The sequence below is a fragment of the Heterodontus francisci genome, chromosome 13 (genome assembly GCF_036365525.1).
Source record: "Heterodontus francisci isolate sHetFra1 chromosome 13, sHetFra1.hap1, whole genome shotgun sequence".
NCBI classification, from domain to species: Eukaryota; Metazoa; Chordata; class Chondrichthyes; order Heterodontiformes; family Heterodontidae; genus Heterodontus; species Heterodontus francisci.
Genome location: NC_090383.1, coordinates 75,691,348 through 75,763,436, shown reverse-complemented (window position 1 = coordinate 75,763,436; position 72,089 = coordinate 75,691,348). Strand labels below are relative to the sequence as shown.

The 72,089-nt window shown below is 43.3% G+C and overlaps 1 protein-coding gene across 1 annotated transcript; it reads right to left on the bottom strand.

Annotated features, from left to right (window-relative positions):
- Window positions 1-15,431: 15,431 nt before the first annotated feature.
- On the bottom strand, window positions 15,432-47,164 carry atf3 (activating transcription factor 3). The gene is made up of 4 exons (XM_068044989.1): window positions 47,037-47,164; window positions 21,977-22,215; window positions 21,676-21,783; window positions 15,432-16,236 (listed from the first exon to the last, which is right to left on the bottom strand). The coding sequence occupies exons 2-4, from the start codon at window positions 22,205-22,207 to the stop codon at window positions 16,039-16,041; spliced, it is 537 nt and encodes a 178-aa protein (XP_067901090.1). The 5' UTR covers window positions 22,208-22,215; window positions 47,037-47,164; the 3' UTR covers window positions 15,432-16,038.
- Window positions 47,165-72,089: the final 24,925 nt, after the last annotated feature.

The following is a 72,089-nucleotide window of genomic DNA, read 5'->3' as shown; positions in this document are numbered from 1 at the left end:
AAGGTCTTCCAGGTGGGAGAGGGAAACGTATCCAACATCTCCAGTACACCATTCATCAATGCATCCGAGAGGCCATCTATGCACGGAGAGACAAATACGTTTTTTCTCCGTCAGCAGGGAGAAGCAGGATGAGAGGGCACATGTCTATGCTAGTATAGTGGGATTCCCAATGGTGCAGGGAGCTATCATGCATGGGCTCTGCATCTCTGCACCCCCCCCCACCCCCAATGTCAACAGGGAGAGGTATAGCAACGCCAAGGGTTACACCAAGGCAGCTGGTGTGCGACCTTGCACAGTACATAATGTTGGCAAATGCTCGCTATCCTGGCAGCAGCCACAATGCATTCATTCTGAGGCAGTCTGCCGTTCCCGCCATCTTTGGTCCTCCACAGAGAACCAGAGGGTGGCTTCTCAGAGACAAAGGCTACCCCTTGTACACGTGGCCGATGACTATCCCACCACTCGACCATGTGAGGACAATGAGCGTATAACAAGAGCCATGGAGCCACCATGAAGATTGTGGGGCAGACCATCGACATGCTGAAGCAATGCTTCCAATGCCTGGATTACATGGGGGGAAGGGGGAGGCGGTGCAGCCCTCCAGTAAACGCCAGAGCGGGTGTCAAAGTTCGTGGTGCTCTTCTGTGTCCTCCACAATATTGCCATCATTAGGGTGCAGCCATTGCCACCAGGAATCCAGAGACCATCTCAGGGGAGGAGGAAGAGGAGGAGGCAGGAAGAATGCATCCTGGACCCCTTCACACCGGACAGCCTGTCCGAGAACGTCTGCTCAGACTCCGGTTCCAATTGGATAACTTCTCTTTACCACTATGGATCCACCATTCCCTACCTTAACATCCAATTGAGATGCCCCATCACAAGCATCCCCTTCACCAAATGGAAGGTCTCTGATAGGATGGAGGGCAGGACCTTCCCTTTTGTTCTTCTTTCACCCTCCCACCTTTCAGTTGCTCAAAACCTATTATATTTCTAACTTTTCTGATGAAAGGTCATCGACCTGAACGTTAACTCTGTTTCTCTCTCCACAGACACTGCCTGACCTGCTGATTATTTCCAGCATTTTCTGTTTTTAGTTCAGATTTCCAGCATCTGGAGTATTTTGCTTTTGTAACCTTTTCATTAACACCTTTATCCGACAACACATTCAATGATACAAACAAAACTGAACTATTCACCCTTGTGCATTCCCTTAGTTTCTGTCTTGCCTTTGCCTGTCCCAGTGCTCCTCTGCAGTGCTACCCCAATGGCTGCAGTATGACTGGTGGAAGGCTGCTGACTTTAACTGCGGCAGCGGGGGTTGGGGGATGGGGGATTGGGGGGGGGCAAGACTGCAGATGGCCTTGGAGGACAACCTTGAGAACCTCTGGGCCTTGAGGACCCGGCTTTGAACTACACTGCCACAGCATGGGCGGCAACACTCTGGCCTGGCTGGCCGAGAGGCAACAGTAAGGAGTACTGGTGGAGTGGCAGTGCTGGAAGCACGAGTGCTTTCATTCTGAGAGAGGACAGCAGGTTTGTGCTCCACAGCACTACTGCCACTCTCCCAGGGTCGAGTTTCAGCAATCCTAGTAATCTGTTGGAGGACAGATTTCTGGACTGCTGAGAGAGCCTTCATGCCCCTCTGAACACTAAGATCCACTGGCCTGATGGCAGCAGTCTGAGTCTGTATGGCAGAATCTCAAGAATGAATCTCATAACCTCTGTCTGAGCCAATGCAGCATTGAGACGTTGAGTGGCTTCTGCCTCCGCTGCAATGGAAGTTGACTCAGCGGCCACCAGATGCTGCATCACAACTGGGTCCATAAGTGCTGACATGGAGTTAGGCACTACTTCCACATTAGAAAGGATGGGCTCCGAGCTCTGTGCAATACCATCTGCCATGTTGGAACCAGTCTCCTCCATGCTCCTAGATAATGACTGGAGGCTGTCTGGCAAGCCTGCCAACGCATCAAGCATGGTGTGCATCCTCAGCACCATTCTCCTGTAGGCTATCTGATCAAAGACTTCATCTGAGTCCCCACAGCAGAACCCGTGAGTGACCTCACCTTCCCGTAAGCTGGCACTCAAGAGATCCTTTGCCCTGCCTGGCTGAAGCCCACACATGCTCAGTGACCCACCATGTGAAGATCCCGACTCTACACTAGCCTCTAAATCTCACGCAGTGCCAATATCTGAGCTGGTGGCTGTGTGTGTCAGATCAAGTGATGTTGCTTCTTCATCGGAGGTCTGTAGGAGCTCTCTCTCTTCTTCCTGGGGCTGATATGGCTGGGCAAGGGGCAGTTCTTGGGTGTCTAAAAGTAGAAAATCAGAAGGGGAGGGTTGAAGTGAGGGAGGGAGGTGGGTGTAACACAAGAGGCCCTTGGTCACACCAACTGCAACTTCACATCATGCCCACTTGGCAAGATGAGGGTGAGATGGAAGTTGAGAAGTGGCCGAAGTCAGTAATATCACCATCATCCTGAATGCTCTGTTGGAGCTGGCCCTATGTTGTGCAGCACCATCTCTTCCATCAGGCTCAGGGGATGAAGGTGTGCATGTCCCCCACCAGTTCAGCTCTGCCCCCTTCTATTGTGTGCAACCTTGTCGTGCAAGAGAAAGAGCAGAATGTTGGCGATTGTGTCGCACTATGTTTGTGTGATGTACCTATAGCTGAATAGCTGGAGGTATCTGGAGGCAGCGAGAGGTGGGTGTGAGGCTGGTATCAATCGAAGTGGTTTGAGGGTGAGGTAGAGTATTTGGACGTTAGGCATGACTCTTGAATGCTAGGGACTGCTGATGGGTGAGTGATGGGGGTGTAGTGCATTGAGCAACCTGAGAGATTGGTGGTGCGATGGCGAGGAGATGTCCTATGAAAATGCGTTCACTGACCATGACCACCCTTGGGAGGCCGTTAAACTTTTTCCGGCACTGCTGCCAGGTCGTCAAGGCCAAACTCCAGGAGTTGACAACACTGGCCACCTATTCCTATTCCCTTCAGAGGGTGGTCCTTGAGGGCTTCCTGGCCCTCGCAGAAACATGGTGTCTCTACTCCTGTTCACCTCCATGATGCATCTGTGAATCATGGTACTTTCTCTCTGCCCTGGCGCTCCATTTCCTTCTCTTCAATTGCAGTAGTGACAGTCAGCAGCAGTTTCCTTTAATTCAGTGTCGCTTCCCTTTAGGAGGATAGATTGCCTTTAAGAGTGGGAGGCTAGCTGGAATACATGTTAGCTTCGCACACTGTTAGGCCCCCTGTTGACCATGCAGCCAGGCAGCAGTGCATGTCACACTGGGCTGCACGATGAAGTCTGCCAACAAGGAAGCAGCACACAGTTTGCATAACGCCTGCTTCGCAGGGAACTGGCACGGCCAGCTTGCAAATTGTAACCCCTCCATCTGAAAAAGCATGCTAATGAATTTTTAGCCCCAGAGCTCCACAAATAAATATAGTAAGCAATTGTCCATCATTTCTGGGCCACAACTGCCCCATTTCCACCACACAGATGGCCTCAAAATCTCTCGCATTCTATCATAGGTGCTTTAGAACTAATCTAGTCATTCATTTCCAATCAACTATCTGCTGAAGTCTTGTAAGTACTTCAGTTACAGTTGACATGGATGAAAATAATAAAGAAATGGAAAAAAAACAGACAATTTGTATAGCTCTTTACATGACCTCAGGATACCCCAAAGCACTTTACAGTCAATTAATTACTTTTGAAGTGCAGTCACTGTTGTTTTGTAGGAAATGTGGCTGCCAATTTGCCCATAGCAAGATCTCGTAAACAGCACTGTGATAATGATCAGATAATCTGTTTTTTTTTAGTGATGTTGGTTGAGGGATAAATATTGGCCAGGACACTGGAAGGATTCTTCTGTAAGGAAAATAATTGTCTTAACAATTCCAAAAAAATATATATATGCTGTAAAACAAAAGTATCAAAAGTAAAATAAAAACAAAAACAAAAAATGCTGGAAATACTCAGCAGGCCTGGCAGCATCTGTGGCGACAGAAGCAGAGTTAACGTTTCAGGTCACTGACCTGAAACGTTAACTCTGCTTCTCACTCCACAGATGCTGCCAGACTTGCTGAGTATGTCCAGCAGTTTTTGTTTTTATTTCAGATTTCCATCTGCAGTATTTTGCTTTTATCAAAAGTAAAAAACTTGTAAACTTCTAGGAGCTGTACTGCACATGGAGCTTTCCTTAGGTCCACTTCAGATGGTGAAAATAAGTAATCAGTGTAATCCTGTCCTAACCACTTAAAAATGCATCTTATTTAATTTAATCTATTGTAATATTTAAATTCAGCTCTTACTCATTTTCTTGAGGACACTTTAGGTTGACCTAAAAGCTTGATGCAAAAGTGGTACAGATCTATCTCTGCCCAATTTTTGCAGGCCTCAATTGTCCATTCACATCCTGTACCACGAGCCAGGGGGAACAGAAAATCTACCCTACCATTGCCTAGCTGAGGATCTAGCCAATGGAAAAGAAATTCCTGCATTTATATCGTACAAGTCTGCAAGTAATATTCTTGAGTCAGTTGCTTTATGAGAACAACAAGGACACACCCTTTGAACAAATCTCACCCCATGGGCATGCTTTACCTTTACTGGGCACTTCCTCACACCAAGTTGAACCAAACAGATAGCAATGAACTAGTGCACTGGTCTTCTGAATTCCACAAATAAAGTGCTTCAAGTTGCAGTTTCTACGCCACCCCTTACTTTAGCTGACGGCCTTTGTTTTCGAGACCATTGATTTAGCATAAAACAAGAAAATGTTTGTTATTAATTTTAATCAATGACTGCTCACAAAATCACAATCTGAAAAATCCTAGCTTTTAATAAAGAAAATTACAGGCATTGTTCTATTTTTTTCTTTAAAAAGAATTTCAATCCCTAAATCCCTTAAATCTAGTTACAGTGAAATGTGTTTTTAAATATTGCTTATGAAGCTGTAGATCACATCTCACTTTACAAAGAGTGCTTCACTGTAACCAGCTAAACTGGGGAAAATTACTTCATGGATTGGATCCCCTTGTGATGAGAGCAAAGCTTCATCAAGTCTCAAACTGAAAAGATTCTTTTATATGAATTTAAGGTAAATTTAAGGTAATTTTTATCTGCTGCCTGCCTGTTTCTTACTAAGCATTCAATACCTCTGAATGTTACATTCATTTCCATCCTCCATGTCTCTGATATTCCCACCTCATCATATTTCCCTAGGCCATGACAAACTCCAGTTCTGGCACCTTATTTTGAAATTTTTCGAACATTCACGTATCTACATCTTATAGATTTTCCTCCTCTCGCCTTTCCCCATGTCAGCTAATGCCTGGTTTCTGGTTTATGCATCTCTGTCAAGTATCTATTTAAATATGACATAGAATTTACAGCACAGAAACAAGCCATAATATGATCGACTAACCTGCAATTATCTAAACTGGATAAAGTTAGGATGTTAACCATTAAAAGGCCCATTCAGGTCAGTTCTATTATGAAATTAGCTTGACCCCTAGACTTCAATCACAGAGCAACATATAGATTCTCACCTATACTGAGAGCACAAAGTAAAAAGAGAATATTAAAATCCAAATGGAGTTTATTGTTGGGTATTCAGGAGACATTAATAGAGGTCTGTGTTGACAAAATATTTAAATACTGCCTAAGACTCTAAGCTCTGAGTTCTCAGATCTTGTTATCTGTGCAATTTCTTCAGCTTTAAAAACTGTACTGAAACCACAGTAGGCTTTGTGGTATTAGTAACGTGGTTTTCCATGAGTTAAAAATAAAACTTCAGGAAGACAACTGAAACAGAAAACTACTTACTGATAAAGACTGTTACAAGCCTTGTAAAACCAAGCTGCTGCTTTCTCCATTTTCCTTTTAGTTCCAGGCAGAAGAAGGGTCACTGACCCGAAACGTTAACTCTGCTTCTCTTTCCACAGATGCTGCCAGACCTGCTGAGTGAATCCAGCATTTCTTGTTTTTGTTTTAGAAATTATAGTTTGTCCTTTATGTAGGATAGAGATGGTGAACAGCCTATATGTAGTGAAAGTGACTGAATATCTGAATGAATTAATTTGCGTTTATTTTTGTTGTGTTTTGAGGACTTCTTTCAATTGATTTCACTTTTTGCTCTCTGTGACCTTCACATTAGTATACTCCACTTTGATTGAATCTGCTTTCCCCAGGACCCGTCCTGACCATTACGCCATTTTAACTGCCTTAAAGTATCAGGTAACTCCATCGCAAGAGTGAAGTGTACATGCACATCAAATCTGAATCCTCACAATTTGGATAGAATTTATTCCTCTAGGATTTTCTTTGCATTATACAATCAGTGGTGTGTTGTAACATTAAGTTAATGCTATGAAATATTTAGCCTATGGTAAAAGTTGCACTGGATGTTTGCTGTCTAACCAGGCCACCCACCCTCCATTCAATATTCACTTACACTTCTACCAGTACCAAGGTACTCCCTATCACAGAATGCTAGTGGCCAACAGTCCCTCAAGGTCTTCAGCCTCTGTCCATCTTTTTCTTTTGCTTTTCTTAACGTTCTGAGTGTGATTATGTTTGTAAGGTACACAAAGACACAACTTCCAATAAGAAAGCAAAATACTGCGGATGCTGGAAATCTGAAATAAAAACAAGAAATGCTGGAACCACTCAGCAGGTCTGGCAGCATCTGTGGAAAAAGAAGCAGAGTTAACGTTTCGGGTCAGTGACCGTGTGTTCTGAAGAAGGGTCACTGACCCGAAACGTTAACTCTGCTTCTTTTTCCACAGATGCTGCCAGACCTGCTGAGTGGTTCCAGCATTTCTTGTTTTTATTCCAATAAGTAAGTCCTTTTATAAGCAAATGAGAAAACTCGGGTGACGTTTTAAAAATCTTTGAATGTATCTTTAGTGGATATGTATATGTTTCTCATACCAATTTACATGAAGAGAATTAGGACACATGGTTAGTTATTACAATTCAGGCAGCAGCAGTAATAGCTTTGATTACTGCTGCTTTCTAAGAGAGTAGCTCCAACAATGACTTCTTTTCCACCCTGCACTATCACATTTGGAGTCAACCAAAGATTTGGCCTTGCCCTCCTACTATTTTCGTCCACATGCTGCTCCATGGCAACATCTTCCACAGAAAAGGGTCAGCTTCCATGTGCATGCTGATGATATCCAACTCTGTCTCTCCACCACTTCATAATCATAACTACTTTGCACTCCCTACCCTTTGATTGTCTGACAATAAATGGCTGTATACATGATCCTGCTCCAATATGCCTGCCATATGCCACTGCCAATCTGGATTGACGTTCCTGGTTAGTTCCTTCTACCAGCCAGATATCTTGTTCCAGCCTCATTGGTCTTGCTGAAGGGGCTTTAGCTATATATTCAATGTATTAGAAGTTGGAGTCTCATCTTCAATGTTTAAGCATCAGACTTATATCTGTTAGTTTTTCAAGTAGTCATGGCAACAAAGAAAACAAAAGCAATCATTTGTAGCAAGAAATCAACAGGATTCTTTTATATTTTAAAATTGTTAATTCATGGAAGGAACTATTACCCAGCACACTGAATATGAGCTCAGTTCAAAACTGCAGTCCTGGTATAAAGGTACCAAGGCCACTGATGCTTGGACACTGCCAGTACTTTTAGCAAACTGAGCTTGTACTGTACGTGAGGTCATCTCACTTAAATAAATTTTTGGTGCCTCCATCATCCAGCACATGACACATAGGAATGTTTGTAAGAATCAGGGAAAATGTCCCCAACCATTAGCTTTTAAAGGTCAATTTGTCACCGTCAAATAGAAAATTGGCTGTAAATTAACAAAATGACAGAAAAAAAGGCAGAACAGCACCATTTCTAGATGCTCTTGTCAAGGCTGTTCTACACTTAATAGCAAGAACCCTTCAGTCAAGAGTACCAATGGAGAAAACTGGATGGAGGTTGCTAAGGAGTTAACACTGTCCCCCCATGCCCTGAACCAGGGAGCACATGCGGAAGACATTTGCGAGGTTACAAAAATCTGTTGCAGTGACTTCAAGATATTTTTAAACTTTTTTTTCACCAACAACTTTTGGTTAAAATGTTATTTAATAATACTTTTCAAATTTTGCATTTTAAAGCAACATGAATTCACACAAGTTTATTAAAAAAAAGAGATACTGCCTGGAGACAAGAGGTTAAAATGCTAATGAGTTACCTTTGTTGTTGCTTTCCATAGCAATATGTTAGCCATTTCGACAATCAATGAACGCCTCACACACATTGTGGTGGAAAGTCTCTGGTTCCTTTCTAACTGTGACTAAGAGGAGATAAAAAGAGATTTTAAAAAAAGAGATAACATGGGAAAGTCATCCAGACTTTTTTAAAGATAGGTGGAAGAAGGAAATGATCTGAGCAGATCTTGTACATGTACTTAAACAGCAGAGTAAGTGAACAGAGTGATGTTTTCTCCCATTTGTTTTATGAACTTATCAGTGTATCTTATTTAATTCTCGATTACACTGCTTGATTATACTTACAAGGTGAGATACAAAACTTTCTGAGAATATTCCAGTGACATAATTCATTTAATTTGTTCTTTAAGGGAAAAAAACTCATAAATTGCTTCATACAAACTTCATAGAATTTGTTGTGTATGGACAGCAGGGGCTAGAATTTATACCGGTGATGGGGTCCTGGCGCAGGCTGGAAGATGAGGGGAGACCCCGCCTCGGCCCTCCGTTTGGCCCTCATTGCAATTTCATGGCAGGCAGCCAATTAACAGACCAGCATTGGGGCCGAAATCCTTTTAAGGAACGAGCTCCCACCTCCAGAACTGCTGGCCAATCGGAGGGCCGGCAGCTCTGCAGTACTGGCAGCACCAATGGGAGCAGTGGTCACTGCTCGAATTGCAGGACGTCTGCAGTGCTGATGTTGGAGGAGACCCCGGGATACAGGTAAATGGGGTTGGTGTCATCAGGGCCAGTCAGGCAGGCCCCAGCGAAAGTGTGAGAGTCGTTGGTAAGGGTGGGGGTGAGCATCTTGCCAGGGTAGGGGCAGCCATCACCTCCGTGGGCCATGGATTGCCCCCAAAGTGGGGATCCCCCAAGACCCTGCTAGGAGGCCACCAGGTCCTAACTGGTAGTGTCTCCACATGGAGACAGGCCCCTCTGTCTTCCATAAAATCAGAACAGAGGCATGAGGCTGCCCGTAAGTGGCCATTAATTGGTCACTTAAGGGCCTCAATTGGCCTGGGGATGAAAGGCCATCCTTGGCCTTCCCTGCCCCAGATAGAATGGCAGGGGGCCAGGATAATGTTGGGTACGTCACCCTTTGCCATTTTGCGTGACCCCCACTTCCAATCCCGTCTCCAAGGATTTAGATTGGAATGATTCCTGTAAATTTTTGTTAACTAGATAGCAGACGATATATGTTAAATTGTTCAGATCTTTGAATAATTTGAATATCCTGTCCATAATTAGAACAGCAAAATTGACTTCTAAAGCAAATCATGACTGTGTGTCTAAGCTAGAATATCTGTGATGAGTGACTGAAATCTGAGCCTTGTTCATGAAACAATAACACCAAACGTTCTATGAAAACTTAAATATGAGGCATTAACAGCCTTAAAGTTTTCCATGTGGCGCATAAACCCCAACAGCTGCCTATATCTTCCTCTGGAGAACATGCATGCAGTATGGGTATTTGCCTTAAAATTTGTCCTGCCTACATCATTGTTGTCATGAATGCTACAAAAATGACTTGCATCATGTTTAGGCAAGATAGACATACAGCACCATCTAGTGAGTGTATTTTCTCAACTCAGTCTCTCAGAATTGTCTGATGTCAGCATGATTATTCTATTTACATGAAATTGAGAATGTGGGTTTCTTAGATGACTACATAGTAACCCATGGCTAACTCTGCTTAATAAATAGGAAAAACCATTAACCTAGACTGTTAGATGTGAATTAATCTTTTGTCAAATAGTTTCTATCAGTAATGCAATGTTGACAAGTATTGAAATATCAATAACTTCTGGAATTTCACAATATTTATTAGTCTTAAAAATTGTATTTTTCCACTTTATATAAAAACTTTTAATACCATTTTTAATCATTATTTATAACTGTTCAAAATGGTGGGCACAGTTATTTTATAATCGTGCAATTTTGGTAACTGAAGAGATAAGAAAAATGGCAAGTCACAGCTCACCTGTGACTATGATCATTTTAACACTTCACAAGAATCTAATGAACTATTTGGAGTAAAAGTTTAAAAGATCAGTAAACCAGCTGTGGAGTCAGCAATACTTGAACAAATGGCTGAGCAATAAGTTTGAAAAGCCCATAGTACCTACAAGGTTCTGCGTGGATATATTCACTGTTTGAGTGACACCCAACACCCATGGGGACTTGGGAGGGGAGTTTTTTTTACCTATAAATTTGATCACGTCCAAGTACAGGCGGTGTGCATGCAGCATGTACCCATTTACATGGTCACAAGGACCACCCAAAATTGGTGCACCTATCTTATTATATAGAAACAGGCACAAAACCAGCACTACCCACACTGCTTATTGGCTAACTGCCTGCTTGGTGGCTAGTGGTGGTGCAGGCAGAAATCGGGTCTCCCTGATGCCACTTAAATGCTACCTGCATCTCTTAAAGGGGAGGTGGACTGTGGCTGCCAGCTACAGGAAATATTCTGAAAGTCACAAATGGCTGGGTGAGCTGCAGAAGCAAGAGCCCCCAGATTTCTGAATGCAGCATTGGAGGCCTTTGTCAAGGAGGTTGCTAGGAGGAATCAGACTGCCCTGTCCCATCCCAAGATTCTGCAGTCTGCCAAAGGGGCAGAACAGCTAGTGGTTGCACACCATGGCTATCTGAAGTGGCCTCAATGGAAGCTCAGCAACCTAACACCCCCCAAGCTGCAGCTACTGGGGATCTAGCTCATATGAGCTGTAGAATAGTTAAACAAGCACACAAGACAGGCACTAGAGTTTTGTACAAGGGTGATTCTTCCTTTATGTTAAATATTATCAATGCTCAAATGGTAAGTGATGAATTATGTTAGTATAGTAAACTTTTGTAGTGTAATTGGAGTTGGTCTTAGCATTCTTAGTTATCTAAGGGCAAGATCCCTGAAGTTGGACTGCACATGGGCATTCAGATGATGGTTGTAAAGAGTATGTGAACATGGATTGTTCAACGGGACTGTTGGAAGTATTGGGAAGAGTCATCTGAAGTGCTCTTCTCTCAGTTGTCTGAGATTTCTGGCAGCTGGCACAACTGGTGAGTGAAACTGTTCCTGTGCTTCCTCCTCCTCCATTTCTTTCTACCCTTGTGGTGTTAATGGCTGGTCCCTTTGGAGAGAAAAATTATACAGCATGCATCATACCTTGTAGTCTCATTGTTGTCAGTATAGACCACTTCAGTGACTATGCCCAGTTTCCTGACATGAGTCATGAGCCACGTGTTGAAAGGATATCCCTTTTTGCCAAGTTGCCAGCCTATGGCCTGACAGTGTGGCTGAAGTAGAGCTGGAATAGACAACTGGTTTGCATCATAGCTACTGCCAGAAAACAGGGCACACACCTGCATTATCCACTGCTTGTTGTTGCAAATATGCTGGATGTTGAAGCAGTGGTATTACTTCTTGTTCACGTAAATGCCAGCCTCTTCATGTGAAGCATGCAGGCAATATGTGTGCAGTCCTTCACCACTTACCCCCTTGAGAAAGCTGCAATCTTTGCAAAGCTGCTGCTGTCTCATGTCTCATCCTGTTTCACTTAGTCCATGGGGAAAGAGATGTGGTTCACTCTCTTGGAATAGACAGTTTCAACCACTTCTCTTATGCAGCAGTGGACAGCTAACTGGGAGATGTCGCTGATATCATCTGTTACAACCTGAAAGGAGCCTGTAACTTAGCAATTAAGGGCCAAGGCTACAAGCAGTGCTGTCCATGCTCTGGTTCAGGGCATCAGCAAGGGTTGCAACAAATGACACAGCTCAATTACAGCCTCCCTGCTGAAGCACAAGCAACTCACACATTGAGGGGAATTTTATGCTTGCGGCAGGGGTCTCGACGTTGGGGGAAACTGACACCGAGATCCCCGTGCCCCCTCTTCTGCGGAAGGCCCGCTGAATTTAGTGCCAATTAGGCACTTAACTGGACAGTGGCAGGCCTGCCATAGGATTTAGGACCCCATCACCGCAAGTCCCAGCCTTGCAGAGCTGCCGGCCAATCAGAGGCCAACAGGAGAGGCGGTGGCTGCTGCTGTAACTGCGGTGACCAGACACCGCAACGACACTGGAACCAGGCTTAAGGTAGGTCAGGCCGGGTGGGGTCTCACGGGGTGGGGTTGTGGGGGTGGGGGGGGGGGGGGAATGTCAGCAAGGGTGGGGGGCTCCCTCAGCGGGGGCTCCCCCTTCCCGATGCTGGGTCCCTCATTCAGGCACTCCACCAGGTTGATAGGAAAACTGTTGGCTAAAGATATACACTGGATGGGGCCTCCTGCACGGCGTCATTCTCCTCCCTCTTCTCTAAACTGTTCGCTGGAGTTTTTTTTATGTTGCTGCTCCCCCCTCCTCCTCCAGCTCCAAAGGCAGACCAACCAGAGCACCTGTGAGGCAAATAATATAGCTACCAGGAAAACAATCTCTGCTGCACCTCCAAAAAGTTGTTCTGAGAATCACCAAAAAAAAAGCCCAGAAGTCTGCCAGAGCCTAACAGGATATGCCAGCGACTTTTCTGGATGGAGGTCATGATTCTTTCAAATAGCCTTCCTGCAGGGCCCTTCCTGTTAACGCCAGAATTTGCTGGGCGAATTAATGAAATGTTAAATCAGAAGCTGCGCATACCAATTTTACAAAAGCGTCCTACAACCAGCATAGGACGGCCTACTTACATATTACAATGAGTACAATGCATTTTTTCATCAGGCTCCTTGGATAACTGTGTTAGAATTTGCTTGGTATCCCATCAAAGTTAATCACACCGCAATGTGGATTATCAGATAAGGATTTGTGCAAACATCAGAGGTTAGCTGGAACAATGGTGTTTCCACACAGCCAGCCAGTCATCAAATTATGCATCTGGGATGCCCAGGGCATCTCCTGACCCTTTGTATTGCCAGACAGGAGACATCGGGTAAAACTGAATAACAATCAAACTATCAAGATGGCCATTATGTCGGCCTTAGGAGGTTTGGTGAGAAGGAACCTCAGTTCAATATACATTCTGGGCATCATGTGAGAGGATTCACATTAAGGGGAAGACATCAGAACAAGTAACAGGCATTCTTGGTTAAGCTGTCAGAATGGTCAAAAGTCCAGCCTACAGAAGCCAAGCCCGATCACCCTGATGATGATGATGATGGCATCCGTCCATCTTGAAGAGATGATGGACTGCGCCAAGGTGCATATTACTTCTGGATTGAACATCCTCTATGGTGACTGTAGAGGCTGACTCATGAGTGGCAATCCCTTCCGTAGCTGGCACAGTTGAATAAAGGTGGCCTGAGGTCGACTGATGTTTTTTCCCTTCTGCTGGGTTCTCTTTTCCACCATCTGGCCATTTCTTTTGTCGTTTGCTTTTTCCACGTCCTTCCTGACTGCCATTCTCTGGTCAGCAGCAAGGACTTCCCATGCATTGAGTCCAATCCCCGTCAACTTAAGGTCTCTCTTGTAGACATCCTTGCATTGCAGATGTAGGCAACCTGTTGGTCTCGTGTTGATAGCAAGCTCGCCATTGGGCATGTCCTTGGGGATGCAGCCGTCATCCATTTAGCTCACATGACCCAGCCAACGGAATCGCCGCTGACTCAAAGGGCAAATATGCTGGGGATCCCTGCATGTTGGTGTACTTCTGTATTCATGAAATGCCCAATATCCATCTGGGGCAGCGGAGGTGGAAACCGCTTAGCCGCTTTTCTTGGCTTGCATAAGTTGTCCATGCTTCGCTACGTTAAAGGAGGGTGCTGAGTACACAAGCCAGGTACACGCAGAGCTTTGTATTTTCTGTTAGTTTGCTGTTGGTTCACACTTACCTTCTCAACTTTGACATGATAGCTGCAGCCTTGGTGCTGATTTTGGCATTAAGGTACAAATTGCTGGTAATTGTTGATCCAAGGTATGTGAAGCTGTTGACGACCTCCAGAGTGAGGTTGTCGATGTTGATGGAAGGTGAGTCTCTATATCCTGGCTCATAACTTTGGTCTTCCTGACACCGTTTGTGATAGTGACATTGACTGCTGATCACCTTGGGTCTTCAGGAAACCAGGTTGTATGAGTTTATTGTGTAACCGAAATAATTACTGCATTTTTGTGTCTGAGTAATAACCTTGCATTCAGGCAACACACTCAAGCCTGAACCACGAGGAATCATTTAACTAATTAAAAGAGAAGTCCTTACTGACTGCAGAGCATCTGACCCAATAATGCGTGTGGCAGACCTCCATTGTTTGCATGTGTCCAAACCAGTGGTTGGAGCTTGGGGCCCTAAAGGGAAACGTCATTAACTAAGTGTGATGCATATAATTAAACAGAGGTAATAGGCTCGTGTGGAGGTGTTCTCCCCTACGCTACCCACCTCCACAAACCTTCTGTTGAATAGAAAATGAATATGTTAAATTAAATTCATAGGTTTTTTTTCCATGTGAGCAACAATTTTGACTTTCTTGCTAATATGTGTAGTCAGCCTCGGTAGTTCATTAGCACTAGAACTATCAGTCCATCTTTGAGAAGATCGGACACTGTTCACCTACCCCGGTGAAAAAACTCTTGGTTAGTTAATTTGCAGAATTCTTCTGAAAACTATATAGTGGAGCCTGTGGCCCATCCTCCCACCTCTCTGTTACTGGGAATATGGAAGATTGAATGTGGAATGGCTGTGAAGTGAAACATATAGAAAAACAGGGAAAACCTGGTGGAATAAACTTTACACAGTGGTGCAGTGGTTAGCACCACAGCCTCACAGCTCCAGGGACCCGGGTTCAATTCTGGGTACTGCCTGTGCGGAGTTTGCAAGTTCTCCCTGTGTCTGCGTGGGTTTTCGCCGGGTGCTCCGCTTTCCTCCCACCACCAAAGACTTGATGGTGATAGGTAAATTGGCCATTGTAAATTGCCCCTAGTGTAGGTAGGTGGTAGGGATTACTGTAGGGTTAGTATAAATGGGTGGTTCTTGGTCGGCACAGACTCGGTGGGCCGAAGGGCCTGTTTCAGTGTTGTATCTCTAAATAAATAAAATAAATATAAAAATAAAAAATAAATTAAAAAATAATTTGACAAAAAGGACCTAATAGAGTTGTAACAAATTATCGGACAATTTTACAGCCCCAAAATGATTACATAATTATAATTACAACTATTATTCTTTCAAAAGAAAACTGAAAACAAGAAATTTCAGCTATAAAATTGACAAAACTAAATGATATGACAATTTTTTATTATTAAATGTATCAAATGCACACCTCAACTATCACAGTGTAGAAAAAAGTTATATTCTAGATCTCCATTAAAATCTTTTTAGTACTTGTACATACATGCTTAGATTTTGTGCTAACATTGCTTTCCCTTCCAAAAGTTATGTAACACACTCAATAATATCCTGTACAACTGGCATAAATGCTACAGACCCGAGTAAAAGCTACAAGGTATAAGTGTCACACAGTTTCAAAGTAATACCATAAACACGACTGGCATGCTGGTACATGATCTGGGCATCAACAGCAACAAAAGACAACAAAAGGCATGACGCCTGCGTCAATAATATAAAATAGTTGTGCAGCCTAATGTCAAGGCAGAGAGTATGTGTTTTTTCCCCCTGTTTGCATGCGGTTTTAATGCAGCGCTTTTCGAGGTTCAACAGTTAATAGTGAAACAGAAGATATCAATTATGCAGAAAGTGCAAGCTCTTCTGGCTAATGAACAGTTTTGCCCTAGCAGGTTAGTAACATACTAACGTGGAGCTGCTTCTGTTCTTGGCGTCTCCAGGGAGACGGACTCTGTGGATCCATGATTCATTTCCTTTATGGTTTAATTCTGTAGTGTTCCTTCTTTGATCTGTTGAATGAAAAGATTTTTCTCGTCCTCTGGAGTCCTCCCATTCTGAGCACGGACTATACATGTAGGCCTGTGCAGGTTCAGCATGTAAATCAACTGCTGTTTCTCATTTTTCAGTTCTTCTATTTGTGCTTTCAGCTCTGCATTCAGAGATTCCAGTTTTTCTGACTCCTAGAGGTAAGATATCACATCAAGTACTTTTGTCAGTTCTTCTGGTGTAGTCAGTTTTTTTTAAAAGATCTATACATTTTGAGTGTAAGAATTACACACCAAGATACTGTAAATATATTCCTCACTTTTTATGCATGTCTCTATTAAATTAAGATAATTGAAACAAGTAACCATTGCTCTCAATGTGGTGAAGGTCCACCCACAATGTTAAGTAGGGGGTTCCAGGATTTTACCCAGTGGCAGTGAAAAAGAGTGATGATATATGTCCAAGTCAGGATAGTGTGTGATGTGGAAGAGAATCCGTGTGTTAATGCTTTGCTTCTTGACTGGATAAGTATTGTTTGATAATAAACTGATAATTTTGTTGTTTATTAAAGAAACCCGGTTGGTGTATTTTATTCTGGAATAAAGAGTAGAGAAAACATTTTTAAAATATATGTTGTGACCTGCGGAGAAGTGGGACTAGGAAAGACAGTGCACTCCTCTCATCTCAGTCATAACAGACCACATCTGGAGTACTGTGTACAGTTTTAGTCTCCTTACTTAAGAAAGGATATAATTGCGTTAGAAGCAGTTCAGGGAAGGATCACTCGACTGATTCCTGGGATGAAGGGGTTATTTTATGAGGAAAGGTTGGACAGGTTGGGCCTGTATCCATTAGAGTTTAGAAGAATGAGAGGTGATTTTATTGAAACATATAAGATCTGAGAGGACTTGATAGTGTGGATGCTGAGAGGATGTTTCCCCTTATGGGAGAGACTGGAACTAGGAGGCACAGTTTAAAAATTAGAGGTCTCCCATTTTAGACAGAGATGAGGAAAAAAATTTTCTCAGAAGGTTGTTAGTCTGTGGAATTCTCTTCCCCAGAGAGCATTGGAGGCTGGGTCATTGAATATTTTTAAGGCAGTGTTAGATAGATTCTTGATTGACAAGGGAGTCAAAGGTATAGCAGGTAGACTCCGTGTGTGGAAAGGGATTCACTCAGTTAGCACATCTACTGACGCACCAGCGAATTCACGCTGGGTAGGGCCGTTCACCTAAGTGTGTGGGAAGGAATTCACTTAGTCATCTACCCTGCTGGAACACCAGTGACTTCACAAGTGATGCAGGGGCTGGATTCTGCTGTTAATCACATCCAGGAATATGAACCATGTTCATTCTGATGGTTGAAGAAAGATCTGCACTTTCCACTGGTGTTAGGACTATTGAACCTTGTAACATGATTACGTTTTATAGATTGTGATTTCACAATCAGATCAGCCATGATCTTATCAAATGGCAGATCAGGCTCGAGGGGCCGAATGGCCTACTCCTACTTCATATGGGCGGCACAGTGGTGCAGTGGTTAGCACCGCAGCCTCACAGCTCCAGCGACCCGGGTTCAATTCGGGGTACTGCCTGTGTGGAGTTTGCAAGTTCTCCCTGTGTCTGCGTGGGTTTCCTCCGGGTGCTCCGGTTTCCTCCCACATGCCAAAGACTTGCAGGTTGATAGCTTAATTGGCCATTATAAATTGCCCCTAGTATAGGTAGTTGGTAGGGATTAGTGTAGGATTAGTATAAATGGGTGGTTGATGGTCGGCACAGACTCGGTGGGCCGAAGGGCCTGTTTCAGTGCTGTATCTCTAAACTAAACATATGTTCATATATGTACTAACACATAAAATGCTGTATGAGCAAAATTTGTTTTTCAGGATATTATTTGGAATGTTATTCACCATTTCAATAGTTTTAACTTTCCAGGTGATGCAGTCCCCAAAAAACTCCCCTAAACTATCCAAGTGCAAAATTTCCAATAAGTGCTTATAACTTTGTGGCATTTCGGGAATATATTGTGCCCATTTCTGATTGGTTTACTGATGGATTTCTATAACAGGCCTATAGCATTGTTCCCATGACAGTGACCTCACCTACCACACTGGCTGTTCAAACAATTCTATTGATGCTCCAAATATGCAGGAACATGCCAAAGTGTATTTTTTCATTAGTGTATCTTTTCCCTCAGAATATATAAGTATGCATATTGTTGTGGAGTCCCCACACATCTGTCCTTCTTTCTATTTGGTCATATTTAACAGCCAATAATGTTAATTTCTTTTATCGACTTATTTAAATCTAAATGTAAATAAATAAGGGTCCTGGCACCTACCTCCTTTAACAAAAAATTCTAAATGGTTTGCTCATTCTTGGCTTAAGAGAGTTTAATCAGTGTTGAGGTTAGAGACAGATGGCTAAAATTTTAATTGAAGTCCAGTTCATACTGGTTGATGGTAATGGTCTATTTTTTGAACCAAATTATTAAGAGTGATGGGGGAAGGGGGTGGGGGCAGGGTGGTGCAGGAGATGGTGTCTGGTTTTGTGTAACAAGCCAATGAGGATTCCCAATTTTATCAACAGCACTGTAACACAATTGAGTTTAGCATCACAGTCACAATGGATAAGTTTAGTACAATAGAGACTCCGCTGTAGGAAGTTGAACTTTGGGGGATTGAGAAAGACGTTAATGCAGCTGAACTGGAAAAAAGATCGTTAAAAAGGACAATTCTTGGAGGCGTGGTATACTTTGAAAGCACGGCATTGTGTATTTATAAGTCAATTTACAACACTTGAAAATAAAGACAATATGTGAACAAGGGAAGTGATGCAAGTAACAAGAGTAAAAAAAAAGGCATTCCTCAAATATAGACCCTCAATGGTGGACAGGCAAGACTACAAGAATTGGTTGCAGGCTGTTAGAAAACTGGCTTAAAGGGCAAAAATAAAGAATGAGACTTGGAATGCAAGGGGCTCTATGAGTACATTCAGAGTAGAGTCAGAGCAGTTGGGCTTTGAAAGGCACTTATAGGAAGATGGTTTCAGACAATCTGAAAAAGCAGATAGCCAGAATTATTTCTCTGTATCTGTGTACATGGAAGAAATCATTGACCCCTGGAAACATAGGTCATTTTCCAGGAAATATGAAAAAAAAGACACTGGCAATTACTGGCAGGTAAGTAAAAGAAGCATTGCAAGCAGTGAGAGAGGATAATCTCCACAAGACTCATGGCTGACAAAGGAGGATACTTAAGGAATTGGTCAACTTCTAGTGGGAAATTTAGGGAATCATTAGAATCAGAAGCTAGACCAAAGGACTGGAGAGATGGGAAGGTAACAACTGTATTTTTTTTTTAAAACAAGCAAAAAGGATACCTGACAACTACAGTTCAGTATGAGAGCTATTTGTCCCAGGTATAATATTGAAGATTTTCTAAAATGGGGTATTGTGAAACACATTGATGAATGTGGAGTGTTCAAGGCAGGTCACCATGGCTTTTAGTGGAATGGTAGGTGGGCAACACAAGGGAAGATCCTACTTGACAAATTTGTTAGATTTCTTTGAGAAGATATTGAAGCTTGTGGATAATGTGGGGAGCTGGTGGCATAGTGGTGATGCTACTGAACTAGAAGTGTAGGATAATGCCCTGGGGACATGTGTTTAAATCCCACCACAGCAGCTGGTGGAATTTAGATTCAATTAATTAATAAAATCTTCAATTGAAAGATAGTCTAAGTAATGATGCCATGAAGCTATATTTGATTGTTGTAAAACCCATCTGGTTCACTAATGTCCTTGAGGGAAGGAATCTGCTGTCCTTACCTGGTCTGGTCTACAAGTGATGCCAGACTCACAGCAATGTGAGTGACTCTTACCTGCCCTCTGAAATGGCCTAGCATGTCACTCAGTTGTCAAGGGCAGTTATGGATGGGCAACAAATGCTGGCCTTGCCACTGCTCACATCCCATGAAAGAATTTTTTTTTTTAATCTGGAATCTTGGGCATTTATCTGGAGCAGTGTTTGTCCAATAGGTAAACCACTAGCCACATGCGGCTAATTGGGAACCTGGATGTGACTAATTGCATTTTTGAATTGTAAATAAAAAGTGAGTAATAGACACTGTTGTTAGGCATGTGATCTCAATACTCATTCATATGGCATATGCATGTGTAATTTAATCCTTTTGTGTGTTTTCTGATAATATTGTAAGATTAAAGGCAGAGCGTGCAAGTGTTTTTGACTGTTGTGAGTATCTTACATAGTTACTGAAAGGTGGGGTTGTTGTTTGTTAAGCACATTGCAGGTAAATGTATTTCACTTGTATCTGTGCTTCAGGCATTTTAAATACAACTGAAGCATAACTCCCCCAAACGCCTACTTTGTGTTCCAACTCCTTGAGATAAAAGCCAGCATCCCATTAGTCTTTTTGATTACCATTTTGTACCTGCCATCTAGTTTTTAATGATTTGTGTGCATTTTCACCCAAACCCCTTTGCTCTTCCACAGTTACTAATCTCTCAACATTAAGAAAATACTCAAATTTGTTTTTCTTGGATCCAAGGTGTGTGTTGGGGTAAGCAGTTTTATTCACAATGGCTATTATACATTTTTACAGTTACCCCTGCTGAGCTCCTCCTCCGGTATAGACCCAGTGTCCCTTATTTTAATTCTATGCATTGAATGATGGCAAGCTCCAACAACAGAGCAGGGAAATCTCCAAGTGCATCAGTAAGGCAGCACTGAGTTTGGCAGCAATCACTGTTAAAAATAGTAGTGGTGATCAATTATATTGTCTTGGAACATGATAAACTTTACAGCATGTCTTAACTGAATTGGTTTGGTTACGAAAAAGCCTCTTCAGCAGGAGATAACTAAAAAAAAGAATTGGTCATGTTTAAGCCTGTCTCTCATAGGGCACCCAGAAAGAGGGGCAAGTATTCAAATGTTAATACTCAGCCAATCCAATAGTATTTTGATTTAGATCATTCACTGCATATTTAGATTGTGCTGACACTTTCTGGACAGCTGCAATAACAGAACTGGGAGTTAACTGTTGTGGCAATAACACCTCTAAATGACCAAGATAAAGTGAGTCCTCAGATTGGACCTCAGTCTAACTCATTCAAACATTTATGTTCCATTATTAACACCTGTAAATCCCAAATTGGTCTTTCTTCTTTTCAATTTCTTTTTCCTGAAAAGTTCACCCACAAGTAACTAATTATTTACTTTTTCTATATTCCCTCAGTTCTACCTCAACCTGAGACTACAGTGTGAAGTTCAATGCCAAATAGTCTGCATACTATGTCTGATACTGAGACTGTGAGCGTGGGAACAAGGTCAATCTATTGTGAGGAATAACACATTTCTGGCTATGGATCAGTTTTCAGGTTTCACCCACCCTTACAGACATGGCAAACTATTAGACTGGCTGATCAAACATTATTACTGTTTAGAAACTACAACATGCAAAAGAGCACAGTTTTTTTTTTACTGTAAGTAATTTTGACAGTCAGTGGCCAGGTGAAACAAGCCCACTTCTACCAAATCAGAGCATGCAGCTTCCATAAGTACCCATACCTCATACCAAGCAATTGTATGCTTATTGAGTGACATGTGTACATACTTTTTGCAATATGTCTGTCCTTTCCTTCTTCTTATTTCGACATTTAGCTGCTGCTATTTTATTTCTTTCCCTTCTTCGTCTTCTCCTCTCATCTTCCTGTGGTGTCACCTGTAAGAATGAATATCTAAACTTACTATTTTGGAATTGTAAGATGGCAGCAGTGCCTCAAGATCTAAAATAAAACAAGATCATCATTTATTTTAGGTCACAATTTAGTTTGCGCTATTGTAATGCTTTAGGTTCAATATTCACATTATGATATAATTTTAGTATTCCCAAGATATACATTTATTTAACGTACCTTTTTATCCACTGCCTCATTTGAGCTCTCAGTTTCTATTAAATATTCCATGGTTGATGCTCCATTTGCTATCCGTTTGCTTTGAATGGCAAATCGCAGCTCTTCTTTGACCAAAGGGGTAATGTTTGTAAACTCATCAAATACCAAAGACATTGAAGGCGAAATACATGGCACGACTGCTGCTGTACTGACATCTGATGCAGATCCTTGTCCTATGTGTTGGAGCATCATGGTGTTGGCTGTTCAGAAGAACAATGAACATGAAATTATTTCAGGTAATTAGATTAAAATTAAAGTTTCAGGTATTTGTTTCTCACCTTTTTCCTCAGTTGTGCCCCGCCCACCACCACCACCACCCCCCCCCCAACATACCACATGCCATTTATCAATCAATCTAGAATATGCCACTAAGAAATATCCAAATGTCGCCTAGATTGATTCTCTCTCTCCCCCTCTCCGTGGGCAAGTGCCTCATCTATATCCAGCCCAAAAACCCAGTTGAAATGGAAAACTCTAAAGTGGAAAATCACAGGCCGTGAACCTAGATACCACTCCATGGTGCAACACTTTTATTTTTGGTAACTTTTTTTAATTGCTATTACTACCATATAAAGCTTACATAGCTATTTCCAATATACGATTGATTAGTAATTGACAAGGGTACAGCATCTTTAATTCATTTGTCTTCCCAGGATATCTCTCTGCTTTGAAGTTTTCATATCCATACTACTGTCTTCTCACAGGTCCTCAGATTCTTCCACATAGCAGCAGGATCAGTTTCTTAGCCTGACTGCTGAGGCTGTAGTGACATTAACAGGCCGAAGTCTTAAAATCATTCCATGTTCAACCACTAGGAGATTTGCTCACACCCTACCCTCTTTCTACTCTACTTTCTTCCCTACACTCTTCCTCTAGACGATGCTTCATCCAGTGGCCTGAATAAGAACTACTGAGATTCATTACATTGGCTCAGGTTGGTTGGCGATGCTGGTTTCTCTGACCTTGAAGTTATACAACGGAACACTGAAATTCCTAACTTTACTATTTTGAGATGGTCTTAACCCATTTATTTTGGTCAGATTAACACCTCTGCTAAAACAGTCAGCAGTTTGCTACTTCCTAACCTCATGTAAATAGTGTCATAGATTCAAATGCTAAATAGCTCAGTGATTTGAACCAGTTACCTGATTTTAGGTTCATAAGGCAAATGGCTTGGTTGATGTGCCGCATTGCTGCTAACCTCTTTTTCTTAGCAACAATACACATTCTGTGGCCTTTATCTCATTTATAACCCTGGTGACAGGATGAGGTCAACACCAAAATGACCCACTAGTATCCCACTTGCACAAAGTGGAGTAACAGTAACACAGCCTGCAGATTTGCCCTTGTTCTAAACCAGGGTTGTCCAATCTTTTCAGGCAGAGGGCCGCATTACGATTTTTGCTTGGCCCAGGGGGCTGGTGAGCAAATTTCAAATGATAAAGGCATTAAAAATTTCTTAATAAAAACAACAAATGTGCATTTTGTGAAGAAGCTTTAAATGAGAAGACTAATTTATTGACTTACTTTCTTGTCACTATATTGAAAACTGATTTAGTGACATACCTGTCAATTTCTGCCCTCACACGTGATGTAGCCATGCAGAGTATTCTGGATAGACTTCCATCTGTCAGGAGAGACCTTGCTGTCTCTCACCCCTCTCTGTGTGTGTCTCGTTCTCTCTTCTCTTCCCCTCCCCTCCCCTCTAGGGGACACAGATTGAAAGTTTTGTGCAAAAGATGCAGGGGAAATATGAGGAAGCACTATTTTTTTTTAACGCAGTGGTTGGTAATGACCTGGAACCCGCTGCCCACAAGGGTGGTGGAAACGGAGGCAATGACATCAAGAGGAAGTTGGATGGCCACCTGAGAGAAATAGACTTGCAGGGCTACAGGAATCGAGCCAGGGAGTGGTACTGACTGCAGAACTCTGTGGAGAGCTGGCATGGGCTCAAAGGCCTCCTGTCTCCCTCTCTGTCCAAACCCATGTCTCCAGTGTTCCCTGCTCAGTTTTCCCTGTTCCTTGCTCTCTATCCCCACTCCCCCCCCCTCCCCCCTTTCTCTGTCCCCTTTTTTCTCCATCTCCCTGCCCCTCTTTCGCTTTCTCTCTGTTCCCCTCTCTCCCCGCACCACTCCCTCTCCTAGAGTTGCGGAGAATGAACGCTCAGCAGATGGTTGATCAGTTCGGTTTTTAAAAACCTCACTGTCAATTTCAAAGCTGACAGCTGCTGACATCGGGAACAGCCGTTTTACAACAGACTCGGAGTTTTCCGGCCGGCTTCTAAAAAAAAAGTCAGAGCCCGCCGGAAAACTCCGAGTCTGTTGTAAAACGGCTGTTCCCGATGTCAGCAGCTGTCAGCTTTGAAATTGACAGTGATGTTTTTCAAAAGGCCACTCTGACAGATGAAGGCAAAGGGAAATGTCTCATCTCCAGTCAGGGCAACGATGAGGAACGGCCCCGGCAGCAGTTTACACCCGCGGGCCAGGTGGAAACGTTTGGCGGGCCGGATCCTGACCCTGACCAGCTGGCCGTATGTTAGACAAGCCTGGTCTATATGATGGTACAACTTTTTTTATTGAATTAAATTGAAGAGGGTTTGGAGAACTTTGCAAGATTTGTATGGATTGGTGCAATTACCAAGAAAAGAAATATGATATTAATATTTGGGTGGTGTGGTCATTGTGGGACACAGGTCCAATCCTCCATTTTAACCAGTTTTACAATCTCAGCTATGCTGCTTGTGCTGAGGCCAGACATCAAACTCCCTCCAGAGGGCGGGTGGAGGAAAGGGAAGAGAAGAAAAGGAAATTTGTGACCAAACTGCCTTCATCCATGTCCTTGGGTTCCCAAGCTTTTATCTTTACAGGTGACATACCATGGAGTTTCAGGAGCCACGTCCGACTGCCGATTTAGGAATATGCACTTCTGGCAGGAATCCTCATCCACCAGGAGAGAATGTTGGGAAATCAATGACTTTCCATCCCAGAAAATTGAAACAGTTGAGTAGGTTCCAGTCTTGTACTTTCACTGAGTGAGGCTGCCCAACAGAAGTGCATATTCATAAACAGGCCCTATAAAAAGATTAAATCTATATTCGTATTAATTTGGATATATATCTTAAAACATTGAGAAAAATCAATCTTGGGATTTGGATGTATTTATTTAATCATCCCTAGGCTAGTCTTTTAAAAACAATATTCTCAGCTTCTCAATATTCTCACTAAAATGGCCATGATCAAGTGTGAGCCTTAACGGTGACAGTCACTCGCCTTTGAAGTATGATTTTGCCTTCTATAACCTAGGTGACTGAGGCCAATTGTTGTACCTCGTTCACTGCACTGGATGAAATCAGCTACCTCAGCACAAACTGAAGACCAACCTTGGCTTCTATGACTCAGCTGCTTATTAGATACAGTAATCTCAGACAACAGGCTGACAATGAAACAATGAAACTGGTGCAAAGATGGAAAAAATATGAAACAATTTTCATGTTGTCAACTGGATCTATATTGTTGCTTCCCCATCAACCCCCACCCCCTCCCTTAGGGCCCTTATGGAAAAGCTTTTCAGTACATTGTGACTAAATCCAAACACAGTTTCTGGAGATGAAATGATGAAAGTATTCTAACCCTTGTGTCAAACAATTCTTCCACAAAGTCTGCTCTTATTGTGAAACTTGTGCAATACTCTATTATAAATCCCAATGTAAATACTGGCAGAGTTGGTTACTCTTTATTCATTAATGAATGAACGTCCTTCTCCTGCAAGTATTGTAACCCAAGAATTAATCTGGAATTGGCACCATGTAAATCTACCCAGAATTACTTCAAGGCAAATTTGAAGAATGTTGTACATATCCAGGCAACAGGGAGATGTCAATGAAGGGATGTGACGTCACACCACAAGTGCTTTTATGAAGATCTAATATAGCTATAGGATTAGAAGACAGCTGTTCCTTGACTGCTCAGCATGAACATTTGCTCAATGTAGCCCTGTCATCACCTCAGTGATCAATTATTTATCACTGTTACGTAAGTAAATAGGAATGTTTTAGATCAGATCTCAGGGTTCCATCCTGTACAAAGCACTTCCGCCTCCATTCCTAACAGTTCCCACCATTCGGAATGTGTTTTTTTTTTAGTAGTTAGGACAGTATGATGCAAAGGATTATATGGGTTTGAATACACTATGGGTATGTGCCAGCTATTCCCCATATGCTGAACTCTTGACCTCACTCAGATATAATGAGCAGATAGTGAGTGGAAGTGCAGATACTGGGGGGAAAAAAAGGGAAAAATAAAAATGTGCGTATTTGGTTGCTGCTTATTTCAAAGTAGATGTATAGCCCGGTTATGGGCTATATCTATATACACTCAATTTCTGTATTACCAAAAATGTGCATGGAGATCAGAAAAAGGGGAACTGAACAAAATTTCATGAAAAGAGGAAGTTTTTAAAAAAAAATTCATTCATGGGATGTGTGCATGGCTAGCATTTATTGGCCATTCCTAATTACTCCCAATTATGTCCATGCAGAGTTTCCACCCATGCCCAATGGCTAATCTGGTGAACCAGTGGAAATTCTCAGCTTGTGTATATAATGTCAGCCTTGGCTTAGTAGCAGTATTTTCAGAGTCAGAGGTTGTGGGCTCATGCCCCACTTGAGCACAATATCTAGACTGACACTTCAGTGGGGGAGTGCCGAGTTGTTGGAAGTGCCATCTTTCAGCTGAGGAGTTAAATCAAGAGATCCCAATGACATAATGTGACTCTGATTTGAATTCATTCATTAGGGACCATGTGAGAGGAGAACGGTGCTAGTGGTTTCTGTGAAGGGAGCAAGGAAAAGGTGTGTTTGTAGTGAGAATGAGCGGTATGCCTACACCATATGGATACTGTCGGAGAAGGATCTCGCGAATAAAGTGGGAGGACAAAAGAACAAACACGAGTGTCCAAGACACGGATATGCCAAGTCTGATAATATCAGCTGAGATGGACAGGACATGTCAGAATGCCCCACTCAAGACTGCCCAAACAGGTGCTCCAAACAGAGCTCCGCCAGGGAACCCATTCACACGAGAGCCAAAGGAAACAAAGACAATCTCAGAGCCTCGATGAAGGTCTGCTCTATCAATATCAAGACATGGGAAGCAGATGACCAATCGTGCCCAACATGGCGATCCATCATTAAAAGTGGTGTCAAGACTTTCCAATCAACAGGAGCAGGCACTAAGACAGAACAGTGAGAGATGGTAAGAGAGGGCAGCTGCTCGAGCCAATAATCCGCCATTACCTCTCCTGGTTGACAACTGATGTCCTCACTGTGGGAGAGCCTCGAAAGCTAAGATAAGGCTCATAAGCCATCCGTGAATCCACAGCCAACATTGACATCTCACTTCCACAAGAAAGAATCATTCTTGAGACGGGGGATTGCTGATGATTGGAAAGATCTATTTGCAAACTGTGCTATTCGGCTTGTCCATAAGCACTCACACCAATGGATCAACAGCAATAGGTCTTGCAGCACTAGGCAAGATCTAACCACAGAAATGATGACAATCTCTAGCATGCACATAATGTGAATGATAGTTAATTAAAATGTCTGCCACTAAAAATCAACAGCTATTCATTTATATGATTGCTGTCTTATATTTAGAACCAAAATTGATAGAAATGAGCCTTCTAGCAGTCTATAACACTGCAGACTGAAACCCATCCCTTACAGGATAATATTAAACAACTTAACATGTTTTTCAACAGATGCTTAGTAGTTTATAAGTTGTCATACCAAAGACAGAGTTTATTAAATAATCTGGAGCCTTGGGCTATAGCCTATGATCTCACTTCAGCATGCAAATGTGAAACCTTTCTGATGATAGACACAGAGCTCTGGGCATATAACATGGTGTCTTCATACAGAGTCACACTAAAACTACAAATGAAAGGTCAACACTGCAGTTTTTCCTCTCATTAAAAGTCTTACACACCATTTATATTGGGAATTTGTGTCAACTACACTGCTATGGTCATTCACAAACTACAGAGTTAAATATAGCTGTTACAGTAGAGGTGGTGTGCACCACAAATCATGGTCTTTGGCTACACTTCTAATGGCAACATTATACTAGCCTCCATTGCAAGCATTATTGCCACTACTGTGACAGGAAGAGACCACCAAATAACATGGCACCCAGACCAAAAGAACTGTTTCTGATCACCTCCATATAGATAATGAAGCAGTCTTACGATCACTGGCTGTATAAAAACCTTCCTTGGTGAGGTACAAGTCCTGAATAATCGTAAGTATCAACTTTAAAGTAAAAGGCATATTAGGCTACTGAAAATAATTGCAAATAAATAAAATAGGGATAATTTTAACACCCAGAAGAGAGTGAGGAGACAGATTAACTGAATCCAGATTCAAACATCACATCTAGGCCAAATACAGAGCAGGCAAGACTGAGCAGGCAGTCCCAGAATGCAAAGGTTAAATGGAATTACCTTATTTGTCAGGGGCTCCTTTTTAGATTTATAGACCTTTGCAGGAAGAGTTACATGTGACTGTGCAATTCTTCCCTAAAGCCGGGATAACTGACAGATAGTGGAGTATATTGTGTATTAAAAAGGGTACCTAAGGGAGCTCCTGTTGATATCCATGTGGGGACAAACAATGCAATAGAGAAAGGTCCAAGCTCATGAAACATAAGCATAGAAAGATGGTGCATAACTTTACAGAGCATGGTGATCAGGTTATTATTTCAGCTCCCCTACTGCCATGTAGAATGCTACCAAATAGAAAAGCAGAATTATGAGTTTCAACACCATATTACAAAGCAGGACAAGGAGGATGATGATACTCTTCATTGGGAATTGAAGTCAGTTTCTTGGAAGACCAAAGCTTTTCATTAAGGATGAGATTCACTTGAGTAAGTGAACTGAAACTTTTTACTGTTAATGCAGAGGAAATACTTAGGATTTCTTTAAACCCATTGCACTAGTGGGGGAGCAAAAATAAAAGAGCAGCGTGATTCCAAACAAAGACAGCATAAATTTAAAACAGTGTAAGCGGTACTTTACCTGTCCAGTTGGACCCATCAAAAAAGAATGGAATCGGGGGCATCAAATCATTGGGGAATTTTATTAAATGCTTCTATTCAAAATATTGAAAGCTTTAGAAATAAGTTAACAGACTACAATTATATACTGCAACTGAAAACCTTGAGCTGATAGACCTCATCAAATATGGCTGGACCCGAATTTCACACATTTCAATGTACATTGTTTAGAAAGGATAGGGTAGATATAGAGAGAGGAGGTGGAGTGGTCATCGTTGTTAGGAATGGAATAAATAATGGAACAAGGTGTTATATCATCAAGTGGAAAGAATATTGTGGCGGGTTTCAACAAATACTTTCGGCACTAAAGAGCCTCCAAAGTGACCGGGAGGAGTCTTAAACCGAAAGCCGGTGTAGCTCAAGATGGCATTTTAATGAAAGAGTTGAAGCCAGCACTAGGAACGGCTGCCTGCAGGCTCATTAAACAGCTGATTGCCACTTACAATGCCGAAAGCGGTTGCATGGCATTTTGACGGCTAGTGCTTTAACTAAACCCCCTCTTCTAACAATAACCAGCTGTTTGGGGGTAAACAGTGTTGATGTCGATTTCAAGTGCTATTTAAAGGGATACTCATCATTTCGTGTTCAATAATGCTGGAGCTGTGAAGAGGACCACTGAAACACACAAAGCGACTATTTGGGACACTTTGGGTGGAAACTTACCAGTCCCGTCAAGGCGGCTTTGACAACGGAACCGGGAGAAAGGAATATCGGGAGGGCCTCAGCTCAGTGGACCGATGAGTTCATGCCTCCAGCCGGTGTTGCTGGAAGAGGGGTGGAAGTAGCAAGGGCCTCTCACCCAGCAGCAGCGGGTGGCCAGTTTGCATATGCAAGTGTCCACTTGTGGACAGGTTCTCCTTCCCGCCGCCACCCCCCTCTGCTCCCACGGAGGGTAAAGCCCAACAGATGCCTGGAGGCAGCTGGTCAGGGGGCCCGCCAGGCCTCTTGTACTTACCCCACCCCTACAACGTCCACTTCTGCCACAGGGCCATCCTGTAGAGCGGGTTCCCCTCCACAATGATGATCGGCAGCTGTGCCATAAATACTTCTTACAATCTCATGCATCTTCCAATGACATCTCCACCTTGAGGCGCCATCCGTTCTGCCTGCGGCAGCACTATCCACCTCTCCCAGTGGAGTTGCCAACATTGGGCCCTCCCAATGCCCAGACAGGTGCCTGTTCTGCCCACCATCCTTAATTGCCAGAGGCAACCGTTAGACCACACAGGCAGGCAGCCAGGCATCACCAGCAGGGTTGGGACCCGCTTTTGTTCCTGACCTCAGAAAATCTTCAAAGGCAGTAAGATTTCGCCTAAAAATTGTTTAGAGCTGAATAGCCAAAACTTCAACACTATCAACATTTATTCTGAAATTCTCTGAAGTCTTCACTTAAAATGAGTAAGTGCTGTGTTACTCCACCTTATTGGGAGTCACCAGGAGAAAGCAAGTGCTTGGTCATAGGCATCTTGCTAGAGGTCTCCTTCATCTGGATGACGAATGGGAGGAGGCTGTGAGGCCAGGTGGTGCAGGACAGAGGGACAGCAGGATGAGGTGACAGCCTTCCCATATGCAGGAATAGGACATCCTTCCTCCACCAGGATCTCTAGTACCGCACGCAAGAACCTGTGTGTCATCTCCCTCTGTCTCGGAGCCATCCTGAAACATGCCGCTGTGTCAGCCAAGGTACTCCACACCTTCAGTGGAAGTGGGTCCAAGAAGTCCACATATACTGCTTCATAAAAATTGTTTCTAATCAGCATTTGAGTGCTCAACCTGTAGACCAGTATCGTAATCAGTAATTGGGACCAAAATAGTGTGCTGAATCCAGACTTTCAAACAGGCTAGTCTAATTAGCACTGCATCCATTTAGTGCCTGTTCTCACCCTTTGGCCAAAATAACCCCAGGATCAGTCAATTAATAATTATTGCAGTTCCAGCAAAGTCTTTATGTGGATTTTTTTTTTTTTTAACTGCTTTAGCAGTCCCTATCGTTGTGCAGTTGGTTGTCCTGAAATACCTAGACTTGGACAGGTAGAACAAATCATGACGTATTTGGAAATACTGTGAAAATGTATGTTACAATTGTGTAATAATTGCAGACAAAAAATGACTATTAAGCCAACATGTTTTACAATTTACATTATATACTATAATGGAGAATTAAAATGTTAAATCGCAAAAATCAGGAGGAGTAAAGCTCTTACCAGGACCTTCCAGCATATTAATACTAAAATAAAATCCAGTTACTAACAGGTATAAGTGCCAGGCCAGTTGGAACTAGCCAACACTTGTGTAAATTACATTTAATAAAAATGACAGATTGCTTGTCCCAGTCTATTAAATTGTCTTTTCTTCTGAAATGGAATTACTGAGGCAAGAAGCATGACTGAAACTGCAAGCGACAGGATTTATACTTTTGAAAATGTTTGATCTCACAATTTCATTATTCAGTTCTAAAGCACTTCCTTTTTGAATGTCCCTAACTTTGGGGAAAGAGTCAGTAATTTCATTTAATTACATAGATAAAGCAACAAAGTAATATAAAATTAAGATTTGGAGCTAATCAGTCAGCAATGTGGGTGGGACAAAATACATAGACTGATGTCTGGAGCCTTTGATGTGGCTGGTGGACAGCTCTAGGGAAGCACAACTGATATTAAATTAATGCAGCTTAGTAATTAAATGTAATTAAAGGCTGATTTTATTTTCAGGTTCGACGTTTCTGAAAATTGTTTAGAACTGAATAGTTAAGTTCTGTTGACAAGTTACACGATTTCCAGATTTAGATGTTAAAAATCTTTGGCCCCACTTAGCCAGCAGAAGTGCACTGAGGTGTGCTAGTGACCTCCATTCCTAATCCCAATGGAATATTTTGTGGTCATATAAATACTATGTGTGGGTGTCTTTGCCACTATGGGTGCAACTTGGGTGCCCATGGTAGAGAAAGAGCAAAAAAAGGAACAATAGCAACCAATTGATGAATTGGTCAATACCATCAGCCACGAGTATTTCTTTTAGCAACATGCCCATTTGGCCCCCATTCATAAGCAAGTCACTATCAATAATGGAGGCAGCATTTAAACAGGGGTCCAAACCAGGGCCCAAGCCTGCACCACACGGTGTGCCTCACTTGTGCTGCTGAACTAACTTGTATGCCAGGTTCATCCTGGCACCGAGGCTGCTTGGCAGCAGAAGTTGAAAGAATTCCCGGAATTGCCTCACATTGACCCTGCTCCTTATGTCTGAGGCAGATGGAAACGCCACCTGCTCCAGACCCAGTTCAAATGGGAGGCCAGTGGAATTGAAAGCAAAAACCCAGTGCCCCTAGTTTCCACAAGAAATTCTGACTGTCAGGCCTCTCAAGCCTGACTTCTACAATTGAAGCATCATTGGTACTGAGGAATTTCAGCGCCATATTATTTAATAAGTAGATTTAAGCTTGGAAGCTTTATTGGGGATTATATTATAGCAGAAGTTAAAATCTTGAGGGTGCAGAGGAGATTCACCAAGATGTTGCCTGGGCTGGTGCATTTCAGCTATGAAGAGAGACTGGACAGGCTAGGGTTGTTTTCCTTAGAGCAGAGAAGGCTGGGGGTGGTGGTGTGGGGGGAGAAACCTGATTGAGGTATACAAAGTTATGAGGGGCACTGATAGTACAGATAGGAAGAAACTTTTTCCCCTTAGCAGAGGGATCAGTTACCAGGGGGCAGAGATTTAAGGTAAGGGGCAGGAGGTTTAGAGTGGATTTGAGGAAAAGGTTTTCACCCAGAGGGTAGTTGGAATCTGGAACACACTGCCTGAAGGGGTGGTAGAGGCAGGAACCCTCACAACATTTAAGTATTTAAGTAAGCACTTGAAATGCTATAGCATACAAGGCTGTGGGCCAAGTGCTGGAAAATGGGATTAGAATAGATAGATGCTTGATGGCTGGCATAGACACAGGCTGAAGGGCCTGTTTCTGTGCTGTATAACTGACTCTATTCAGCTTCATATACTGTACAGAAGTGCTGTGGATGCTTTCCCTCCCCTGCCCCATAGTCCCTTTTTCTCCATTCCTTCTCACCTTCTGGATCTGTGTTGGGCAGGAGCAATTGGTAAATAGCTATAGGTAGAATTGCTTTCAAATAATATTTAAAGAACTCAACAACCACTGAGAAACACCTTACGTTGTGATTTTGAAATGTGATTTTTGATGAGGACCATATTTTAACAATATTTAAAGACAAATAATCATGCTTGTGTAAATGTTAGCAGGCAGGCTTGGTTGCTGGAAATGACCATTATGGAATTTTGCTGCAGTAGGGATAGTACTGAATCTGCTGCAGCACAAATTCACCAATGCTATTCTTTTTGTTTTGATAAATTAAAACATTTTTACATCCAGACACAATCATATGAAAATGGCATCATCAAGTTATGGATTTGTTGTGTATACTGCTGAACAGCTCTAACAGAGAACAATGTCTCTTTAAAAATGGAAAGTTGAGTTCAACAACTTTAATGCTTTTCAGCAAATCACATAATAGAAAACTGAGACAAATGTGTTCATAACAAAGCCTCTACCCAATGTGCAGCTGGATAACATGAGAAACGTTAGGCTGGATTTTACCAAATGACTTGAAATCCCAATGCCAGGGTCATTTGCAGGTTGCACAGTCACATGGACTGGTGACGGGATTTCCGTGGCCATCTTCTGTTTTGCATCCAATTAGCAGCTGGCCAATAATGGGCGGGAGTTAGTGCAGGCAGGGAGATTAATGCCACTATTTTTCAAGGCCAGCCTGCACTCTTCGTACAGGCTGTACACAGAGGGCAGAGGAAGGGTTGCAGCAGGAGGGAACTTGTGGAGGAATGGCTCCGTGTTTCAATGACACCTCCCTGGAGGTGCTCCTGCAGGTGGCAAGGAAACAGGGGGAGGTTCTGTTCCCAGTGGATTGGAGGAGAAGGCAAGCAAGCCTGACAAAGGCCTGGCTGGAGATGGCCAAGGAAATTAGCAGCTGCGGGGTTGTCGCACAAAGTTGGGTGCAGTGCCAGAAGTGATTCAGTGACCTAGTGAGGTATGGTAAAGTGAATGGCATGCATGATAGCAAGGTGGCAGCCCTGCATATCTTGCATGACAGCCATGAGATGTGAGGTGGCTGAACCATGCACAGGGACTCACTGAGGACCACTGTGTACATTGAGCTGCAAGGGTTGCTTCACATCAGAGGACCATGGTCAGTCAGAGGTTCCTGATGCAATGGCAAGGATGAATGACTGCTTGCGACAGGCCTCCCAATGGCATGATGGCCTTTAACGTGGCACAGTCTGACCAGAATAAATGGGCCAGAGTTGTGTGGCATTGTGTACTTCTGTTGGTGCAAGAGAAGCGAGCTTATAATGCAATGAAATAGAGACGCATGAGAGGTGGCGTGCCCTCCTTTGCTGTAATAACGCGGAGGGAGGAGGAAGCGATGGAGATTGGTGGTTGCAGCAGGTGAGCCTGTCACAGAGGGCAAGGTGGGTTTGGAGCCGAGAGAGAGACTGAGAAAAGTGATGGTTGTGGATGCAAACCTTTCTCACAAGTCTTAGCAGCAGCACCTCGGTAGCCTGTGATGACCACATAAAGCTCCAGAACAAGGACAGACAGGAGGATGTGGGTGGATACAGATATTATAAATCACCAATCTGGTCTCTCCTGCAGGGCCAGTAGAGGATGAAGCGTTACCGAGGGCATCGGAACCACCCGAGACCTCATACGAGGAGTTGCAATTTGAGGAGGCACCATCACATCAGTCCAGTGCACAATTCACCAATGCAGATACTTGCACGTCAATGGGCATTGAGAACAGATTGCACCAGCTGGTAAGCACTGCACAAACGTGCAAGAGCAGATGACAGGGACAGTGACAGGTCCGGCCAGGCCTCATTCGAAGTTAGAGGACATAGCCAGCAATGCTCAGCTTCACACAGATACAGACCCTCAGGGGTCATCAGCGAATCGGGTGCTTATAGGAACAGCAGTGTGAAGTGTGTAGGCTTCTGTCAGGGTTCCAAAGGCTGTTCGCTCCCATGCGCAGACAATAGAGGAGTCCATCAATGCCATGAATGATGCCATATCTCTGGCATATGAGCACATGACATCCTCTATTGACAGAGTGGCGACCCTCAGAGCCACATGCAGCAGACCACCAAGTGGATGCATGAGGTACGCACCAGCGTCCACAGTATGACCTCATCCTTGAACAGTGTAGAGCGCTGGGTTGGTGAGATGGCCGAGAGATGGAGTGGACCCATTGCCAGGTGTTGCTCCACTCCAGGTAAGCAGGGGAGTGCAGGTGGGCCATGGAAGGGTCAAGGAGCAGATGGCTGAAGGCTATGAGGGCTCTGCAAGGTGCTCCTCGGTCCCTTTGATGGTGACACGAACATTGCAGCCAACCTTGATGACAGTGGCCGCCCCTGCAAAAATTACAAGTGGCATGGCCTGTGCCAAGCCCTTCTTAGAGCTCCACAGCCCATAGGCCATCCATGGTGAGCATTTCATGCACCAGAGAAGCTAAAGCAGCAGCCTACTCAACATCCACTCCAGCTGCTGGGAGAACACCAATGTAGGCACCTAGTTGCACTTGAGGTCTCACTGGGGGATATTTATTTCCTGAATGGCACTGTGTGATTGTTTTGTGCACCTTAACATTTGTTTAAATCCATACTTAAGATGGCTCATGTGTTTCTTTCTAACCCAGTGGCCCATGATCAGATGTTCAGGCATTGAGATGGTGTCCATGAAAGAGTGGCTGATGAATGTAGGCCAATGGTGAATGTAGCACTTGGGATGGTCTCACAGGGCCCGTGACATAGTGATGGCGTTTCATGACAGGCCACCATAGGGGGACACCTGAATCATGTCTAATGGCATGACGGGGACTCTCAGGTGAATTGTGTGTGGATAAGAGAGTCATGTGTCTCTCTTGCATGTATGTTGATGGCTGTGGCTATTGTCCCCTCAAGTGCATAGACATTGCACGCCAGGTCTGGATGTACTTCCCCCTCATCCTTTGCCTCGGTGGAGATGGCGTGCTCAATTTGTTTGTCCACTTCCAATTCAACTCCTCTCTGCTGCATCAGGTTGTGCAGAGCGCAGCAGACCCACCACATTACAGGAGACCTTTGATGGGCCGTATTGGAGGGCTCCCCCAGATCTGTCTAAATGCCTGAAATTGTATTTTCAGAGGAACTGCCTGTTTGATGGTCACCTTTGTAGTCACATGGCAGCGATTGTAGGTTTCCTCTGGCTCAGTGTTGGGGTTCCAGATTGGTGTGAGCAGCCATGTCTTTAGCAGATAACCCTGGTCACCCAGGATCCATCCACATAGGCAGTCGGGTGGATTGAACAGTTGTGGCACCTGGAACAGTCTCAGGATGTACGCTGTGGCAGCTTCCTGCCAACCTTGCACACAGCTGGAGGAAACTTTTCCAGTGGTCAGACGATTTGAACATTGAAGGAGTGGAACCCCTTCCTGTTCACAAATGTGCCTCTCTGCTCAGACTTGATGGCCACATACATACAGTCTATAAGTCCCTGGACCTGAGGCAATCATACCATGGCGCCCTCTTGGCTTGACTGGCCTGATTGGAGCAAAAATTGATGTATTCACCTGCCCTCTCGATCAAGGCATCCGTCACCTCCTTGATGCAACAATGGGCCGCTGACAGAGATCTCACAAATGTCTCCAGACGATCCCTGGAATAACCCTGTAATGAGAATGTTGAGTGTCACTGTCACCTTCACCGCTACAGGAAATGGGTTCCCACCACATCCCAGTGGCCTCATCTCCTCCTCCAGTATTTCGCATAGGTCAGCGACCACCTGGCTTAACAGATGCAGTCTTCAGCGACAATGGTGCTCTGACATCTCCATGAAGAGTAACCTCTCTTTGTACACCCTTTGCACTGGGTACCGTCTTCTTCAAACATTCTCCTGCCTTAATGCCCCTTTGCATCCTCTTCATCCACACTCTATCACAGTGTCATGTTGATTGTGCTCCTCTACCTGCTGCTGCCCCGCTCCAGGTGGCTGATGCAGTCTCTCTCTTCCCACTCTCCTCCTGACTGGAGGGAGTCAGACTCTGAATGCAGATCACCCTGTGGAGCCTTCACGGTGCACTGACTCTCACTCCTCCTTGAGTTGTCTGCACTCACTGTAGGGGACCTGGGAGAGACCCTTCTACTAACAGCCCTCTGCACTGGCCTTCTACTCTGCAATTCTTCTAAAGGTCCCAGTCTTTGAATCTCTCATCTGAGCTTGTCTGCTTGTAAACGCAGCAGAACTCATTGGCTGCTAGTTTCAGCCAACACTCCCGTCCAGCAGGCAAACTGCTGATGCTCCATGGGACCTGTGCACCCCATGGAAAATACTGAAAGCTGTGAAATGTTATGGTTAATTGGCTGCTTAACAGGCTCAATTGGATGCCTGCCACCAACATGCACAGTCCCAATTCTGCTGCCTGACTGCCCATGGGAAATCCATGAAGAATCTGCATTCTTCCACCATTTTATCAGACCTCCCACCTCCAAGCCATGGGGCCAGCAAAATTCCACCTATTATGACTGATGCATTTATTGAATACAAATATTCTGATGTAACTCTGATTAACAATTTTTTCTGGAACTCATGAATAGATTCTATTTCCATAAAGTTGAAGTAAATCTTCCCTCCTCCTCCAGCCACTTTTTATCTGTTTGTCTTTACCATTCTGCTTGCAAAACTGCTAGATTTGCATGCAATATTAATTCCCAGAAAAATATCTCTTTAAACAATCTAAAAACAGGTTTAACAGACAATTGGCATGATTCATTATTTTCCTGCTGCAAACATTAACATTGTATTTAGCTAGGCTACATGAGTCAAACGGAGTATTCTTTGAGCTTTATTAACCTTAAGTTTGCTATCGCGAGTTGACATCTTGGAGAGTAACCAAGTTTACTTCAGCTGTGGATATTAGATGTTAAATGTACCGAGCATTGTTTAGACTACACTGAAAGTAATGTGCACAGTTCTGGGTCTCCATAATTACAAAAGGATATCGAAACACTGGATAAAGTGCAAAAAGAGATTTACAAGGATGATACCAGAACTGAGAGGATACAACTATCATAAAGATTGAACAAGCTGGGCTCTTGTCTCTAGAAAAGGGAAGACTGAGAGGTGACCTGATAGAGGTCTTTTAATTTATGAAGGGATTCAGTGGGGTAGACCGAGATGTTTCCACTTATGGGTTGGTGGGGGTGGGGGTAACTAGGAGCTATAAATAATTCCAATAAGGAATTCAGAAAAACCTCTTTATACAGAGATTGGTGAGAATGGAACTCTCAACCACAAGGAGCAGTTGAGCAATTAGCATAGATGCATTTAAGAGGAAATTAGTTGAGTATGTGAGGGAAAAAGAAACAGAAGGATATGTTGATAGGGTCAGAAGTTGTAAGGTGGGAGGCAACTCATGTGGAGCATAAACATGGGTGCATCTCTGTTAAGTCAAATGGCCTGTTTCTAAATTCTATGTAGTCTTTCTTTGGTAGTGCGCCGCACCTTTATTATAGGTGCAAATACATCACTGGGCATTTACACCAATTTATTAAGTAGCCATAAATTTAAAGTCCCCATGTTGTTCATTTTCTTCAAAAGCAAACCAGTTGATTCTTAAACAAGGTTATATAATGTCACCATGTATTAATGTTTTTGCATAGTTCCACGATTGTCACATCACTTGCAATCCCTTGACTTATAGTGCCATGGATGGAACTCAAATGTTGCTGTTGGTACTATACACATTGGAAATTTTTTCTTTCTTTTGGGCCTCCTTATCTCGAGAGACAATGGATACGCGCCTGGAGGTGGTCAGTGGTTTGTGAAGCAGCGCCTGGAGTGGCTATAAAGGCCAATTCTGGAGTGACAGGCTCTTCCACAGGTGCTGCAGAGAAATTTGTTTGTTGGGGCTGTTGCACAGTTGGCTCTCCCCTTGCGCCTCTGTCTTTTTTCCTGCCAACTACTAAGTCTCTTCGACTCGCCACAATTTAGCCCTGTCTTTATGGCTGCCCGCCAGCTCTGGCGAATGCTGGCAACTGACTCCCACGACTTGTGATCAATGTCACACGATTTCATGTCGCGTTTGCAGACGTCTTTATAACAGAGACATGGACGGCCGGTGGGTCTGATACCAGTGGCGAGCTCGCTGTACAATGTGTCTTTGGGGATCCTGCCATCTTCCATGCGGCTCACATGGCCAAGCCATCTCAAGCGCCGCTGACTCAGTAGTGTGTATAAGCTGGGGGTGTTGGCCGCTTCAAGGACTTCTGTGTTGGAGATATAGTCCTGCCACCTGATGCCAAGTATTCTCCGAAGGCAGCGAAGATGGAATGAATTGAGACGTCGCTCTTGGCTGGCATACATTGTCCAGGCCTCGCTGCCGTACAGCAAGGTACTGAGGACACAGGCCTGATACACTCGGACTTTTGTGTTCCGTGTCAGTGCGCCATTTTCCCACACTCTCTTGGCCAGTCTGGACATAGCAGTGGAAGCCTTACCCATGCGCTTGTTGATTTCTGCATCTAGAGACAGGTTACTGGTGATAGTTGAGCCTAGGTAGGTGAACTCTTGAACCACTTCCAGAGCGTGGTCGCCAATATTGATGGATGGAGCATTTCTGACATCCTGCCCCATGATGTTCGTTTTCTTGAGGCTGATGGTTAGGCCAAATTCATTGCAGGCAGACGCAAACCTGTCGATGAGACTCTGCAGGCATTCTTCAGTGTGAGATGTTAAAGCAGCATCGTCAGCAAAGAGGAGTTCTCTGATGAGGACTTTCCGTACTTTGGACTTCGCTCTTAGACGGGCAAGGTTGAACAACCTGCCCCCTGATCTTGTGTGGAGGAAAATTCCTTCTTCAGAGGATTTGAACGCATGTGAAAGCAGCAGGGAGAAGAAAATCCCAAAAAGTGTGGGTGCGAGAACACAGCCCTGTTTCACACCACTCAGGATAGGAAAGAGCTCTGATGAGGAGCCACCATGTTGAATTGTGCCTTTCATATTGTCATGGAATGAGGTGATGATACTTAGTAGCTTTGGTGGACATCCGATCTTTTCTAGTAGTCTGAAGAGACCACGTCTGCTGACGAGGTCAAAGGCTTTGGTGAGATCAATGAAAGCAATGTAGAGGGGCATCTGTTGTTCACGGCATTTCTCCTGTATCTGACGAAGGGAGAACAGCATGTCAATAGTCGATCTCTCTGCACGAAAGCCACACTGTGCCTCAGGGTAGACGCGCTCGGCCAGCTTCTGGAGCCTGTTCAGAGCGACTCGAGCAAAGACTTTCCCCACTATGCTGAGCAGGGAGATTCCACGGTAGTTGTTGCAGTCACCGCGGTCACCTTTGTTTTTATAGAGGGTGATGATGTTGGCATCGCGCATGTCCTGGGGTACTGCTCCCTCGTCCCAGCACAGGCATAGCAGTTCATGTAGTGCTGAGAGTATAGCAGGCTTGGCACTCTTGATTATTTCAGGGGTAATGCTGTCCTTCCCAGGGGCTTTTCCGCTGGCTAGGGAATCAATGGCATCACTGAGTTCCGATTTGGTTGGCTGTATGTCCAGCTCATCCATGACTGGTAGAGGCTGGGCTGCATTGAGGGCAGTCTCAGTGACAGCATTCTCCCTGGAGTACAGTTCTAGGTAGTGCTCAACCCAGCGGTCCATCTGTTTGCGTTGGTCAGTGATTATGTCCCCCGATTTAGATTTGAGGGGGGTGATCTTCTTGATGGTTGGCCCAAGAGCTCTCTTCATGCCATCATACATTCCTCTGATGTTTCCGGTGTCTGAGGCCAGCTGAATATGACTGCATAGGTGTTGCCAGTAGTCGTTTGCGCAACGCCTAGCTGTTCTTTGTGCAGTACTTCTGGCTGCTTTAAGTGCTGCGGATGTTAAATCGCTGGGGGCTTTCTTGTAGTTCAAAAGTGCAATGCGCTTAGCGGCTATGACAGGTTCCAGCTCTTCATTATGAGATTGAAACCAGTCTGCATTTCTCTTCGCACTTTTGCCGTAGGTGGTCAAAGCTGACTCATAGATGGCGTCTCTGATGTGGGCCCACTTGGTCTCAGCATCCCCTGTGGGAGTGTTTTGAAGGGCTGTTACAAGTGAATTTAGAAATTTTTGTAACAGCTGTGGGTGAGAAATTCTGCTCGTGTTGATGCGCGGGTGGCCCTTCTGCTTGGAATGATGCAACTTCATTGGTCTGAGTCTAACCTTGCTGCACACCAGGGAGTGGTCGGTGTCGCAGTCCGCACTGTGGAAGCTGCGTGTGATTTGAACACTGTTTAAGGCGGCTCGCCTTGTGACAATGAGGTCTAGCTGGTGCCAACGACGTGATCTTGGGTGCCTCCATGAAACCTGGTGACAGGGTTTAGTGTGAAAGAACGAGTTGGTGATGCAGAGGTTATGATAGGTACACAACTCAAGCAGTCTCTGCCCGTTCTCATTCATCCTTCCAACGCCATAGCGCCCAAGGCAGGAGGGCCATGAGTCATGGTCGGCCCCATTGGAAATAGAACCATACAAGTTTACAGTACAGAAAAGGCTTTCTGCCCATTGTCTTTATGGGCTCTTCGTTAATTCAAAGTGATTCCCATTCCCCTAACCTCTTCCCAAAGCCCTGTTTATCCACAGATTAGTCTTTGCTCCAGCTTCTCCCTGCGACAAAACATTCCATATTCCAACAACTATCTGATTAAAGCAATTTCTCATAACCTCTCTCCTCCCATTTCAAATGAAAGACCCCTTTGACTTTGCAACTAGAGGAACTAGTCCTTCTCTATTTATCCTATTGAAAGCCTCCATAACATTATATCTCCTCTTAAGCTTCTCTGCTGCAGTGGAATTCCCAATATTTCCTCCATCTCCTTATAACTATAAGTTTCTAATCCCCGGTATCATCCTGATAAAGCTACACTTTAATGGTTTTAATGTCCTCACCACCAAAACTATGTTAGTGCTGTATCTATAGCCTAAATATTGCCTTGTACAAATGTTTTATTTCTTTGTGCTTTTGTGCTGTAGGCCCCATTTATATAACCCAAATCTTAGTGCTAGCTCATTGGACGCAATATGGAAATGTTCTGACCATATCACTGAACTGCCTTTCCTCTCTTTCTTCTACGTCTTGTTTTTTTACTGTATTCTTTGTCTATGTAATCTTCCATTCCTCCATGGTAACTTTTCCATTAGTTTCTTCCTGCATTTAAAAAAAAATTAATTGTATTCTCCATGTCCTTTCCTCTATATTTTGTTTTATCTGAATCTATATTAAAGTTCAATGCGGTTTTTAAACCTTTGGATAAGACTGTGCATGTCTACAAAAGCATGCCAGCACATGTAAACAGCATATTTCCTCAAGTGCAAATTTGAGAGGCAAGGCAGGTCAGTTTCAAGCAAAAAAGTGGTAAGTGTTCTGATGAAGGATACTATCTAAAATGCTAACTGCTATGTCTCCCTGAGACTCCTAATGATCTTCAGTGCATTTTTAATTTTATTTCCAGTATTTGTAGATTTTATTTTTATATGAATGCCACAAGCTTTATGCATCATCAAATATTCCAGGCGTCTACAATAATCATATTCCTTCATTCATCTTCACCTAACACAGACGGACACCCATACACACAGCAGGCAAGGACTAGTGTCAGGAGAAACTCTGGAAATGAGGGTGATGGGGCTATGGCAGTTATTAACCTAACCACATGTAAAATGTGAACTTTAATTTGAGAGATGTGATTGGTGCATATACAGCAGATTTCATCACATCCCAAAAATGAACACAAAGCACTGCAGCTAGTTAATTTAAATTACTACCACAAAGTTCATTTTTCACCTTTAAATTCAGTGTTACTAATTAACAATGACTCAGCAAATTGATTTTCCCCCTCCCACTATTACTCATAAAAAGATAATGACTACATTTTGTGGAATTTCTTCTACAAAACACATCAGCAATGTAAAATGTTGGTAATAGCAGAGGCAATGATAATCATCTTTAAGATCATATTTAACTGAGAGGAAACCTACCCTTAGACCTACTTCGTTGAGAGTCCCACACCAAAGTTAATCCACAACACTAATGCATTAAGACAACCAGCTTTGTGATTTTCTTTTTTAATATACAGTGGTGCAGTGGTTAGCACCGCAGCCTCACAGCTCCAGGGACCCGGGTTCGATTCCGGGTACTGCCTGTGTGGAGTTTGCAAGTTCTCCCTGTGTCTGCGTGGGTTTTCTCCGGGTGCTCCGGTTTCCTCCCACAAGCCTAAAGACTTGCAGGTTGATAGGTAAATTGGCCATTATAAATTGTCACTAGTATAGGTAGGTGGTAGGGAAATATAGGGACAGGTGGGGATGTTTGGTAGGAATATGGGATTGGTGTAGGATTAGTATAAATGGGTGGTTGATGTTCGGCACAGACTCGGTGGGCCGAAGGGCCTGTTTCAGTGCTGTATCTCTAATCTAATCTAATCTAATATACCAATATTCTCTTAATGGAGATTCAAACTAGAATGAATATCTCACTGATAATGCCATGATAATTAATATGTTTTTTTTCTGTATTCTGGTGATCTTTAAAACAGGATGATTGTATTTTGCATTTAATTATATTAGGCTGTTGGTTTCCTAGACATTTACTTTACCATAGTCCCCTATAACTGGCACAAGCTAATTCCTTGTTTATAACTTTCTCTGAAATGTGATGCAATTATTCTGCAATAATAATGGCACTGTAGTTTCTCAGATACTAACCCTTCCACGGCTCAGCCAATGTGGTTATTCAAGTATTACTGGTCCATTTATCTTCAAAAAGTACCAGATGATGTGAGGAAATACAAGACTACAATTAAAAGGATTCCATAGCCATCAAAAGATTGTATGGGAAGTCTTTGGTAATACTTGAATATGTACACTGGTGCTCGGTCAATAATTATCTCAATCAAGATCATTAAAAAAAATTCTCTGGTCATTATCACATTGCTGTTTGTGGGAACTTGCTGTGCACAAATTGGCTTCTGCATTTCCTTCAGCAGTGACTACACTTCAAAATTACTTCATTGGTTGTAAAGTATTTTGTGACATCCTGAGATTGTGAAAAGCGCCATATAAATGCAAGGTTTCTTTTATATTACTACATGTACAATAGGGAAATGATATTACAAAGTACTGTAAATTAAGTCAGGTGGGAAAGTTAGAAAACTATAAATTATTGTTCTTGTGATCAGTGTTTAATTCTCTACAGACTAGAAAGTAAAGCTGAACTGAGTAGGAGTCCAGTTTTGCCTTGTGAAGGACACAGAATGTACCAGTTATTCATCCTATTATCAGTATTACTGCTGTTATGGTGAAAGTTCTCTGCCTCTTACCTAAAAACCAAGAAACAGCAAGACACAATCATCAAATTTCTACTTAGAGATATTGATGTCTGTGTTAGAGGATATAGAGCATTACTGGAAGAAGTGGAAAGTGGTCTCTGGAACACTGTGGAATATTCTTCTGGTGCTTAAGTATAAGCAAAAATGTTCGTTAGCATTCCAGTCCTTTCAACAAAGTGAAACCTCCATTTCTCTTTCCCACTGAGGTCTCATCTTCAAATCACTTAAGCTCAAGGAATGTTTGATATTTAAGTTTCAGCTGTGGCTGAGTCAAAAGGTTATGGGCTCAAGTCTCACTTGAGCATGAAAATGTAGGCTGACACTCGTGGTAATGAGGGAATGCTTTCAGAGGTGACGTCTTTTGGAGGAGACGTTAAACCAAGATGCTGTCTACTCTCAGGTGGATGAAAAAGTTCCCAATGACACTATCTTGAAGGAGAGCAGGGGAGTTATCTCTGGTGTTCTTGGCAATATTTATCCCTCAAACAACATCACAAAAAAATGATCTGGTCATTATCATATTGTTGTTTGTGGAAGATTGCTGTTGCACAAATTGGCTGCTGTATTTCGCTCTTTACAACAGTGACTATAATTCAAAAGTACTTCATTGGCTGTAAAGCGCTATGGGGTGTGAAAGGTGCTATATAAATGGAAGTCTCTCTTTCCTATCGTCAGTGAATGTCTTTCCCTTATAGTTGCTCTCTTGATGCACCATGGAAACTCGGACTATCCATTAAACTCTCCATAGCATAAACATATACGGTGTCATCACTGGGAGTTTCCAATGTCGATACTTAGGGTCACTGAAGGTGTGAAAAACAATCAATCCAGAGGCAACATTAAGCTTATATGTTGGGAGCACACAGATAACCAAATCAGAATTCAGTATCTATCAGCTAATCAGTTACTAGGCCCATCTCTGTGAAGAGACTTAGTTACATGGACTGGACCACTTGGTACAGATACACTTATTTTTCATGGCAACTTTGAGTTCTGTGTTTACACAGAATTAAAACTATATAGGCCAGAAATGGCAGTGCATTATGTCAATACACAGCAGTTTCAGTTTCATATTGGTGCAAAGTCTATAGCTCCGGTCTCACAATTGAATTTGGACAGGTGATGGGAGAAAGCATCCCTAGGTGATATTCTCACACTCTCAGCTTTGTAACCTTTCTGGAAAAGGAATTCTACATATGATGTATGGTATATCCACTTTTATATTTATCACCACACAACTGCCTGAAAGCTATTACAAATTTATTTCTAACGACTTCATTTGATCAAAAGTGCGTAAATAAAGAAGACTACTACAGGGGTTCAAAAGGCCCGGGGTGGAGGGGGCGGTGGTGAGGATCTTTTGGAGGGACCAGTACATTTCATGAAACCAGCCTTGCTTCCCATCCTGTTAATACTGATGTTGCTCTCCACGGTGAAACATAGCAGGGGCCCATTACGAAGCCTGGATCAGAAGTACACAAGTTTTCCTTTTTAATAAATTCCACTTTAACGACTGTTGTTTACAACAGCAATATAACTGCAGTATAACTCTCTGCTCTGATAGTTTAGTGGTACTTGCCCCGATTTGCATAAAGTTACTCAAGTAAGAAGCTAAGTGAAAAATGGAACGTAACAATGAACTGGGACAAAAAGGAATCGATTATTTAACCCGCTGAACGTCTAACGCCTTCAGATAACGTGATCGGATGTCCTCCGTGTTTCCATCATGTGGGCAAATACAGCTACTGCAACTTTTAAACTTTGGAACTAACTGCAGCAAGACGGCGATTGGGAAACTTCAGCCGTTTTTACAGGAAACTCCTCCGTGTCATCTGACCACTGACGTTGCTGCTCTGACTAAGCAGATCTGGGGCCACTGGTTATATTGGGAGTGGGGAGGGGAGTTGTCTACTTCCCAATAACCCCCAAAATAATAATTCTACAGCCTGAAATCACTGACTCCTGTTTAAAATGACGACTTGTTATGGTTCGGGTGACAGTAAATGAAAAGCCCGCTGGAAAGCTGGCGCTCAGTGAACTGTCACAGCAAAGGCTCAACATAATCAGTTTCATTCAATTAACTCAACGTCAGCAAAGTAACAAGTTGTAACGATTCAGAAAGACCTTGTGTATGACAGGAATGTTTACAAAAGCCTCCTCCTTATCCCCGAGTACTGGAGTCACAGCAGCCCAACAGTTGTTTGTGACAGATTCCACGAAATAAAGTCACTGTGGGTACAGGATGAATGAACCGTGCTTGTCCCAGAGTGAGTTGGGATTAGAGCAGGATCGGCGCCGCGGGTATTTCACTGTTACTACCTTTCCAATGAGGCGGAAAAAAATACGTGAACGAAGCGTGGCCTGACTATCACAATTTATCACATGTAATCCCGACTTCCACAGCTCACTGTAACTGGCCTCGGCAGAAAGAGGCTTCGACCCGAGAGGTTCGAGTGCTAAATGACTTAACCTACCTTGTCCTGATGCGCTCAGCTCTCCGGAAAGAGGCGCCTTCGCTCTGAAAGAAGCGGCGCTTTCTCTGCTCAGTAGCCGAGCTTCTCCAGTTTTTCGAAAACTTGCGGAACACCGCTCGAGGTTGCATCATTGCCTTTATATAGTGAGTGTGAGCTCTGGTATTTACAAGACCAGTCAACTGACGTCATTCTATTTATAGAGCAGGGAAGCTTTCTTTGTGATGATGCAACCAGCCCTAATCCAAGGGAACTGAGCTCCACGCACCATAAGAGGATCATATCAGTTTGATTAAACTCAGGGATGGCATCGTAATGAGGAAATGTGGCCCCGAACAGCTAAATGACTGTAGATAGCAGGCATCTGAAGAGAAAGGAGCTGAACGTTGATGTTTAGGCTGTTTGTTTAAAATAGACAAGACGTTCAGAACAACAATATTGTTTTCGAAAATATGTATCTCATTTTGTGAACCACAAATAATAGATTTATTAGTGCTGACTGCGCTGGTTTTCTTTTATATAGATACTCATTTTACAAAAAATGTATCATTCATTTTGTTTTATGGAGTTAGACAAGCCGAAGCCTGACAATCCACTTTAGATACAGGAATTCCGGGGCACGCAGCTTTAATCCTTCCAATAGAAAACTCTCTGGCCAACTGAGAAAAACAGAATTAAAAGTCTACCCCGACTATTAAATTCCGGTAGAGTCCCAAAGGTCACAAATATCTAACCGTGATGTTCATTCTTGAGAAGTAACAACCTGTTACTGAGAGTGGGCAACACTTCAAAAACTTCGCAGCCGAATAATGTCTCTCGCCTTCAAATAATTCGAACAAAACTTAAGAATTAATAAATTATTATTAGATCAAGCCTTTAAAGTACATTCTAGCCTATAAGCGGAGGTTTTCGATTCTCGACTACATTGAAAAGCATTTACTGATGATGGCATTGATCAAAAGATCAACATCGTTCTCAAAAGTTGTTGCAAGTCTTTTTCAAACGCTCAACTTGAAATAACTATTTCTCAACTATAACAGCTGAGGATGTAATTTAACAACACCGTTAATGTAGAAATGCTTCTAGGTGCTCCGTGGAGGCGCTAGGTAAAACTAGACATCATAAACTTAGTAATCTTCTAACGAAGATCACCAAGTATTGTTAGTTTTTGACCTTTACGCTGATTTGAACCTCCCTACCGGATTATTCATACATTTAAAACATGCAAAAATATTTTAAAACAGCCGAATGACTGGGTATTGCTGGCATCTGATGGTCAGTAGCGTATTATGCGATCACTGAATTGACTCGTTTTTGATGACTACAAATAAAGGAATTTGTTTCCACAGTATTATCCGCTCAATCACTGCCCTTTATTAGTACAATTATTCAGCAGATAGATCAGAGTTCCACAATAAATTCACCGGACTCTTGGTTCAAACTAACGAGGTCTCAGGTCTCTTCTATATTGATCTATTTCCGTGGAACAACGACGCTAAAAAGGTATTTTGATTATCTGGGTTCTTTGATGGAGGTAGGTGATGTTTAATTGTCTTTATATGAATGTGAACAGCACACTTTGAAGTTCCCCCGTCTCAGCTCCGAGGAATTTCACCCGAACACGGGGAAACTGGTAATTGACGTCTTGGAGCTACGTAAGTGATGCTTACAAAAGGGAAAAGAAACTCGAAACTTTCATCCTTCAGGACCATTGCACATTCGTATCGTGATTAGTTTGTTATTAACGTGCGGTACAATGTGTAATCGACCGTTCTGAACTTTAGTGTCTCCTTTCTTTATATACATCTTATATAGAATTTTCAATCTGTATTTTCTAATAGGCATGGTCACAATATTTAACAACAGTTTCAATTTTCCTGGTGTAAATCTGACTTTAAACGGCATAGGTTATAAATAGAAGCTTTATTTTAGTTCACATAGGGCAACAAAGTTGAAGGCAATACCACACGGCAGATAGACTCATATTCTGATTGGTGCTTCCCAGTAGTGAAATGTTGTTCTTTTCCTGTTTTAAGTTTGTTTTAATATACACAACTTCGGAATAGAACTTAACTTTTTTTATTTGTGCCAAGTAGCAATAAACGTAAGTTCGTGGTTCATCGATAAACAGTTGAATAAAGGGTAGAAGAGAAGTTCAATGGGTTGGTTTTCTAAGCAAGATAAATAAAAATACCTAAATGTTTTGGAGCAGATGGGTTAAGGAGTCGCTATGCCTTCTAGCCGTAGAGATCCTTTGACACACACATCAGGTGAACATTGTCACAGATTCAATTATAATAGCAAAAAACACAAAAAGGGCAACTTTATTGTGTTTTTGTGGAATAATAAATAGAGGATTTCAAAATACAAGTAACTCCCCACCTTAACAAGCTTCAGCTAATCCAGAGTTCAGTGGCTTGAATGCTCTTTTAGACAAACTGAATCATTCTAATCCTAGCCCCGTTTCAGTCTTTTTGTTCTCCAGCAAAATGACTTGATCTACACCACCATTTTAAAATCCTACCATAATCATACCTTACTCCATATGGGCAATGTTCTCCGAGTATATATCAGAACCACATATTCCTCTGACTCTGATTTCTACCTTTCTCCTAGCTCCTCCATTCCACCACTAGACTAGAGCACAAACTTTCAGCCATACATTAGGGGCATTTAAGCGACTCTTGGATAGGTACATGGATGATAGTAGAATGAAGGGTATGTAGATAGTTTGATCTTAGAGTAGGTTAAAGGGTCGGCACAACATCGTGGGCCGAAGGGCCTGTGCTGTACTGTTCTATGTTCTATAACACTGAGATCTTCTGAAACATTCGTCCTAAACCATTTACCTTGTTTCCTCTCGCTGCTTTCACAAGTCCCTTTAAAACCTATCTTTTTGATTATACATTTTTCAGTGTTCCCAGTGCAAGCAGTTCTAAGAAGTTCTGTTATGTGAGATGCACGATATAAAATATATTGTTGTTGTACAAACTTTACATCTTTTGTCATTATGATAGAATTGCTTAAAGACGCCAAAAACAAAATCCATGGCATGTGTTGGAGAACCCTTTCTGCAAATACAAGTAGCAGAATCTATGTTCTATGTCGTTGGATATCATATACATTATTCAGTAGGCAATGGGTTGTCAATCAAAAGTTTGTGTCTAATGAGCTCACTCTGGTTGGTTCTATTTAAGTTATATGCAGAATTCTTTATGTTCAGATTGTTAGAACTTTAATATTAAAATTATTGTATATTTGAAGGTTTAGATTCTTTTGTGGAGACGAATCATATTGATTATAAGTTCTGAGGGGCATGATTACTTATAGTAGACCCTTATGTAATAATAATGTAGAATATGCATTACACTATAATGTTATATTGTTTGGAGCCAGAGTATGTTGAAACAAGAGACGTGTTACAGCTAAAGATTTCTAAATGGTCTCCAGTGGTTTTTCAATAAATTAGACATCAACAAACAGTTACAATGCATGTTACCTAGGGTTGTGCAAATTGTCTGAGGTCCAAGTTTTCATTCATTACAGACCAAACATTCCCACAATAATACTGGGTAATTGGTGTACTTCGAGGGGACCCCTGGTTGATGTTACCTAACTACAGCTGCTTATCATTTTCACTATAGAAAAACAAATTTGCCAAAATACATTTATGCATCTACAACATTAAATTAGGTAGTTTTGTAACATGAGAATTACCCTGCTAAAAGATTCATATTGGACTGTGTAGAGTTTTAAGTCAATGCTTAACACTTCCCTATGGGACAGTTAAATAAAAGAGAAAGAATATTTTTAATATGAAATTTTGGGTGACAATTGTAAGCTAACCCATCCATTAGGAGACTGATGGGATCGGGTGCAACACTGGTTTTACACTCCACTTAGTTTTACACTCCATTGAAGTCATAGAGATTAATATTGAGTGGGGTGTAGAGCCAGCACTCCACTTGATTGCTGTTTTCTGCCCAGCAAATTAAGTTAAAATTACTTCAAAACTCCATTCTAGCTAATGTAAATACTGATAAAAATTGTTTTCCTTTGTAGAAAATATCACAATGTTGGTATTTTTCTTCCTTGTAAAGGTCATTTTGGATTTCCCCATCAGTAGAAAGCTAAATGACACATCTATATGGGACCATCAGTGAGCTACTACACTGGAAATCTTGTAAATCTATACCTTTTCTGGATGTATACTCGGAGATCTCTGCACAAAGAAAATTCAATATCAGCTGAGTGCACATTCAAACCTGGTCTATACTATATCGGTTTGATCCAAATGTCCCCCAGTTGACAGCTTGGAAAAAAAGTTAGTCAATTAGCTTTCCGATCAAACTTGATAATCTCACAGGTTTTGTGAATAAAGTAACTTCTTGTTGAGAAGGATGACTTAAAAAGATAGATCCGTACAGGAGGGGAAAGGAATTATATATAGAAGGTAACCTAAACATATCTGGCTGAGTGGGAAACCTATAGGAATGGGTGGAATGCTGGCTTTACACCTCACCCTTTATTACTTTCACTTGACAGTTAAATCAGATAGGTTGTAAAAACCTCATTGCTCCTGATTCCATCAGTTTCCTGTGGTGTGGGTTAGGTTTAAATTGCTCCCATTAAAATTCCAAACATCATCTATAAGGTACAGGATTATAAATCATTATTTTGACATTACCTTGATAGGATAAATACTTCATGCTAAGAGAAACCAATGCACCTCTGTGCTTTTCTGTTAAAATAGAGGGGCCACAATCTACAGGCTACATTTTCTGAGTCCTCACCATGACAAGTTACCCTGCCACTGTGTAACTTGTATAAACCTATCTAACGAGCTTCACAAAATCACGAACATGTTGCCAGCAGCTTTCCAGTAAGTGTTGATGATAGGTGATGTGCCTTTCAACAGGTATGGATTCAGAAAGTCTACCATTACATTGAAGTCCTGGTATACTTGCATGAGTGCGTTATTTTTACTTCATCCACCATCTACCCTCGTGACCTCTTTGATCAAAATTTTCTAAAGGCAAATTTTCCAAAGGCATATACAGTTGTGCTTATATCTGCCTACTGTGGGAGTGAGAGAAGAAAATCTCCAGAGGTGGCTTTGTGCCTACTCTATACTGGGATCATGAAGCTTACTGTCCGAACAGCCTGGAAAGAGGTGACAAAGCAGGTGATCACCATTTCACGCTTGAGAAAATCATGAGTATAGGAAAACTGGACATTCTAAACAACAATACAGACATTCTAGGAAAACTAAAAGGATTAATCCTTGAATTTTGAAAAGCTGACATCTTAGAGAAAGGACTTATTCACACTGGATTGGAGGAAGCAGCAGTGGCGGTGGATAAATCCGAGCAGTAGAAGAGTGGTCCTGATTGGAGGCAGCAGCAGCGGCAGCAGAAAAATCAGAGTGGGGAAAGAATGGACCTGGTTGAAGGCAGCAGCAGCAGATATATCAGAGCAGGTAAACAGCGGACCTGATTGGAGGCAGTAGCAGCGGCGGCGGATAAATCAGAGTGGGTAAAGAGCGGACCTGGTTGGAGGCAGCAGTGGCGGTGGATAAATCAGAGTGGGTAAAGAGCGGACCTGGTTGGAGGCAGCAGTGGCGGTGGATAAATCAGAGTGGGTAAAGAGCGGACCTGATTGGAGGTAGCAGCAGCAGATATATCAGAGCGGGTAAAGAAAGGACCTGATTGGAGGTAGCAGCAGCAGATATATCAGAGCGGGTAAAGAGCGGACCTGGTTGGAGGCAGCAGTGGCGGTGGATAAATCAGGGTGGGTAAAGAGCGGACCTTCCACAATGTATTCCAAAAAAGCAAGGAGTGACGTCACAGGAAAACGAGTAGGCGATTGGTTGGTGAATTTTAAGGGTTCTTTTCTCTCTCGGGCAGCGCAGTGGTTAGCACCGCAGCCTCACAGCTCCAGCGACCTGGGTTCAGTTCTGGGTACAGCCTGTGCGGAGTTTGCAAGTTCTCCCTGTGACCGCGTGGGTTTCCACCGGGTGCTCCGGTTTCTTCCCACAGCCAAAGACTTGCAGGTTGATAGGTAAATTGGCCATTGTAAATTGCCCCTAGTGTAGGTAGGTGGTAGGAGAATGGTGGGGATGTGGTAGGGAATATGGGATTAATGTAGGATTAGTATAATTGGGTGGTTGTTGGTCGGCACAGACTCAGTGGGCCGAAGGACCTGTTTCAGTGCTGTATCTCTATGACTCTCTAAACTTAGGCAGTGGTTTAAACTAAGACCAGGAAAGTATAAGATACTGTGTTAAATTTACAGCTTAGCTGGTTAAACTAATTAACAAAATTTCAATCAGGGTATATATAATTGTAAGTGAATTAATAAGAGTATTAGCACAGAACAGATCTAGAAGCATTAATTAAATTTAATAGTTTAAACTAGGTACTAACTAGATTCTAAAAGAGGAAATAGAGAATTTTTGTTAGATCATGGATGGGCAGCTGAGACCTCTTGCTTGCAATTCCTGTGCCATGTGGGAACTTCAAGACTCTTCATGCGTGTTAGGGTGCCATGTCTGTAGGAAGTGTCTCTAGCTGCTTAAGTTTGAGCTCAGGATTTCAGAGTTTCAGAGGCAGCTGAAGTCTCTGCAGAGCATTGGGGAGGATAAAAGTTTCCTAGACCGTACTTTCCAGGAGGTGATCACCCCTCAGGCGGCAAGAGTTCAGGATAGTAGATGGGTGGCCAGTGTAAGAATAGGAAGAGGCAGGAAGTGCAGGAGTTTTTCGGGTGTGTGGCCCTCTCAAACCGGTACTCAGCCTTGGAGACTGCTGGGATGATGACACCTTGATGGTGTGCAGTCCAGACCAGGCACCAATGGCAAGGTACCGTATAGGAGGGAACAGTCAAGAGTAGAAATGCAGTCATTCTAGGAGATTCCATAGTTAGGGGGACAGAAAGGCATTTCTGTAAATGTCATTTTGTGTCCCATATGGTGTGTTGCCTCCCTGATGCCAAGGTAAAGGACATCACTGAGAGGGTGCAGAATATTCTGCAGGGGTAGGGAGTGAGACAGAAGTTGTGGTACACGTTGATACCAATCACATCGCGAGGGCAGTTATTGAGGTGCTATGTTCGGACTTTCAGGAGCTAGGGACCAAGTTAAAAAGTAGGACCTCAAAGGTAGTAATCTTTGGATTACTCCCAGAGTCATATGCTAGCGAGAGTAGAAATAGGAAGATGAGAAGGATCGATGCATGGCTTGAGGCATGGTACAAGAGGAAGGGCTTCAGGTTCTTGGGACATTGAGATCAATCTGGGGCAGAAGGCAACTATTCAAGAGGGATGGGTTGCACCTTAACAGGACTGGGACAAATGTCCTCATGGGAAGGTTCACTGGTGTGGTTGGGGAGTGTTTAAACTAAATTAGCAGGGGAATGGGCACTAGCACATAGAAGTGGAAAAGAGTAATAAGGTACATAAAGGAGTGAGAGTGTTGGATAGTACTAGAGAAGGAAGTAGCACCATATTAGATAGGAGCAGAGTAAGAAGGACTACGAGGAATACAAGAGTGGGTTTAGAATGCATGTATGTAAATGCGCAAAATGTGGTGAATAAGGTTGGTGAGCTACAAGCACAAATAGCCATGTGGGAATATTATGTAGCGACAATAACAGAAACATGACTTAAAATGGTGAGGACTGGGCACTTAATATTCAGGGATACTAAGTATTCAGAAAAGATAGGGAAGGAAAAAAGGGAGGTGGGTTGGCAGTACTGATTACAGAAGACATTGTAGTGTTAGAAAGAGAAGATATCCTTGAGGAGGCAAGGACAGAATCCATTTGGTTAGAGTTGAGAGGCAAAAAGGGGATGATCATGTTACTTGGGGGTATTCTGTAGGCCTCCAAATAGTGAGAGAGTGATAGAGGAACAAATCTGCAAGGAGATGTGCAAGAACTATAGAGTGGTGATATTTTGGGGTCTTTAAATTACCCAAATATCAATTAGGATAATTTTAGAGTCAAGGGAAAGGAGGGGGATGAATTTCTGAAATGTGTTTAGGAGGACTTTCTTGACCAGTATGTTCTTATTCCAACTAGATCTGGTGCTGGGAAGTGAGGTTGGTCAAGTGGACCAAGTGTAAGTGGGGAAACACTTGGGTAAGAGCGATCATTGTATCATAAGGATTAGATTAGTAATGGAGAAGAGCAAGGAACAATCTGAAGTAGAACTTGTAAATTGGAAGAGGGCAAACTTCAATGGAATGAAAGGAGATCTAGCCAGGGTAAAATGCAATCAAATGTTGACAGGAAAAATGGAAAAATGGGTGATCTTTAAGGAGGAGATGCTTCAGGTACAGGCCAGGTACATTCCAACAAGGGTGAAGGTTGGGGAACCAAAGCCAGGGCTCCCTGGATGATGAGGGCGATAGAGAATATGATGTAACCAGAAAAGAGGCTGTATGATGCATGTCAGGTAAACAGTTCAAGCAAGATCTAGGACAAATACAATAAGTTGAGAGGGAAGTGAAGAGAAAAATAAGACTGGCAATGAGAGAGTATAAGAATAGAATAGCAGTTAACATAAAAGGGAATCCAAAAATCTTCTACCAGCATCTAAATAGTAAGCTGGTAGTAAGAGGCAGGGTGGGGCCTATTAGGAACAAAAAAAGGGATATATGCTTAGAGGTGCAGGACAAGGCTAGAATACTTAATGAGTACTTTGTATTGCTATTTACTGAGGAAGAGGATGCTGATAAAAAAAATCAGTAGAAACGGAGATGGCAGAGGTAATAGATGGGCTGAAAATTGAAAGACAGAATGTGCTGGAAATGCCGGCTTGCTTAGAGAGGATAAGCTACCTGGTCCTGATGGCTTGCATCCCAGGTTGCTAAAAGAAGTGAGAGTGGAGATAGTGGAAGGGCTTGCCATCATCTTCCAATCTTCCCTAAATATGGGGGAGATGTCAGAGGATTGGAGAGTGGCAAATATGGCATCCTTATTCAGGACAAGATGGTGAGGACATTCCTAGTAACTACAGGGTGGTCAGTTTAACATCAGCAGTGGGTAGGGTTTTAGAAACAATAGTCAGGGAAAAAATCAACAGGTAGTAGGAGGGGTTTGAGTTACTTAAGGATAGCTACCACGGATTTGTAAAAAGCAGATCATGCTTGACTAATCGGATTGAATTATTTGCTGAAGTAACCAAGAATGTTGACGAAAAGAATGCAATGGATGTTGTCTGTATGGATTTTAAGGAAGCCTTGGACAAAGTACCACATAAAAGGCTGGTTAACAAAATTGAAGCTCACAGAATAGGAGGGTCACTGTCACTTGGATTTTAAAAAAATTAGCTTAAGGACAGAAAACTGCAAGTCGTGGTAAATGGTTGTTTTCAGATTAGAGGATGGTAGACAGTGGTGTTCCCCTTTTTATGTATAATGACTTGGATATTGGAATACAGAGTAAAATTCAAAATTTGCCAATGACACCAAAGTTGGAGGTGTGGCAAACATTGAGGATGATACAAATTGACTGCAACAGGGCATAGGTAGGTTAGCAGAATGTGCAGACAAGTGGCAGATGGAATTTAAGATAGGAAAGTGTGAGGTGCTGCATTTTGGCAGAAGGGATAGGGACAGGCAATGGAGACTTAATGGCACAGTTTTAAAGAGTGTGCAGGAACAGAGGGACCTTGGGGTTCATGTGCACAGATCCCTGAAGGTGGCAGGACATTACTGAGATTAGTTAGCAAAGCATATGAGATCTTGGGCTTGATAAATAGAGATAGTGGGCTGGATTTTATCAGCGTGCTGCGCTCCATGTGGTGCGCTGTGAAGTCGGCGGCCATCTGACATGGAAGTGCCGCCGCAGAGCCATAGCGATATTACGTGGAGGGGGCGGAGCGGCCGCCTCCGATGATGTAGAGGGGGCGGCCGCCGCATCCCTGGCAATGGCATCCGGCGCCACTGCACAGGCACTGGCACAATTTTTAAAGGGCTTCAAACCCTTCAGGAGAGATTTAAATATTTAAAGGTGCTGGTTTGAAAAAAATGTCATTAAAAGTTGAATTTAACTTTGAATCCCCTCTCCCACCCCTCCCCCCACTCAAGACATAAATTGACCAATCCCCACACACCCCCCAAAAAACTTTTTAAAATTCCAAACTTTCCCCCTGAACTTCAGCATCTTTGACCCTCAACCGCTTCCCACCATCCTCACAACCAATAGGAATAGTTTTACCCACTCCCTCCCGTCCCGCCCTGCTAATTTTATTCCTCCTCCTCCCTATCAGTGTCTCGCCTCGAAGGCATGCGAGTTACAACCGGCAACCGTAGAATCGGCATGGGATGGCCGCCGGGACCAGATGAGTTAATTTGCATTTGATTTTAATGAAATTTGTTATTTAAATGAAGGCCCCGCCGCTTGGCGACTGGCGGGGGGGGGGGGGGGGGGGGGGGGTGGCGTGGGTGGGAGCAGGGGTGCACCGAGGCCTCGTCTCCGCCAATAATAAGCGGCAGGGCCTTCTCGGAGTTGTGGATCATAGCAGGCCTCTCCCACAAGTATTTTACGGGCCTCCTCACCACGATCCACAACGTTGAGGGGCTGGAAAATCCAGTCCATTGAGTACAAAAGCAGGGAGGTTATGCTGATCTGTTATAAAGCTATGGTTAGGCCACAACTAGAGTTTTGGTCACCATGCTTTAGGAAGGATGTGAGGGTCCTTGAGATAGTGTGGAGGAAAGTAACCAGAATGGTTCCAGGGATTGAGGGATTTTAGCTACAAGGTTAGGTTGGAGAAGCCAGGGTTTCTCTCCTTGGAGCAAAGGAGATTGAGGGAAAATTTGATAGAAGTGTACAAGATTATGACAGGTTTCGATAAGGCAGACAAAGAAAAGCCATTCCCATTAGCTGATGGTACAAGGACTAGGTGCCACCGATTTAAGATTTTGGGCAAGTGATGCAGGGGAGATGTGAGGAAGAACTTTTTTACGCAGGCAAGTGGTAATGACTTGGAACTCATTGCCTTCGAGGGTGGTGGAAACAGAGATGATTAATGATTTCAAAAGGAAATTGAAAGGCCATTTGAGGGAAATAAATTTACAGGGCTTCGGGGATTGATCAGGGGAATGCGACTGATTATATTGCTCTACAGAGGGGCGGCATAGACTCAATGGGCCGAATGGCTTCTTTCTGTACTGGAATGACTTTATGACTTTAATATTATTGAGATTTCCAAAATACAGCTACAATTAATTTTATATTGAATCATTTCAGCAAGTAAATAGAGGAAACTTTCAACCCAATAATTTGGTCTTAATCTCAGCTTCCAGGGGTGAATGAGCAGTGTGCTAACCCACTGCATTAACCAGACACCCAGGATAAAACTTTGAAAGACAACATTTGATTCTGACTTGCCTGAAAACCCAGGGCTTTCCATATTTTGCAATCAATTTTGCACCATCTTTAGTGTATCAGAGCTACTGACACATCAGAGATTTTTTAATAATTTATATAGCAAAATTTCGAGTGGGAATTTTTTGAAAAAAAGTTCCATGAGAATTTACTGAGATAGGGACCTTCCAACACTATGTATTTGTTTTACAGTAGGTATAAGTGATCAGATTCTCAACATGATTAACTGTGAATAGATTTGACAAAGCAAAATTAACCTGTATTTCCTCCAGTATAGTATTACATTGTGAACAGAAAACTATATAAGTCATATTATATGGTTTACTTATATACGATGATTTCTGGAAGAGCTTGCAATATCAGCATTCATCTACTTTCAAGTTTAAATTAATAGCTATATTTCCAATAATTTTAGAGAATAATAGTTTGTTGCTGTTTTATGAGGCAATAGGACTGTCACATTTCAGGATTTCTTGACCATTTTTGCACAGAAAAGAGTTACATATTTCAGAATTTGCTTTAAGTTGAGGCTTGCTTTAAAGGGATTCATTTATCAGGATTGACTCATGGGATGCGGATTAGAAGTCAAATGAAAGGTGGTGTATAATCTGAGGTTGTTTTTCCCAAAGTTTAAACCACGAGGAATCTATTAGCTTACATGGGTAATTGGAATTGCTGTCTGTGAGAGGGAGAGTAGAAAAGAGACAGATTTCTTGGCAAAGAGAAACCTTTGCGAGAAAATGCCAAACTGGGCAGTCAGTGACTAAAAATCTGCAAAAGGCAAGAAAGAACCTGCAGGGAGAGAAGGTTCTGCATTGGAGTGTAGGACAGAATGCAGAGGGGTTATTCATTTAAGTTAAGTAAGACCAACCACTGAAGTGGTGTAGTGTGACACATTCATTACTTTCATGTGATCACTCTGAGATAGTGGTTTCATTTGAATTAAGTGAATTTGATCATAACTATTGCTCTGTACATTTGCCTTACTGTGGAATAAAGCAGATAAATGATCTGAATCAAATCTCATCAGTCCACTTTCAGAGAGATTGAAGAAATATCTGGTCTAGATCATGAGTGAGTTTCATTATTACACCCCTAGGTTTCACTACTGCACAAGCTGATATCAGGAAAGGTGAGGTAATTCCCACAAAAGTAAAATGCTTATGTGAGTGAGTAGACCCAAATTTGTAACAACAAGATCAATACAATCTTTGTTAGAATTTCAGTTTGTGAAACCTATTTTGTATGTATAGTCACCAGATTTGGGGCTTTTCTTGTTTCAGTAGAGTTTAGTACACCGAATAAATAGGCCTAGCCAACCTCACACCTGGCCAATATTTAAAGCAGTTGATGTCTTCAGCTTTATTATATGGCCATACATGGGGAACCAGAATCTCATTTTCAAGTTGTTTTCCCGTAAATGTCCAGATTTTGGAAGAGATAAAAAAGTATAGCTGGAGACAACTGTAAATTGGAGAAATATCTCTCCAATTTGGACCTTTGTTGAGAGCACAGAGAGGCATGGAGAATTAGTATTGAGTACCAAAAAATAAATCAGAGATTTCACACAATCCATTGCATGCTATTGAAACCCTGGTTTAGCAAATAATGGTTAATTTTACATTAGAACTTCTGCATACAAGAAAGTACCAGACACGTACCACTGTCTGAGATTTCCTCAGGCAGGAAATGTGTGTGTGTGCCATGCTGTTTCACTTCTGGCATTCTGTAAAGATTTATTTAAAAAAACTTTTTTTAATAATTGTAATTTTATTGACGAGCATATCTATATGCATAATGTTTGGTACACAATACATTATAAGCTATCCAATACAGAACAATACATCATAGCAGAAATATTAAACAATAGCAGTAATAACATGGCTACATATATGTTCATTATGTAATTCACAAAGCAATTTCGATAGCGTGCAAGAAAAAGAAAGCTGCCTTGAGACCCTGTACATTAACAGCTATAGAACTGAAATTCTTGTGCAATTACAAAACATAAATTAAAGCAACAACTGTAAAACTCCTCCATCCCAAAGGACTGTATTGTAATACAAGAGCAAAATACTGCAGATGCTGGAAATCTGCAGATGAGGCAGTCCTGTGGAGAGACTAACAGAATTAATGGGCGGAATCGTCCCAGACCCACAGGGGCAGGCTTAAAGGTGGGACCAGGGGGAAAGTCAGAAATATTCACGCGGGTCAGCAGGCCAATGCATTCCCACCTCCAGGCAATCTTCCTGGATTTGGATCATTATCTGCAGAGAGTACCCGCCCAGCCGCAGCGGGTAGCCAATCGTCATAGTTAACTGCCCATTTGTTTGGGGACTCCGAATGGAATGAGTCATTTCCTCCTCCCCCCACTGAAGGCCAAGCCCAGCAGTTGCCTAGAGGCTTGCCGGTTGCTGGCCTGAGGGTAGGCCACATGGCCTCCTGTTCTATCCCCACAACTGGAGCTGCAGCCATCAGTGGGCCACAGCTGTGGCCACTGGCCATCCTTTGAAGGGGTTTTCCCTCCACAAGGGTGGCCTGGCAGCTGTAGCCACCATTTATTTTATTAAAGTAAATACCTCTTCAGAGGGCACCTGAAGATGGACGCATCCTCATGGTCCCCATCCTGCAGCGACAGCGGCCACCTTTGCTGGTGGAGCACCCATCCTTCCAAGGCTGCAGGCCCTCTGATTGAGCCTACAGCCTCAGGAACCTGTCCTTAGTTGGACAGCGAACCCAGAGGTGACTGTCCAGAAATGGTCCCAACTCATGCTCATATCCTAACAGCACAAGATTGTGCCCAACATTTCAAATTGATGACCTTTCATCAGAACTGTACTGTAATGTTGCCATTGACCAGAAACTTAACTGGAACAACCATATACTTTGGCTACGAGAGCAGGTCAGAGGCTAGAAGTTCTGCGGTGAGTAACTCACCTCCTGACTCCTCAAAGCATGTCCATCATCTACAAGGCACAAGTCAGGACTCTGATGGAATACACACCACTTGCCTGGATGGGTGCAGTTCCAACAACATGCAAGAAGCTCAACACCATCCAGGACAAAGCGGTCCACTTGATTGGCACCCCATCCACCACCTTAAACATTCACTCCCTTCACTACTGGCGCACAGTGACAGTAGTGTGTATTATCTACAAGATCACTGCAGCAACTCACCAAGGCTCCTTCGGCAGCACCTTCCAAACCCATAACATTTACCACCTAGAAGGACAAGCATGGGAACACCACCACCTGCAAGTTTCCCTCCATGACACACATCATCCTGACTTGGAATTATATCTCCAATCTTTCACTGTCACTGGGTCAAAATTCTGGAACTCCCTTCCTAGCAGCATTGTGGGTGTACCTACACCACATGGACTGTAGTGGTTCAAGAAGGCAGCTCACCACCACCTTCTCAAGTGCAATTAGGGATGGGCAACAAATGCTGGCCTTGCCAGCGATGTCCATATCCTATGAACGAATAAAAAAATGTATACCTGCAATGGAGTAGTTATGTAGAGAGAAAGTATCATTGCTTTTTTTATAAAATCCATGTACCTCTAACTGTCTTAACAGTGACTTTACCTGTCCTTGTGCTCATACTCAGTAGCTGCAGCATGGCTGATGTTAGGCTGCTGACTTTCAGTAGGGGATGTTCTGATATTGCTTTAATTGCTTGAGTACTAGTTAACATACTGTTGAATATGTGAATCGTTTAATATACATCACAGGAATGCAAGCCAACATGTGATATAGTAGTTGGAGCAGTGTTAGTCAGCACGTATATCTTAGAGCTCTTCTGTGATTCTGATATTTTGTGATAAAGAACCCTTCATTCAACTTACCATTCATCCTCAGAGTGTTTGGTATGTTTGTGTTGAGAACTCAACAACACAATATGGCAGCAGTGGAACACACAGCAGTGATGCAGAAGTGCTCGACATGCTAGAAGTGGTGGTCGACACGGTAATGGTGATCACAAGAGCGACATTGTGAGCAAAGGCTTCTCCCATGCAAAGCCATTAAAGCCTGGTACAACACTGAAGATCGCTGAATGAAGTGATGGTGGTACAACATAGGGTAAGATTCGAAGACCACCCTCAAAAATCAATACTCCGGGAGAGTATGAGTAAATGAAGTGGGTAGTTTGTTCGAATGCTGGTCGGCAAGAAAAGCAGTAATCAGGCAGAATCAGGCTCAAAAAGAGGAAACAGAGTAGGCTCAAGTTGGGGTTGCAAAACTGCACCGCCATTATGCATCATGGTTTTCCCACCAAAAGAGCTTTGTGGGTGGAGTCTCCCTAAGCAGAGGCTGAAAGGCTGCACTGCAGCCACAGAGCTCAGGGCATGGTAGAGGTCCAGCACTGCAGGCACAGCAGACCTACACTGTTTTTTTCCCCCTGCAAGCAAAGCTATTAAAAAGAAAATATTTAAAGGGGAAAGCTCTGACAGAAGAATTCTTCTAAGCAAGAAGTTTTGACACCATGACCACAAAATATCTAGTGTCAAATTTAAAGGTTCTGGATGTCCTTCATGAATTCCAACTCTTTAGACAGTTATGCTTTTTAGATCTTGCAGTCATAGACATGACAAGCAAGCAATAAGATAAAGATTGCAACTGACAATGAAGGACTCCATTGCAGCAACACTTCTGAACTATCAGAAGCAGACCAGAAAGACCTATCCAAAGTCTGGACAATGCCAGACTAACTGAAGCTCAACTTCAGGATCCATCGACTGTGTTACAATCAGGTCAGGAGTCTTGTCCTCCTTCTTGTCTGGCTGCAACAGGGTTATTTTCTTTTTCAAAAACAGTGGATGTGCTTACCACTTCAGTGGTGTGATTGTAAAAGAATGAATCGGATAGGTTTTCTTGAGTTGAAACAAAAAAGAGGTGAGTTTATTGTACTTTAAAAAAACTAAAACTGATCTAGAAAAAATAATAAAACTATGCTACACTTTCATTCACACACGCACACGAGAATCACACACACACAGAGTACGGAGTGATAGGAAATAGTTTGATTGGATTAGAGTCCAGAACAAGTAAAAATAACATACAGTCTGTGGGGTTGGGTAATTCTGTTGTCTTCTGGCTGAAGTTGTGATCTTGAAGTCTTTGGTTGGTAGAAGTGCACTTTGTGGCTAGCCCATCTGGCTCAGGGTTTTCTTGGAGACAGAATTGTAGGTGTCTTTCTTCCCCTGGCTGTAGGCTTGGATGCAGTCGCAGATGGTTTTCAAACTTACAATGTTATAGAGACATAGAGTCATAGAGTTTTACAGCACAGAAACAGGCCCTTCGGCCCAATGCACCTGTGCCGACCTAATGCACCCGTCCAATCTAATCCCATTTTCCCGCACTTGGCCCATAGCCTTGTATGCTATGGTGTTTCAAGTGCTCATCTAAATGTTTCTTAAATATTGTGAGGGTTGTTGACTCCACAGTGTCCACTGTGCTGCACAGTGTCACTGCCCTCCCCACCCCCCCCACCCATGGACCAACACCTCAGCAATCCTAGTAATATGTTGGAGGACAGATTGCTGGACTGCTGTGACACCCTACAAGACCCTTTGAGCACTGGTATCTGCAGCTATGATGGCAGTCTGAGCTTACATGGTAACAAGTGGAGCTTGCATGACTTCAATCTGAGCTTCCACTGCAACACCCAAACCTTGGGTGCCTTCTGCTTGTGCTGCAATAAAAGCTGAGACATTGGCCATTAAATGCTGTCTCTTGGATGGGTCCACAAGCGTTGTGATGGAGTTGACCACTACTTCCATGCTGGAGAGGATGAGGTCCAAGCTCTGCACAAAGCCCTGTGTCAAGTTGGTGCCTGAATTCTCCATGCTTTTTGACATTGACTGCAGGCTTTTTTGGCAGGACTGCCAATGCACCAAGTATTTTAATGTGTATACCCATCAGCCTTGTTCAATGGGCTGCCCATCAAAGTCTTCATCTGAGTCCTCTGCAGTAGAACCCTTGTACGACCATGCTCTCTGGCAAGCTGGCACCTGTGCTAGCCTTGTCCCCTGCGCCAATTGTAGGCCACTTGTGCCCAGTATGTCAACATGTGCCGATCTCGCCTCTAAGCTACCCATTCGAGTAAGCACAGTGTCAGTATCTGAACTGGTGGCTGCAAGTGTGAGAACGAATGATGGTGTTTCTTCTTCGTCATTGTCTTCCTACTCTTCCACCTCTCTCTTCCACCACTGCCTGGCCAGTTTGCAGTTCTTGGGTATCTGAAAAGAGAAAAGCACAGGAGTACGGTGGTGGTGAGGGGAGAGGTGGAAAGCAAGAGGTCCATGCTTACACTGTCTGCAGTTTGAAAAGATTGTGGAATTATGGCAAGCAACATCTCCATGGCTGTAAGGCCCTCTAGCTATGACTGCCCTCCGTCAGTTAGGTGCTGCTGACTCTTCTTATGCGTCACCTTGTCCAGCAAGAGAGAGGGAAGTGTGACAGTGAGTGTGGTGCAATCTGCTTGGGTGAGGTGGCTGTCATGGTTGAACAGCTGGCAGTGTGTCCAAGCTGCAAGATGTGGGCTTGAGGCTTACACCTGTGTGAGGGTGCAGTGTAGCATATGGATGTCAGGTATGAGTCCTGATTGATTGAGATTGTTGGCGGTTGAATGATGGGGGTGTGGTCAATTGAGCAGTCCCTGAGGTGAATGGTTCAGTTTGTAGGATATAGTATTTGAAGATGCATTCACTGACCTTGACCACTCGTGTGAGGTCATAAAACCTCTTGCGGCATTGCATCAAGGTCCCCGGGGCTACACAACTGGCATTGACTGTGACATCTATCTGATTGCAATGCCTTTGCATTATCAGTCTGAAGGGCATTCTGCACCAAGGCCTCCAGTGCAGCATCTGAGAACCTTGGAATGTGGTCTCTCACCTGTTGTGCCAAAGGCTCTCTTGCAGGTCAGACACTGAGCTAAATTTTGTGGCAAGGGCCCCTAGTCTCTCAATCAGGACTGGAAGCGGGAGCTGCTGCTACTTGGACAGGGATCGACAGCAATTTTCCAGCAGCTGGCCAATTAAAGTCGACAGGCGCTGAGACCAGCCACTAAGGGAGTGGAGGCAGCCAGAGAGGTGGTGAAGGTGGTGTGAGGTCATATCGCGGCAGTTGCTGGCGCCATATTTAAAGGGCTGCCAACGCTCTGCATCCTGGGAACTGCCAGGACATATGCAGGAGGAAAGGAAATCAGCAGAGACAATGGCAGAAGGAAGATCCCGGGTGGCCCCACGGTTCAGCGACGTCTCCCTGCAGGCTCTTCTTGAGGCTGCAGGGGCAAGGCGGGAGGTCCTGTTCCCAAGGGATGGGAGGAGGAGACTGGCCTGACTGACCAAGTAGGCCTGGATGGAGATTACAGAGGAGGTCAGCAGCCATGGAATCACCCCCAGAACCTGGCTGCAATGCCTTATGACCTTTATTCGTTTTGCTCAGGTGAGTACTCCCTACATCTTTTTTCCTTTGGGGGTTGCATGTGGCAACACGAGAGGGTGAGTTTGGTGGACAGAGACTGAACAACCAGTCAGTGGCAACAGGGTTAGGCAGCAGCATCCCCTATCCGAGGCATACCTGCATCTCAATGAGAGGCACCCGTCTGCAATTTCTGACTCCAGCAAGGTCCCTCAAGTGTGGCCATATGCAGGAGGCATTCGTGTGCGCCCAACATGAACAGTTGGTCTGCTGCCAGAATAGGCATTGGTGCTTGCCTTCGTGGGGAGACCAACAGTGTTCATTTTTGTTCTTGCAGGAGAAGACAGCTCACAACGTTAAGGAATGGGCTAAGATGGGCGGAGGGGTACCATACCTGGCCAGCCTAACCTCCATGGAGGAGGAGGTGTTGCAATTGGCAGGGCAGCATGGTGGCCGCTCCATTGCAGATGGCAAGACAGGAGTGCAGATGTCAGAGAGTGAGTAGCCGAATGCATAGGGACAAGGGAGCCTCTGGTGCACACGAGGCATAGTGCTCATGTGTTCACTGGACACATGAAGCTCCTCACTAGGAGCAGTTGGAAGGGCATAATGGGAAGCACAAAACCCTCTATCTATCTGTTCTCTCATGCAGGTCAGGCAAATGAACAGAGCGCTGCAGTGACTGGGGTCAGCCTCTGAGGAGGAGGAGGGGATCTCAGAGGGTGCACTGCCACTCATTCCCACCACTCCCTCACCGCCCCCCCCCCCTCGCCCACCCGCCACCAGTGCAGACACTTTCACATTGGTGAGTGTCTGTTCACGCACAGATTCAGAGTCACAGCCTGGTGAGCACAGCACAGTCGCTCGTGAGAAGCTGTCAGAGGCTGTGACAGCTGAGGCGACTGAACACTCGGAGTACTGTCAGAGGCCAGGATGATGCTGAGCCGCAGGCTGATGATGTGCCTCTGCGGTTGTCGGTAATGCAGCTAATGCTGGAGCTGCATTATGAGGTAAGGGAACATCTGGTCGAGATTCCAGAGGGTATGCGCACCCTGGCATGGACAGTGGAGAGGTCCATCCAGGCCTTATGTGCTGCCATGTCTCTTATGGGTGCGAATTTAACTCCTTTCATAGAGAGGTTGGCAAACCTCACAGAGAACCAGATCCAGTAGACCAGTCAGTGGATGCCGGAGATACGTGCAGACCTGCATGCCATTGCCTTGTCCATGAGCTCTAACCAGCAGTGGCAAGGCAAGAGGGGGAACAAGGCACTTGGAGTCTCCACCAGGTCCTCGTACTTCTCAGGTCAGCAGGGAGGTACGAGTGTGCCTCGCAAGGAAGGAGGAATAGCTGCCTTCTGCTTCTGGGGGTACATCACATTGTGCTCCTGGTGTGGACAGTGGCTCCTTAGCTGCTCTGCCAGTGCCATAAGCACCTCAAATAGCAACAAAGACAGAGGAGGGTCCTGCACCTGTGCAGGAGCCACTCAGCATGCCGCAGCCATCCGTGCCTTGGGCAGCCAGAGAACGACCTCCAAGGTTATCTGAAGCCACAGGGCAGCAAGGTCAGCAGCCTGCCTCCACCTCAGTTGATAGCATGGGGAGCATCAAGTGGGAGCACACCTAAGAGATTTAAGAAGAGCACCTAGCAGCACTTGGAGTCCACGGGTGAAGAGAGTGTTAAAGTGTAAAGCCTAACATTTTTTGTCCATTTAACAAAAGTTTAATGTGTTGGTGCAACATCTACTTCCGTGTTTTACGGGCTTCTGGAACTTTCAGTATACCCTAGCTCCCTCAAGTGGCTGGACGTGAGGGATTGTGCCGCATGCTGTTGATGCTTCACCCTTGCCGCTGTGTAATGTGCAACTGGACGCAGGGCGATGGCAAGGTAAATGAAGGAGGCAAGAGTAGGGCTGCAGGAAGGTGAGACTTTATTGGTATGGATCGAACAGGTACTAAGGGTAATCCGAAATATCTGTGTATTAGCACCTCCCAAGCCTCTCCTATGTGTATGTCATTGCGCCGTGACTGTGGTCCCTGGGTTCCTTCATCTTGCATCTCCTGGTCATCTTCTCCACATCCTCATCATCAGAGGAGGCACTGTGACCTACAATATCCTCATTGTTCAATGCTTCCCCCCACCTTTGTAGTGCCAGGTTGTGCAGAGCACAGCAAACCACCACAATACACAAGACTCTTGCTAGGGCATACTGAAGGGTGCGACCAGATTGATCAAGTCATCTGATTGGCATCTTCAGGAGACAAATGGCCTGCTTGATGGTCGCTCGGGTTTATCCATGGCAGTTGTTGTACCTGTCCTCTGCATCTTTGTGTGGGTTCCCCACAGGTGTAAGTAGCCATGTCTTCAGTGGATAGTCTTTGTCTTACAAAAATGAAATCTTGGCTTTTGGTTTCCTAAATTGCGGTCAGTCAGTGGATTTGATTCTCTTCATTTGTAGGTGGTCTCCATGGGTACCATAACAACATCTAGTGGGCAAAATTGAATAGGCCCTCTACCTGGATTTAACTGTTAGTTCATGTTTAATTTATGTTGGTTTTGGTTTGAGCGTTTAGAGGAATGAGATAAGATTATGAAGGGGCTTGACAGGGTAGATATTGGGATGCTGTTTCCCCTAGCTGGGGAATCTAGAACAAGGGGGCATCATTTCAGAATAAGGGGCTGATCATTTAGGACTGAGATGAGGAGAAATTTCTTCATGCAAAGGGCTGTGAATTTTTGGAATTCTCTCACCCAGAGGGTTGTGGATGCACTATCATTGAATATATTTAAGGCTGAGATAGACAGATTTTCAGTCTTTCAGGAATCAATGGATATGGGGAGCAGGCAGGAAAGGTGGAGTTGAAGCCCAAGATCAACCATGATCATATTGAAATGCTGAGCAGGCTCGACGAGCTGTATGGTCTACTCCTGCTCCTATTTCTTATGTTCGTATGCAACAAGATAGTCTGTACAAGTGTTCAAAATTGTCTTATCAGCAAGGTGGTGTTGAACAGTTCCAAAGTCCTTCAGGTCTTAGAACATTTCAAGTAGATCTCCAGATCCTGTCTCCCCAAGATGCAAAAGACAGCTTCCATTCGACGGCTGTTTCCCTGCATTTTGAACTCCACTAATATCATCTCCACCAAAACTGCACACCCTTCTACACCACAACAATCCTGGTGGTGTAGCTTCATGGACAATTCTTTCAGCCACCGAAGACAACAGTAGCAACTTCTATCTTTCAAGGGTCAGCTACCAGAAAACAGGTTCCAATTCAAAGAATTTGACCTTTTAAAACCAACAACTCCCAGCTATTTTTCCAGTTCAGCAGCCCTGGGAGGCTCTTTTTTTAAAAAAAGCTTTGTAGCTTTGCAGTCTCGTAAAACAACCAATCTCCCAAAGCCATCTTGTGAAACACACACAGCCTTTTTGCTGGCTTAACACTGTTGAAACTGAAACATAACCTCCCAGTCACACGTTCTTGGTAAAAAAAAGCAACTGTTTGTTTTCAATCACAGGACTGTTTGTTTGTCTAATCTGTGTTTGACTTCTAACCTGGAAACACCCAGCCACAAATCAGGGACTGTCTCAAAAACACAAACACAAGCTATACAGCATCACCAATGTTCCATCACCCAGCATTGTCATCCTTACCTTAATGAGCTCAAATAAAAAGAAAAAACTTAGGTAGTGCAAAATGGGCAATGGTGAATGGAAAAGAAAATTGGGCAGGATGTAAAACAGGCTCAGGATTTGCTAATGTTAATTTTGTGCTACTATCAAAGACCAATTTTATCCCCTTAAATATTTATAGCTAGAATTTTATTCAATTCGTTACATCAGGAATAAGTTATGGAGGCACTTTATCTATCTCCTTTTTCTAACAATTTGATTCCCTCCCTTTCTTCATTCTTGTAGGTGTTGATTCGTTATTAGGTTACATTTCAATGCTGGTTTCTTCCTTGTGCATCTCCCAAATCAGCATACTTGTGTAAGCCCAGACAAAGCATTTTGGCAGGCTATTCAACTGGACAAATCATATCACAAGTGAAGCAGACCCTGACTCCATCAACATTCGCACATGTACATTTTCCAGTTCCTGATTGTGATCAGGAGTGGAACCCCTGCCTGATCTTCTCTCCATTAACCCAGAATTACTGAGGTCAAGTGTAATGCTGCTAATACTCAGCTAACAAATCAGGTATTAAACCTAGTTAATAGGGCTCTGTTACTCAGTTGAGCTATTGTGGAGCTTGGACTTTATGCTTATTGCTAGAATATAATACAAAAACACATAAGTGGACACTAACCCATGAAATTTCCTCAGGGTCTTCCTGATTGGCTGCCACAACTTGAGCAGATACTTCCGACAAACCACACAATCGGGATTTCTGCTGATTCAAGTTTTAGGTCATTCAATGCCTGGGCAAATTGGGACTAGCACTTTGGATGCTATGCCCTTTGTCCAAGAAAATTGTGTAAATTCCTGATTTGTATTCTTAAACAGCCTCCCACCTTTTTTGGGCAAGAGTACTGGGTGTCCACTTGAAGGCCTGCCTGAAGATTGAATCAGGTGTGCAAATGGGTATCAAGGATCGCCACCAGAGTTCTCTGATGGTCACCCATTTTTTCAGGCAGGAAGCTGGTGGCTGATGGCTGAATGTCCTCCCACCTACCCCCATGCAGTGAGTGGTGGTAGGCTATTTGACCATGAACACTTTCACAGTTGAGATCAATCATGTCCTCCACAAGGTTCCACATAATACATTCTGGCAAGCATTTTTGGATAGTGGTCAGGAGTTAAAAATTCTGTTGGTTTTTCTCCTCCTTCGCCTGGGGACACTAAGTACCCCCACCACTGCAAGGCTGAAATAACCTAATTTAGCACAGACTAGGGACCGACCGAAGGCCTAACTTAGTGGAACTCAATGGTACAATGTACTGTCATAACCTACCCATCCATATTGGAAGCTTTAAACATGTTTATTGTTACCTATGTTTAACATTTGATGGTTATTACTGCTAGCTATGGGGAGGTGGGATTATGCTACAAATAATAAAGTGAGCATATAAATCTGATCAAACCCAGGAATCTGATGTTTGGAACAAACATTTAAAAAGAATGATTTTTTTTTTCAATAAATTCGTCAACAGGAAGCATTTCCAACTGCTCCATAACTTTCCTTTGAGTTAACAGAAACTGGACCCTTTTGAAAATGAGTCACTGAGACAAAATTCATCAGATTTTTTTAAAAATCAAGTCTTTCAGATGAATCATTTGATGGGGGGAAGGGGGTGCTTGGTGGGGGATTGTGAATTTTACAGCTGTGGTTTGCGGGCTGAGGTGTGTAAAGAGTCCAATACGATGATTGAAGGCTGAGGGCGACATTCCAAAACTTTGATGCTGGTTCTTATATTCACCACATCAATAGTCCTGGCCACCACTACTTAGAAAACGGCAAACAACTAATGCCAACAAGACTCACACATGAAAAATATTTTGGGCTAACTAAAGAAGTAGTTTTAAACCGATACTTCTCGGCCAGCAGTTTTTAGATGCCCTTAGTCAACATGTTGTAACATAACTTTTTAATTACACCAGAAAAAAGGCCTCCATTATAAAATATATTTGATGACTAAAAAGTGTGGTGCTGAAGGGAAAAAAGGTGAAAGTTATTTGCATGGTGGGTTATTAACTCTATTATGAGGAAAAGAAAAATGGCATCGCTTTGGGAGCAATGGTTCTCAGTTCTAGACTTTGTGGGAGGGCATTCACATGAACATTAAGGAAGATTATTTTCATTGTCTGACTTTCATTTGCCAATTTACTCTGCTATTTTCTGTCTCTTCCTCATCAGCTCTCCTGGAGGTGTTAACTCTATCCGAGGGTACAGTTTCACCTCAAGTGCTTTACCTAAGTGACCATTACTCATTTCTGAACCATGACCACATGTTTCAGCAGTTTACACAACAACTCTGAATACCACAACCAACCAATCCTGTCCTCACCCACCTTGCACACATGTAGATAACCTGTAGGAGTAGCCAGAAAGCATTCACAAGGGGAAATCTTCACTGACTTTTCCGTTACATTACTCAAGGCTACTGTTACAGACAGGTGGAAAGGGGTGTGGGTGGTTCCCCCTGTTTACCTCCCAACTGACCACAATTGTGTTTAGGAACATCGGAACATAGGAAATAGGAGCAGGAGTAGGCCTTTCAGCCCCTTGAGCCTGCT

Bases quoted from the DNA above. Each gene is read 5' to 3' on its own strand.
- atf3 (XM_068044989.1), bottom strand. From the start codon at position 22,207: ATGATGCTCCAACACATAGGACAAGGATCTGCATCAGATGTCAGTACA. The intron at 21,784-21,976 runs GTACGTTAAATA...TCATTCTTACAG, and splicing joins ATGAGGCAGTGGATAAAAAG to GTGACACCACAGGAAGATGA. The intron at 16,237-21,675 runs GTATGTACACAT...TCTTACCTCTAG, and splicing joins GGACAGACATATTGCAAAAA to GAGTCAGAAAAACTGGAATC.